The 69,183-nt window shown below is 54.0% G+C and overlaps 2 protein-coding genes across 10 annotated transcripts; one reads left to right on the plus strand and one right to left on the minus strand.

Annotated features, from left to right (window-relative positions):
- Positions 1-1,136: 1,136 nt before the first annotated feature.
- TMEM63B (transmembrane protein 63B) lies at positions 1,137-24,666 on the minus strand. 6 transcript variants are annotated; one of them, XM_080666941.1, is made up of 24 exons: positions 24,438-24,666; positions 18,099-18,278; positions 17,744-17,823; positions 17,466-17,504; positions 16,474-16,564; positions 15,038-15,075; positions 13,983-14,125; positions 13,833-13,884; positions 13,253-13,361; positions 12,597-12,667; positions 9,351-9,431; positions 8,728-8,851; positions 7,989-8,122; positions 7,711-7,848; positions 7,423-7,576; positions 6,425-6,531; positions 6,104-6,190; positions 5,852-5,917; positions 4,513-4,675; positions 3,870-3,975; positions 2,751-2,918; positions 2,411-2,526; positions 2,163-2,243; positions 1,137-1,933 (listed from the first exon to the last, which is right to left on the minus strand). In XM_080666941.1, the coding sequence occupies exons 2-24, from the start codon at positions 18,255-18,257 to the stop codon at positions 1,742-1,744; spliced, it is 2,499 nt and encodes an 832-aa protein (XP_080523067.1). In that variant the 5' UTR covers positions 18,258-18,278; positions 24,438-24,666; the 3' UTR covers positions 1,137-1,741. The 6 variants fall into 6 exon arrangements, with proteins under 6 accessions (XP_080523067.1, XP_080523066.1, XP_080523065.1 ...); XM_080666940.1 differs by having other exon boundaries at positions 18,099-18,281; XM_080666939.1 differs by lacking the exon at positions 24,438-24,666 and adding an exon at positions 23,852-23,978 and having other exon boundaries at positions 18,099-18,281.
- Positions 24,045-36,812, plus strand: MRPL14 (mitochondrial ribosomal protein L14). 4 transcript variants are annotated; one of them, XM_080666948.1, is made up of 4 exons: positions 24,090-24,183; positions 32,762-32,826; positions 34,177-34,268; positions 36,313-36,812. In XM_080666948.1, exons 3-4 carry the CDS (start codon positions 34,198-34,200, stop codon positions 36,677-36,679), a joined length of 438 nt encoding a protein of 145 aa, XP_080523074.1. In that variant the 5' UTR covers positions 24,090-24,183; positions 32,762-32,826; positions 34,177-34,197; the 3' UTR covers positions 36,680-36,812. The 4 variants fall into 4 exon arrangements, with proteins under 4 accessions (XP_080523072.1, XP_080523074.1, XP_080523073.1 ...); XM_080666946.1 differs by lacking the exon at positions 32,762-32,826 and having other exon boundaries at positions 24,045-24,183; XM_080666947.1 differs by lacking the exons at positions 24,090-24,183; positions 32,762-32,826 and adding an exon at positions 24,191-24,632.
- The last annotated feature ends 32,371 nt before the right edge of the window (positions 36,813-69,183 follow it).

Consider the following 69,183-nt stretch of genomic DNA (forward strand, 5'->3'; position numbering starts at 1 on the left):
ATCAATGAAGAGAGAGAATCATTGACCAGCTGCCTCCTGCACACCCCCTACTGGGGACTGAGCCTGCAAGCTGGGCATATGCCCTTGCCTGGAATTGAACCTGGGGCCCTTGAGTCCACAGGCCGACGCTCTACCCACTGAGCCAAACTAGCCTGGGCCATAGGAAATTCCTTAGAGAAGGTGTGTTTAAGCTGGGGCTTAGAGGATGAGTAACATTTGATGGAGGGTGGGAGGGGGCTCTTTGGGGAGGGCCTTGAACACTCATGAGGGTAAGGGACAGATGGGCTGGGCCAGTTCCCTGAGAGTCAGCAGGACCTTTCAAAACCCCGCCCAGGCCAGTTTAACCTTGGGCCGACCCCAAGCCCTCCCTGGGCCTGTGTCTTCATCCACAGCAAGAGGACATTCACACCATTTTGTGCACCACTTTGTAGGTGCTATTCATGATCATGGTATTAACTGTAATTGATGTTTATTGGGTGCTTATCAAGTGCCAGGTGCTGGGCCAAGGGAAGCCTTGACGTATATTGTCGTATGTCATCCTCGCAGCAAACCCACGCCCGACTCGAGCAAGGTCTCTGAGTAAATGCTTTACAGCATGTCATGGCCATTCAGCACAATCCCAGGCACACACTAACCACTCAGTAAGTTGTGTAACAATGACAACGACTCACGCCGACAGAATTTGGTTGACTGGAGTGCTGTTTTCTTGCCTCTTCCCCTCCAGCGCAGCCTGCTGAGCCCCTTCCTCGAAGCAACTTTCTTGGGACCTTCCTCCTCCAGGAAGCCTTCCCAGACCAGCATGGCACTTGTGGCCTTTCATGGCCTTTCTACCCTGCATCTCTATTCTACTTGTATGGTTCTCGGGGATTCAGAATGTTGGCCTGTGTCCCTGTCCCTCAGTCTGAGTGGTCCCACAAGTTCCTCAGGGCAAGGGATGGAGGCAGCGTGGGCAGATGCGAGGGGAGGGGGGGCAATGTTAGCACAGCAGGCCCCTCCCCTGAGGCCCCCAGAAGTCTCTGCACAGGAAGTCTACCCAGGGTCATGTGGGGACTCCAAACAGATCCTCCAGACTCACAGAAGGGTGGCTGGACCCCAGCCATGTGTCCAGGGCAGCAGCACAAATAGGACACCTGTCTCGGAGCTTTTCTTTCCATTTTTATTTTAAAGGAAAAAAAAAAAAAAAAAACCAGTGCAAAAACCCATTTTCCAGTGTCAGCCATGCCCATCCCCCACCCCAGGTCACCCCCCTGGTTCAGGCCTGACTCTTCCTCCCACTCGGCACCCCCTCCCCTCTCATGCAACCCTCAGGGGCTGAGGCTCCACTTCCCTGGAGTGCCAGATCCCAGGGGGGCTTGGGGGGGAGGACAGAACTGGGGGCTGCCCTGATCTGCCTGCACACCCCCCCTCGTCTCCAGCCATGGCACCAGGTACCCATCTTGGCTCTCATTAACCCTTTTCTGACCACACTACTAGCCTGGGGCGGGGGGCACTGATCTGGGAGAACTGTGTCCACACCCCTCTGCCCCGGGGCCAGCTCGGGGCTCTCCTCACTGAGGTTAGAGGCTCTCTCTCCCCTGTGTGTTGGGGGAGAGCAGCAAACCCCCCAGGTTTAAATACCTTAATGAAAGCAGGGATTGGGGAGGAAGGGGCTTTAGATCTAATAAATTATTAGCATTTTTTTAGTGTCCATGAGGGGTGGATGGGTGGGGCAGGGCGTGGCCTCCAGGGCCCCTCCCTCCCCTTACTGGTGAATCTCATTCTCTATGAGGCTGTCCTCGCAAGACTGGAAGTCTGTGTCCGTGAGGCCATCGGGTGGCATCAGTAGCTCCTCATCCTGGGACGAGGTTGACGGGGGCTCGTCCCCCGAGCTTCCAGGACCCCCATCCCCTTCCCCGTCCGCCTCTGAGTCCTGCAGCACCTGAGCGATGTATTTCTAAAGGGGGAAAGGAGGCGTGAGGGTGGACAGCTGCCCCTTGTGGGGAGGGGTGACGGACGGGGAGTCACAGGGGAAGGGGCAGTACCCTGTGCCCAGGGGAGGCGGGCAGCCCCCAGGGAGGCAGGTCTCTCCTGCCCCTATCCCCTTTCTGGAGGATAATGGGACAGCCAGCTCTGGGGCTGTCTCCGAGGCCCCTCCCCACCTTGGCATGGAGTGGAGCACTTACCGCAGATTTGGGGACAGCGGCAACAGTGGGGGGACGGCCATTGCTTCTGGAGTCCGCGGTATCTGTCTCTGTGTGCTCAATCTTGAGGGCCCAGGATGAGTCAGGGATTGGGGGGTGTCCTTCCCCTCAGCCACCATCATCACCCCACACCCTTTCGGCACCCGTTGCCCTTGCCCTCAGCTCCCAACCACCCCCCTGCACACCCTGGAGCTTCTGCCCTCAGCCGCCCCGACCCCCTCGCCCCACACCTTGTAGTTGTGGGCACTGAGGTATTTGAAGTGTCCGAAGCAGACGTGGCAGAGACAGATGACAATGGTGATGACCAGGACCACGAATGTGAACATGGACGTGGGGGCTAGGAACCCTGTTATGGGAGGACAAAGAATGGGCTGCTACCTCTCCTCTGGGCCCCCTCCCAGGGGCTCCCACTCCATTTTGCTACCTTCTGAATGCAGCCCCACACTCCCACGGGCTGCCGCCTCTCCCTGGCCTCTGTCTGTGCCCCTCCCCCGCCATGGACCTTCCTGGGGCCTGGACTCCGGAGGGAGCCCCGCTGCCCCACCCCAGCCCCGAGGGGAGGGCCCTCACCCGTGCGCATGGTGGAGAAGAAGAGCAGCCAGAAGAGGCAGAGGATGGGCGCAGCCACCACCTGGTTCACAGCCCCCGAGTGGATCTTCTTGTCCAGCTTGGCCGGCAGGTAGGCGTAGTAGAGATTGTACCTGTCTACCAGGTGCTTCAGCAGCATGTACATGAGCCCTGGGGGAAGCCACATGGGCCCTGACCTCGGAACCAGTGCTGCCAGACCTCTGTGCGTCCGTCACAGGTTGTCCTGGTCCTTCCGAGGTCCCTGAAGGGCTGGCCTCCCTTTTCCTGCCTCGGCCCCACACAGGTGCGTGCCCCCAGCCCCCAGCAGGCCCAGACTCAGCTTCCTCTGCTTCCATCCCTCGTTCTGCAGCCCCTCACTAGCCACTCTACTACGAGAAACCCATTCGTTTGGGTCAACAAGCATCCTGTTAAAATCCAGTTTTTTTCTGCTGCTGTTCCTAAACAGATGAGTATACATTAGGAGGCACGTTCTATTTTCCCGGAGACTGAGGTAATGGGAGCTTTTGGATGAGGACAAGGAGGTTAGTTTGGGAGTTTGGAGCCTTCAATAACCAGGGAGGGTGGTTAACAGGTTAGGATGTTTTCGGGGAAAGTAGAGGCCATTCGTGAGGGCAATAGTTGAAGAGAAACTTTGCTAAATTTCAGAAAGAAGAGGGACTTGCCTAAGTCATGCAGCTCAGCCAGGAGCTGTAAGGATCCAGCCCCACCCTGCACGCAGGACTTTCCTGAGTCTATAGGGCTGTGTACAAGTGTGCCCATGGCTCCTGTGTAGACGTGTGCGAATACCTCAGTGGGTATGTGACGTGTGTCCCAGTATATCCAGCTGAGTGAAAGCCTTGGTGTGGGCAGGATGGTCATTTTGGGGTGACTGTGCCCAGGGGTCCAGCACACCAGGTGGGTCCAGTCTGAGCTGAGTTGGCTTTTCCCCTCCTCCCCCCAGGCCGGGTCCCAGACTGAGCCAGGAACCGGGTGGGAGGCCGGAGGGGCCGGTCTCCCAGCCAGGGCCCTGTCCACTCGGGGTGGCCTGCCTTACTAGAGTAGAGAGCGTGAGGTCCTGGGTCCCCCCGAGCAGGGCCCAGGTCCCGGCGCGGCGGTGCCTACCGAAGGGCACGATGATGGGGCAGGTGATACTGTAGGTCATGACCACCGTGAAGACGCACATCATCCAGGCGTAGGCTGCGCCAAACTGGAACTCGTAGGCCTGATGCTGGGGGGGAGATGGGCAGGAGGTGGCTCAGGGTGGGGAGGGATAGCCTGGAGGGGCACAGGGCAGGAGGGAGGGGAGGGACCAGGAGAGGCAATGGGGAAAAGGAACCCATTTTCAGGGAAGGGCAGGGCAAAGCAGATGAAGAGAGGAGCTGTGGCTGAGAAGGAGGTCAGGGTGGAGAGTGATAGGGCATAGGCAGGGGCCTTCAAGGGAGCAGGGACTGGCAGGGGGTGCACTTGGGAATGGGGTGCTCAGAGTCCTCCTGTGAGGTTAGGACCAGGGGCCCTAGGTGTAGGGACCTGAATCTCCCCCAGCTCCCACCATAGAGCACTAGACCCTCAGAGCTGGCCAGGACCTTCAGGGTTATCTATGTCGACTCATCACTGTACATACGGGAAAACAGATGGGAAGGGGGCAGCCCAGGGCCCGGAATGGGGCTGTCCCAGCACCCAGAAGCCCCACACCCTAGCACTGCCGCTGTTTCTGGTCGGGCCCACCAGGGGGCGCTGTGCAGGCCGCTGCGCCCGGCGGCCGTACCCGCTTCACGTTGCGCCTCTCGGCGGCCGAGCGCGCCAGGCAGAGCCGGATCATGTACATGAGCAGGCCTGGGATGCGCAGCAGGTCCATGGCGTTGCCGATAAAGGCTGAGGCAATGACGTAGTTCACGAAGAAAGCGCCGTTGTCGGGCAGGAACACGCACCTACGGGCACCGGGTGCTCCAGCACTGTACCCTCGGGGGGCCTGGTGGCCTCCTGCCCACTGCCGGCGTGACAGCACCACACTTTCCCCCCAGCTGCCTTGTGAGCACCAGGTGTCCCAGCTCAGCCCTCAAGCGCCTGGGTGGCCCAGTCCCCCCAGAGTGTGAGCCCCGTAGACAGATGCCAGGGTGTCAGCAGCCACCTCGGACACCTCCATGTGCGTGGACACCACCGAGAGTGTGCGCCCAGAGGCACCCTGCGACCTTGTGCCCCATAAAGCCCCATGGAGTGCTTGAGACCCCTAAGGCCACCAGTATTCAGGGCATGACTCCCGAGATCTCCATAGACAAGCCCTGAGACCCCCCCCCCCCCCCCCCCGCGCCAAAGATCCCTGAGAGTGTGCCCCAGGAACACCCAGAAGGCTCCCCTCTGTAGGCCTTAACTTAACCCAAAGTTACCCCCCAGGGGATGAGCCTCAGTCTCCCCCAGAACACAAGCTCAGAGATCCTCCCTAAAGATGTTCAGAGGGAAGAGCCCAGGGCGCTCATGATGCCCCAAGTGTGAGCCCAAGATTCCCACAGTTGGCCCAGAGCAAGACCCCAAGAGCTGCACCCACAGTACAGGCATTGCACACACCCCTAAGACACCCTCCCAGGGACTCCCAGAGCAGGTGCCCAGAAAGAACGCCACAGTCACACCTCTGAACAGGAGCCTGAAATGTGAGAGGTGTTCCCAGAACTTGTGCCCCATAAGTACCCCAAAGCATGAGTCCGAGAGTCCCCCACAGATACTCAAGAGTGTGGGCTCCAGAGACTCTCAAGGATACTCTAGGGACCCCCAAGATCCCACCACGCATACCTCTCCAAACCTCCCAAGGGACACTATAGAGTCCCAGAGTTCACCCCAGAATATCAACCTCCCCCCCACCGCAGTGGGGGCCTTAAATACACCTTGAGGGTGACCTTGGAGGGAGCCCCAACACAACCCCAGGGACAACTCCCAGGCATACACCTGAGACACCTGAGTCCTTTGGGATGATCCTGGCAGCCTGTGATGTAAGCCCCTCTTCCTCCCAGCCGCAGGGGTAGGGAGCTTTCCTGTACCCTCCCAGGAGGAGGGGTCTCCCAGGCATTCCCATCCTCCATCCAGTCTTCTTCCCTGGGGCCCCAGTCACTCACTCAAACCGAATAGCTGCCTCAGCCAAGAATTTCTTGTCAAAGAGCCAGCGGAAGAAGAGGTCCAGGCTGGAGAGGAGGAGAGGTGTGGTGAGGGGATGGAATAGGGATGGGGAGTCCCAGCCAAGAGCCTCTGAGGATGCCCCTACACTGGGTCCCTTGCTTGGGAGGGGAGGTGGGAGCCTGAACTGCTCCCTCTCCCCATCCTGTGATCCCCCCCCCCACCCCAGCTCCCGTCCCTTCCTGCGGACCCACCTGCTCAGTCCCAGCGAGGGCAGGAGCAGCACCATGAAGATGAGGAAGGTGTAGCACTTGTGCATGGTGGTCCTGTTCTCCCCGGAGCTGAGGCAGGGGGCAGAGGGGCAGAGGTCAGGCGGGCCAGTCCCCATGCTGCTCCCCCAGCCAATACAGTGTCCCAGGAGGGTCCCCTGGGAAGAGGGGGCTTCCCAAGATGAGGATGCTGGCACCATCCCTTCCCTGCCAGCTCTGGGACCCCGGGGCAGGGAGCCTAAATGGCAAAGGCTGTCCAATGGCACAGGTGTACCTCTAGGGGTCATGTACATGGAGGTGTCTCACCGTGTCCAGTGGGCTTCAAAGAAGGCAGAGTAGTAGACGATGGTGGGGAGCAGGGCGGAGAAGCACCACAGCAGCAGGGTGGGGAAGAACTGGGTGATGATGGGGTTCTGCAGTGGTACATGGTGGGTGGGAGGATGCCTCAGGTGAGGGAAGTCTAGTGGGTCCAGCTTGCTTTGCTTACCTGCCCGCTCCCCCACTGAGCCCTGGGCCCCACATCAGAAGTCCAGAACATCTGGAGGCCAAGGGTTGAGGGTTGGGGCCAGGGCAATACGCACAATCCCAGAGTGAAATATATTAGTATTTGCTGAGTATGTACTATGTGCCAAGCACTGATCATGTACATGTATTCCTTGTAACACTATTACTCCGTTTTAGCGATGAGCAAACTGAGGCAAAACCCCCACACGATTCAGTAGCTTACCCAGCTAGTAAGCAGTGGGGTGGGGATTTGAACCCAGGTAGTCTGGGTCTTATCTACTGTGCTATTATCACTCAGAGATTTTCAAACTATCCTCCTTTGAATGATGCGGCAGGAGGAGTGAGGGGAGACCAGGTGGAGTGTCCCTCACTCTATTATCATCCGAGGAGCCTTGATTTTCCACATTGGGTTTCATGTAAGATTCCTTCTGATAAAAGCTCCAAGTCTGGAAGCCAACGACCTAGTCTGAACCTTCTATTCTACTGCTGGGGAGAACGAGGGACGAGGGGTAGGACTGATCCAAGGTCACATGGTCAGTTAGGTCTGGGCCTGGGCTCTCTTTCTCCCCTGGGTGTCTCTTTCTGTGTGCACATGCCAGGTGGGTTCTCCTGGGGGCAGGTGGTGAGGAATCCAAGGGAAGCACACAGTGGGATCTGCAGCCCACAGTCACATGGGAACTTCTTGGTGGGGTGGGGCTGGGCAGGAGGCATTCTGGTCCCCATCCCTTCCCAGGAGGGATTCAGAGCCTGATTTCTGTGTCTTGAGACACACAGTGGAGGGGTGGGGTACGTGGCCTCACGTTGAGGTACTCCACGGGCTTGGTGACGTTGAACTTGTCCATGGTGGTGATGATGATGGCCGGGGTGGTGAGGAAGAAGAGGAGGATGAAGAGGATGACATTGATGACCAGGCAGCGCAGCCACCAGATGAAGCCGCGGATGGAGAGGTGCTCCCTGGGAAGGAAGGGGAGGCAGTCACTCCAGGGACCGGATGCCTGGTTGGTCCCCAGGGACACCTAGGACCTCCCTCCCCTCCCCTCTGCCCACTGGAGCCCAACCAGGTCCCATGAAGCCTTCCCTTTGCTCACCAATAGATGTTCTGGGGGTCAGGGGCGTAGGTCACAGTCCAGTTGGAGATGTGCAAGGACTCGCTGCAGGACGAGGAGCGTGGCTCCCCGCGGCAGGTGCAGCCCTGGCATTTACACACGTTGAAATCCTTCAGGATACTGTGGGGATGGACACCAGTTACTGGGACACCAGCCGATGGGGACCCCACTGCCGACAGCTGATGAGCCCAGGGACCTGGGAGTCCCTGCTGATCACTGGGGGCCTAGGGCTGGGGAGGGCAGGCTGGGAGGAGGCTCACATGGCGGTGATGGTCTCATTGTGGAAGGTGACGAAGGCCATGCCAAGAGGCTTCTCGTTCACCTTCTCCCTCTCCCGCTGGTAGTCCTCTTTCAGCTTCTGCTCCAGCTTCGTGTAGTACTCGATGGCCTCCACCTGCCAGGGAGGGTGAGGCAGATTTGGGCAGAGAGCTGGGCTGGTGCCCACAGCACCAGCCAGCACTGACCTACAGCTTCCTACAGGCCAGGCACTGCTTTGAGCTCTGTCTCTCACAATCCTATGAGGTAGGTACAATTAGCCCCATCTTACAGATAAGGAAACTGAGGCACAGAGCAGTCAAGAAACTTGCCTAAAAGCCACTGAGCCAGTAAATACAGCACAACACTGTCCTCACCTCTTCTGATTCAGGGTTTGATAATTTGATCACTGTAGGGACAGGGGACAACCCAACCATGGGGATGGAGCTGCAAGGACTATAGGAACAGGCGGAGGGCCGCTGAGAGAGGGGCTGCGCCCTGCCGTGGCCTGGCTCTAGCCCGGCCTGGCCTCCTCTGGGAGTCTGTTTACCTTTGGGTGTTATGTGCAGGGCCTGCTTATGTGTGTGTTCCCAGGGTTGTGGGACATGCATCACAGGGAGCATCCATCTCTGCTGTGACCTGTCCCCCCAGGACCTTCCAACTCCTCCCCATGCCACCTGCAGCTTTGGGGCCCTGAGGTCTGCGCCCAGGCCAGGCAGGCCCCTTGGCCAGCCCACCTCATACCTGCTCACAGCCTCGCACCACACAGCAGCAGAGGTGGCCACAGGGCTTGGGGTTGATCATGGTGGGGACATTATCTTTGCTCTGGAGGTTTGTGAAGTACAGCTTTCCCCGCTCAGCCTTCTTCCTGTGGACCCAAGTGCCCAGTCACAGCTTGCCTGGCTGGGGCCGAGGTGGGGACTGGGGCAGGGGCTAGGGTGGGGGGTGGGAATAGGGCTGGGATCATCTAGTCCACTCCCCAAGGACGGGGCTATCTCGCTCTTGGGTTTGTTTAGGATGCATGGTTCAAACATGTCCCCATCCCAGGGTCTGCCTACCCATCCCTTGAAGGCCAGAGATTCTTCCTGTAGTCTGGCCTCAATTCCTTACACGGTAGTTAAAGGAGGGTCTGTCCTCAGAGTGGGTGGGGACGATGAGCCCTTTTTTTTTTGCAACCAGCTCTAACCTCTAGGCCTTGCTCTCTCCAGAGCTGAACTGATAAGTGCTCCAGGGGCTGAATTAACATCAAATGCCCCGGGAAACAACTGGCAGGGGAGCCAGGCTCCTCTGTGGATCCAAGACACCCTCCTCAATGGGCAGCAGGCCCACAGGTGTCACCTCCCCACCTCCAGTCTCTGGCCCATTACCTCTCTGCATCGAGGAACATGAGGCGAGCCACGTTGTAACACGGACGGGCTTCCAGAACCGTGCAGTTGGGGTAGGCCTCCCTGAAATATAGTCCACCATCATCTTCAGCGGGGACCCTGCCCACACCCCCCCAACTTTCATGCATGATCCCATCACCTTCAAGACACCCCGACTCCGCCCCAATTCAAGCAACCTCTTTCTTAGTTTACACAAATGAGAGGTCTCCGAGAATAAAACTTTGAAATTACTCCTCATGCTGATCTGAGTCGGGGGAGTGTGCACAGAGGTGTGGGGACTGTGTGAGCGAGTGTGGGTCGATGCCCCGGGACGTGAGTGCTTGGTGCTAGGGCAGCCACGACTGTTTCTACTCATGGGTTGTTCCCTTTACCCTGTTCCCAGAATGTCTGGGTACAGTTCAACATTTAGCCTTGACCATGGACTGACCCCAACCAACCCACAGCCCAGGCTACAGAATGATCTCTGCCCCAAATCCAACCAGAGATTGATCCTGAACCCTGACCTAAGATTGACCTCTAACTCTGGACAGAGACTGATCCTTTACTCTGACCTAAACTGATCCGTAACCTAGACCCAAGAATGACCCTCTAATCCTGACCCTAGATTGACCCCAACCTTGACTTGAGACTGACCAGACTATTCTTGGCTCTCAGTACCTGGTACCTGGCAGGGCTCAAGGGGTACCTGCTGACTGGTCTTAATCCCTAATCTAGACTGAGCCCCATTAAACATTTTCATGAAGGACCACTAAGTGTTACAGATGCATGAGACACGGTTCTGATGCAACAAGATGGACCACACAAACACATGAGAGTTTGGAAACTGAAATCTGGGATGGGGTTCTTGAAAAGCACTTCCCGGACCTTTCTCCTGACAATGTTATTTTCAAACCATTTTAGGGTTCCTCTTTGGAAGGGCCTCACCCCTGTGGCGGGTGAGCCCTCATTCTCACCAGACTAATAGCTAATCCCTTAATCCCCACCACACAGAGTCCCTGATTTTGCACACAGGATATTCCCTAACTCTGCTGGGCCAGTCCTCCAATCCAGACAGACCCCAGGCCTGGACCACAAGCCCTGCCCAATACTGTCAACTGGCCCAGGGGCTCCCTGAGGACAGGCAGCCTGTGTATCACCACATACCCATGCCTGAGCCAACAGCTCGCACATAGTAGGTGCCCGATGAACATGTCCTGAAGCCTGGACCAATGAAATGGCTATGCCATAATATTCACCCCATAGAGCCCCCAAACTCCAATTAGGACCAACTCTGCTTATAGGCTAACCACCAATTTTAATCAAAGGCTATTTCCTAAACAGAACCACAGCCCGACCCTTGAAACAGACGACTTGGATCATGAGCTCCTCACAGATAGCCACTATGTCTGGTTCTTTGTCTTCCTGGTATGATGCACATAGTAGGTACACAACAAATGTGTGTGGAATGAATGGATGCTTGGCTGTGGGGTTCACTCCCTCACTGCATGCAGGTCTCCGCTCAAATGTTCCCCTGTCAGAGTCCCCCGACTCATCCCATCTGCACACCCTTCCTGACTCCTTTACTCTGCCCCTCTTCCAGCTTTGGTTTTCTTCCTCTTTTTTAAATATATTTTTATTGATTTCAGAAAGGAAGGGAGAGGGCGAGCGACACAGAGAGAGAAACATCAGTGATGAGAGAGAATCATCAATCCGCTGCCTCCTGCACTGGGGATTGAGCCCACAACCTGGGCATGTGCCCTGACTGGGAAATGAACTGTGACCTCCTTATTCATAGGTTGACGCTCAACCATGGAGCCATGCCAGCCAGGCTGGTTTTCTTCTTAGCACCTACACAGTGTCTATTACTAGTTCACTTGCTTATTGTCCTCCTCAGCCCCTAGAATGCAAGCTGGTGAAGGTGGGGACTTCTTCTTTTCTGTTTATTGTTATTATTTCCCCAGTTCCTACTTCAGTGAAGCCACAGGGGCAGCTCAATAGATACTTGTTGTTAAAGGACTCATCAGTACAAGCTGATAGCTGATTCCAATTGGATGGTAATATTAAGATGTCACCTAATTCGAGCATACACTGTCCTTAATCCTCACCCAGATTGCCTCCTCATGCTGATCACGGCTTGAACGCCAGATAGGACCCCAAATCGTTCTCTCATACTGACCAAGTTTGATTTAATTTTGACTGCTATGAGGGCGAGCCTGTTTCTCATTTACTTATGCCTGGGGTATAGAAGGTGACTAATAAATGCCTATTGAATGAATGAGTGTTTATCTACCTATGCTGATCACAACACAGTCATTTTCCCATAACACAGAGGGATGGAACCTGACCCTGGCCAGACTCACTCGCAATGCTGTCCTGGCCCAGAACAACGCCTGACTTCTGATCCCGGCCAACTGACAGGGAATCCAGACCTCACCAAATCCCGATCCTGACCACAGATAGCCCTGATTCAGACCATCAACGCCCCTTATCAACTCCTAATTCTGACCACAGACTGACCTCAGGCCACTCTTTGATCAGGCCCTGGACTGGCTCCTAAAGCTGACCTCCCTACTGTGAACCCCCGAGAGTTCGATGATCCTTTATTCACACTTACAGTCCCAAAGCCCACCACACTGACTTGTGCCTGAGCACCTGAGGAAGTGTGCTGAGTGGAGAGATGAATGATGCTAGGATCCCTGATCCTGCACACAGACCATCTGGCACCTGGGGCTCCTGGAGGTGCACGTGCCCCTCCCTGCGGAGACAGACTTCCAGAGCTGGGAAGAGTCTCAGAGAACACACGGCCAGGTGCTCCTGGGCTGCATGATGAAGCTCTCCCCGCCAGGCTACACACAAACTCCAGACTGTCACATGTAATTATGAAAAAGCTACACATTATGGACCCTCGGGCAACAGCCCACGATCCAGCTCATGTCGGAAAACGGTGGGGGATGGAGGGGTTGGGGGTGGTTGTGTGGCACAGACTGGACTCCTTTCTCAAGTATTTCAGTATTTCTCTTGTGTTCCTAGAGGTGCCTATCACCCAGCCCAAGTGTTAGGCCTCCCTAGAGCCAGAGAATTCTTTAGTCTAACCTCCACCCTCCACCCAGAGAATTCTTTAGTCTAACCTCCACCACGGCCCAGACCTTGAGGGAGAGGAGTGGGAGGCGCGTGAGGAGGGTCTTGGGAGTTGAAAGGCAAAGAAGGGTCTGCAGGGCCTGGGGCTGGGGTAGGAGTGTGGCTACTCACTCAAAATGCTTCTTGATCTTTTCTGACTCTGCATATTTGGAGATTCCATTGATGAAGAGAGTCCGCTTCACCTGGCGTGAGAGGCAGGTGAGAGGGACCAAAGATGCAGGGAGGGGTGGGGAATTGGAGAGCAGAGAGGAGCAGACAGAGGTGGGAGAGGCCTTGGTGAATTTCTAGTAGAAATCAGGCAGTGAGCCTAATGAGAGAGCCATCTGGCCCCTGCTCCACGGGGGCTTGCGGGTGAGGAGATGGGGTGCCAGTCTCGGATCCTCAGGCCGTGAAGACCCAGAGCAATGGCTGGCATGGGGTGTGGGCATTTGCTACTAGTTTAGGGAATCAGTGTAGAAGGGGAGGGGATTTGACAACCATGGCATTTCCTGAGCGCCAGGCAGAGCATGCGTGCTTCCCACGCATCCCTCACCTCACCTCACCTTCCCACCGCCCTCAGGAGCGGCACCGCTATTACTTCATGCGTCAGAAGAGGAAACCAAGGAGGTGACAACTAACTTACAGGGTGGGGGCTCCTGAGCTGCTGGGCCAGGAGTCCAACTGAGCTGGCCTGACTCTGGGGCTGATGCACCTCAAGCTGAGGCCAGAGAGGCCTGGAGCGGGGAGGGAAGAGGCAGAACGAGTGGTCCCGGCTCTGCCCCACTCACCAGGTCATCCTCCTTGTAGCGCATCTTGGACGTGTGTCTGCGCATGCTATAGACAGTGAGCAGCAGGTACAGGAAGGCGAAGGAGGTGTGCAGCCAGAGCAGGTGGTTCCTGGCAGAGCAGAGGGCACAGAAGCCACAGCGGCTAGAAACCCACTCAGACAGTCCTGACCTCTCGGTGGTAATCAAACCCCGGGACAGGGCCCCTCTACTGCCATGTCTTCTGGAACTGATACCCCACAGAGCGGGCCCTCACTCCACATCCTCTAGACTCCAAGACTGTCCCATTCCAACGGAAATGTCCCAGAAGTCACCTCTTCGTGCCCTACCCCCTGGCTACACTACCCTCCCCCTGCCCCCAGGTGGCCGCGCCGGCCTGGCCTGAGGTTGCATCTTCCTCTCTATATCTGGTCCTTCCTGGCAACCCACAGCAGGTGCCACCTCTTCTGCTTCCAACCCCAGCCTCCCGGCCCCACAGCCTCAGCCTTAGCCACTGTCCCCCGACACTCCCTTTCTTTCCCTCCTTGTTAGGGCTCAACTCTGACATGGACCCTGGCCTGACTGACCTGCTGCTCACACTTACCCTGATTTCAGGTTGGCAATGGTGGTTCTCCCGAAGCTATAGGCATTGTTCTCTGGGGGGAAAGGGAGAGGATGGGGGGGAGGGGGGGCTGTCAGGGCCTGTGGCCTCCAGCACCTCCTCTCCGCCCCACCCATCCTGGCCCTCACAGACCCAGCAGGTCCCCTGAGAAGTTGACAGGCAGCACGATGCCCACGGAGAGGACACCCACAACGACCAGCAGCCCGATGATGTGCCTCTGGAAGGACAGGTAGTGCACGGCGTCGCCCCCACACTTGTCCCGGATCTCATCATCCCTGAGGTGCGGTGGACAGAGGCGTCAGGTGAGGACTAGGCCACCAGGGGACCCACTTGCCTGCCCTTGCCCACCCCACCCCCACCCCCAGCCCCTGCCAATCTGGCAGCAGTGTGGGGCTGAAATGGGGTCTGAGTCTCCTATTTTCTGGGAAGGGAGGGAGGAGGAGTGGGAAGGGAAAGGGGAAAAGAAGGATGACGGGAGAAGGGGAGAAAAAGGGGAAGAACAGAGAGAAGGAGAGGAATAACTGAGGGAACAGGAAGGAAGTTAGGAAGGAAGAGGGAGGGAGAGAGGAGAAAAGAAGAAGAAAGACTGCAGAGAGAAATGAAGGATGGAGAGAAAGGGAAAGGAAAAGAGGAAGATGGGAAAAGGGGGGGTTGAGGCCAAAGGAGGAGAACGGTGACAGGAAGCAGACGCAGGAGGCTGGAGGGGGGTTCTGGAAGCAGGTCCCTTATGGGTGCTGGTGCACGTAGTACATGGCACACTTGGGGAGGGGCTGGGGGCTGCGGGTGGTGGCGATGCTGACCTGTGCAGCTTCCTGCCTCTCTCAGCGCTCACTGCCTGCCTGCTGCACTCGCGATCTCCTGCCTTCTGCTGGAGACTGGCTCCTGCCTGCTGCTGGCTGGCTGCTCCCAGCCTGCCTGCTGCTCCCACCCACAGGGGCAGGGAGAGCTGTGGGCAGAGTGGGCCTCCCAGGCAGGGGGGCACAGGAGACCATGGGTGGTCAGTGAGGCTAGCTCAGGGCTCAGCAGAAGCCAAGGCCCCAGGGCCAGGCTCCTGGAGGAGGGAGGGTGCTGGGCTGGCTAGGAGCGCTAAGGCCCTCAACGCTGCTGGCCTCTGGATTTTGTGGGAAGATGACAAGTTCTGAAGTCTTTCTGTTTCTTTCTTTAGAGCTTGAAGACCATTCACTTACTTTATCCTGAAGATGGCTGTCAGCCAGGAACAGAAACCCTGGGGGGACAGAGGGCCATCAGCAGCAGCCCCAGCCCCCACCGCCCTAAACCTCCCCACTTCAGGTCCTGCTCACCCTGGCGCAGCTTCCACAACCCGCGGCCCCCCCACCCCCGCCCAGAAAGTGGCTCACCCCAGGGAGGGAGAGAGGGAAGGGCCAGCCTTCAAGGAAGAATGGGACCAAGGGCAAAGAAAGGGATCATGCCCAGGCTACAATCCCCGCAAACACCCGACAGGGCGGCAGACTGGAGCAGGCCTGCAGCTGTGTGGCCAGGGTAGGGGTGGGTGGGCTTCGGGGATCTAGGAAGAACAGTGGGGACCTCCAGACCTGTAGCTAATAAGGAGAGTTTGCAGCATCGCTGCCAAAAGCAGAGGGCTGGGCCACACTGCCTGGGATCCGGCCACCTGTCTTCTAGCACACCTCAGAGGTCACTGAGCACAATCTCCCATCCACAAGTCCCCAGTCCCGCCTTCCGGCAGAGCCCACACTCAGAGCCGGGGGGTGAGGGGGAGGGCTGGGCAGGGAGAACCCTTCCCCACCTTCCTGCCAGGGAAAGGTCCAGGCTTCACACAGGTCAGGGGACAGAGCTACCCTCTGGCCAAGATGCAGAACTGTGCTACCTGTTGCCAATGTCACCGCGTCTGGGGACCATCGGGGCAGCTTCCCTCTGGCTGGCAGGTGACACCTTCGCTTAGCCACTTACCAGTATGCGTCCAATTCAGGAAGCTGGCAGGCTTCTTCTGCTACAGCTACCTCAGCAGCTGCTGCCCAGGGGCCCAGCCTAAGCGGGACTGGCCAGGGCCACCCTAGGGCCTGAAGATTAGGGTCTGACCAGGACACTCACCCTGGTAGAACGGTAGGGCCAGGCAGGTAACGCCAGGGTGTTGGGTCTGATGTGAAAGGGGGTCTGGGGACTGCTGGGAATCACCAAGGACAAGCCTTATTTTCAGGGGCCCCTGCCACTCAGCTCCAATCCGCAAGCACGTCAACTGGCCCCACCCACCCAGCCAGCCAGGGGCTGCCTGCCCGCCTGCAACCTCTAAGCAACACAGTGAGTTCTGTATGTTTTGTAAGTGGCATGGAAAGCTCATTATTATTTCTAAGACCATGACTAAGGAAAAAGGGGTCCTTAGAATTAAGCAAGAGGCGGGCACAGAACTCTACAGTGGAACAAGTCTGAAATCACGAATTAGGCTGGTGCCAGCTTAGAGGCTGGCATGGAGGACAGTGCCAGGAGTTCTAGTCTGGGTGGTTATCCTGTGGCTCTCACAGCACCACTGCCCTGGTAAGAAGGCCACGCTCCTCAGGTCTGACTGTTCACCGGAAGCTAGAGGCTGCTGGGCCCCCCCTGCCCTGGAGGGCCAGGGGTGGCTAAGAAGTCCGGGGAGGGCACTCACATTGTCTCTTTGGTCAAAGTCGACGGAGCTGGAGACAGACGTGAGACGCTCATACCGGTCATGACTGTCCCCGTGCATAGCTGAGGCCACACTGGGGGTGAGGAGATGAGAAATGAGAGAGCCTGGTGAGTCTGAGCCCCTGGTGAGCAGGGGTGAAGCGGGTGGGCTCCCCCTCCAGAGCTCCAGGCGTTAGACAAGGCACAGAAAGCGCAGTGGCCGAGCAGGAAGTCATGACTACCCTCTCCCTGCCTCCTCCCTTCAGCGGGGTCTGGGGAAAGACACAGGCGGCAGGGGGAAGGGAGGAGGGTGTCTTCATCATCGCCCCCTGGAGGCTGAAGTTAGTGTGTAAACCGGCCCTGCAGTTCCAGAGCCGACAGGGCACAGGGCAATGGGAGGTGAAGGACAGGATGGACTAGGAGAGGGTGGGGATAAGGAGAGGGGGTGGGGAGATGTCTCCCAGGTGGGTCCTGATCCACCCTCTTCCCTGACCCCAGCAGCTGCCGAAATTCCACCACCAGTCCTACAGACAGAGACAGAGACGTGACACAAAGGGCCAAACTGGGGGCTCCTTGAGCAGCTCCCCTCTCAGGCCTCCAGAAGAAGTGAGCAGAGAACCCTGGAATATGAAGAACTAGCTGTTAGGGAAGCCACAGGTGACACCCAATCTTGTCTCTGCCACCAACAGGGTGAGTGTACTGTGAACTTCCGGGAGGATGGCCCCTCCACTCCAGCCAACCAGGGCCATGGAGGCTGGGTGCACGGGGAGGGGCTTCTCCCAGGCAGAGAGCCAGGGAGAGAGATGGGGGGTAAGGCAGCAACAAGTTGGGGAGCCCCCTGCTCTGCAAAGCACACCGCCTGCGTTAATCCGAAAATGAGCCTGCAGAAGAGAAAACTGCAAAGAGAAACCAGCAACTTGGCAGAAGAGAAGAGAAGCATGAGAGAAGAAAAGAGAAAGCTGGTTTAGTGGATGAGGGGGCTGGTGCCCCACATACTATTCCTGTTCCACTCGGTCCCTCTCCTGCCGCCGAAGCCTGGGGGCAGAGAACAGACAAAGTTAGTGGGGGGGGGGGGGGGGAGGAAGAAGGGTCCCTGGAAATGGCAAGGGACGAAGGCCCAACTGGGGGCCCTCATACCCCCCTTGCCTGCTCTGGGACCGGTCCCTCTTTGTCCCCCCAACCAGGGGGGATGGCAGAGAGCTGGCCCTTTTCTAGAGGAGTGTGGAACAAGCTGTGTGTGCATGTGTAGAGGTGGGGAAGCCCCAAAGCTTTACCTGTCTGCATCTGTCACCAAGGCCAGCCGCCCATAGTCCCAGGCTACCTTCCGGAGGATGGAGAACAAGAACAGCAATGCCTGAGGGAAGAGGCGGGGTTGGCAGGTGGAGAGGCCACTCACCCACTGGACTAGCCAGAAGAGCAGGGGCAGAGGGGCCAGCATCTTGTCTTAGAAGGGGGTGGCCCTCGCCTGGGAATGGTCAGAGGCTAGGCTTGGGCTGTGTGATGGGGATACCTCCTGCAGTTAAGTCTGGGGAGTCAGGGTCAGGTGGGAGAGTGGTTAGAGCTCCAGGTATTAGCAAGCAATGTACAGAGTGTAGGTGCCAAGGATGTGGGTGGCATGCGAACACTCACAAGGAAGCACATGAAGTCGAGAGCCAGCACGGTGGGGACGCCCCCGAAGGGCAGGCCCTGCAGGACGGTGCTGCGGATGCGAGCGCTGTAGCAGTAGTCCTTGGGGTTGCTGTTGTTGAGGGCCGTGGTGCCCAGTGTGGCCAGCAGGAAGGGCAGCATGGCTGCTACTGCCGCATGGTCCTCCTGGGCAGAGGGCAGAGTGGTCAGCGGGGCCTGGCCCTTATCCCTCTCAGAGCTCTGGCAAGGTGGGTGTGGGGAGGGGAGCGAGGATAGGTCACCAGCTCGCTGGGTGGGTGGAAGCTCTGGCCTCCAGAGATAAGGGCTTGGGAAGGGGAGGGTTGAGTCATATAAATTTACCTTCACTGGCTCTCAGGCTGTGACCCCACCCGGGTCTGGGGAACTTGGCCCAGATCTGGACTGGGAAGACTGGTTTTTCTAAGCTAGAAGTCGTCTGTGGGCCTCTAACACCTACCACCCACCACCTCTACACACACTTGCAAATACTCTCCAAACAGTCTCTGTCTCCTTCTTTCCCTGTCTCAGGCAGGGGGTGGAGCTGAGCCTGCGAGAAGATGGGGAGGGGTCCTAGGCCTGAGGATCCAAGGCTAAAAGGTGGGGTCTCTAGGCCAAGGGAGGGTGGGTCAGGAACCAGCTACCGAACCCTGATCTTCTCTTTCTACCCCTATTAGAAAAATGGCATGTTTTCATTTGCTTAGAATTTTCAAGTGTTAATCACCTTCCCAACATAACTGACTTCAAAATAAGATATTCATCTTCAGAGCTGTCCCCTCTGTCCCCAGAGTAGGGGGTCTGAGAATAGGGTCAGAGTGGGAAGTTGATTAAAAAGCAGGACTTCTTCTGCTAACCCAGTCACTGTTGCTTACTCTCATTCCTTTTCCCCTGCCCAGACAGCAGCTACACCCTTCTCCACAGGAGTCACCTGAATGGTGTGGAGACTACAACTCCCAGACTGCCCTGCTCCAGGAGCAGGGCAGGCTGGGAATGCCGTGCCTCCAGCGAGCTTGTCCATTGGCAAAGGAAGGGAGAGTGGGCGGGGGCCTCTTAGCCTGCCCAAACCCCTGGCTGCCGGGTACTGCCATCCAGTCTGGTTCCCTGCTACTGCAGGGCTGTCCAGCCCTGGATGGTCCGATGGTCCAGGTGGAGGGTGGGAGAAGAGAAGGGACAGGCAGTCCAGATGCCTGGGTTCTGGAAGTGCCTGGGTTCTGGAAGTGCCTGGGGACGGGCCAAGCAGGGCTCTGGGGAGGCTCCCAGGGAGAAGTGTGGCTGTGGCATCACTGCCCCACCCCCGTTTTACTGGAGGGCCCCTGGGGCCCCCTTCTGCTGACAACACTGAAGCTCTGCTTTGTGGGGGTGGGGAGGGGTGGTGTCTCCAGGGAAGAAAGGAAAGCAGACAAAGAGAACAACAAACCCAGAATTGGTGACTGCAACGCTGGGGTCAAGTGTCCCCACAGCCCCATGGGGTGACTCAGTTTTTCCTGCCCCCCCCCCCCCCGCCCCCAAACACTTAAACCACAGGGCAAGAGGCATGAACTCTTAGATGGAGGAAGAAGCTGGGTTATTTATGTGTTCCACTTGGTCCCCGGGAGTCTCTGAAAGCCTGTTAGGAAGACTAAGGGAATAACTGCCCTGTGTGATATGCCTCCCTCTTCCTTTCCAGCCTAAGTTGCCTTAAGAACCCCCGCCGCTCCCCCAAACTAATTTAGTAATTGTAGCAGGTGTCATTTAGAGTACCCACTGTTTCAAGAACACATGTATGATTTCATTTAATCCTTGACAATCCTGAGTTAGATGACATTGACAATTTAAGATGAAGACATGGGAGCTCAAAAAGGTTAAGTAACTCCTGAAGTCACGCTACTAACAAAATGATGGGCCTGGGATTCAAACGTAGTTCAACTTCTTTCTAAAGCTAGAACACTTTTCAGGGCACCACGATGCTTTTCTGATGTGCCTGGCATAGGACTCTGCAGACCACGGAAACTCTGTATATGCTCATTAAATGTCCCCTGGCGAGAGAACACGGGAGCACTGTGGGTGTGCATCTAGGTTTGTAAATGCATGTTGATGTATTTATGTGTGGGGGTGGGGTAGGGGGAAGCTAGGTGACTGCATGGCAGCCCACAGAGATGAAGTGAGTGTTGGTCTCTAAGTGGGGGTATGTATGTGGGTTTGTCAGGGAGCCTGGGTGTGTAAACACAAGGTGCCCACCCAGAACTCTGGGGTACCAGGGGAGGTTAAAGGTAGGTATAGGTACCTTGGGTCTGTGGTAGTTGAGGGGCATGTACATTAGTCCCCCTTTAATCCCCAACTCCAATGCACTCCAGAAATTAAGATAGCCCATTCCCACTCCTTGTCTGTTTCTCTCCCCAACACCAAGGTTCCACCAGGTCAGAAGGTAATGGGTACAAACCCCTGAAGCACCCCCCCCCCATCTTTTCCACCTGGAAAGATGTGGAATATTCTGGGAGCTTCTATATTAAGGGAACCAGGTAGGGTGTGTGAGGAGAGTCCAGGTAGATGCTTAGTAACTGAAATCACCATGTCCATCTGGGGACTTCCTTTTTACAGTCACAAACACTCTGCACTCCCCCCCCCCCCCCCATTGCACTGATCTTCCCACCTAATCCATGAGGAAAGCAGGGCAGGCTCGATCAGATCACTATCCCCATTTTCAGGGACCCAGGGAGGAGAAGCCCCTCAAACGAGGTCACAGGGCAGGTCGGGTGGAGCCAGGGCTGGTGGCTCTACTTGCTCACAGGGTTACTCCATGCTGTTAATTGTGGGGGTGGGTTTGCTGGACTGTTTCACCCACGGCAGCTGTTCCCTCCCTGAGAGCAGCAGAGAGGGAAGAGAATGAGGCAGAATTTTTTTTCGGGGGGGGGGGGTAGGTAGTAGGGGAGCGGGGCAGTTCCTCCATTCCATGGGGTTGCCAGAGCCAGCTGTATCCCGGAATTTCTCTAGTCTGATGCAGGCTTTTAGCTGGAAGTGTGTAGAGAGTGATGGAAGATTTTATTTATGGCTAACTGAAGGCTGTTATTTCACCATTAAGAAGAGTGTGCATGGCAGGGGTGGGTGAGTTAGAAGTTACAAGTGTTTTCTTACAGAGTTACTTGGGAAGGTGTAATTTAGGGCTTGGGATCATAGGAAGGTAGTGTGATCTACTGGGAGGAGATGAAAACGGAGGCTACTCTGCTACTGTGTAACCTGGGCCTCAGTCTTCTAATCTGTAACAGAATTAATATCCTCTCTCTGTTCCTACCAACTTCAGAGGGATAGGCAAAAATGTATCCACAAATGAGTAGGAAAAGAATGCATTTATCAAATACTTCTTTAACTCTTATTCTGTTCCAGGCACTGTTCTAAGCACTTTACAAATGTTAACTCATTTACTCCACAGCACAACTCTAGGACAGTGAAGTACTGAGAGGGTACATATGCCCAATGTCACACAGCCAGTCTGTGGTAGGTCCAGATATGGACCGAGGCAGCCCAGTTGAAGTCTATGCTCTTAACCACTACACTTTGTTGCCTGGACCAACAGAGGAGCCACTTCCACCAGGGAGCTGGGGGCTGCCAGCTATCACTCTGGAAAACGCCACACCCTATTTTCTACCTGTTTGCCTTCCCTCTTGCTTGTAGCTCCCAACCCACCCTCCCCACCGTCCCCCCGCCACTCAGACCTTGGGTTTGTGATTTTAGGTTCTGAGGCAGGTGTAGGAAACAAGGCACAGAGCCTGGTGGGTAAAAGCACAGGCTCTAGGATGAGACAGATCTGGCTTGACCTGGGCAAATTACCATCCTGGGCCTCAGTTCCTTCATGTGTAAAATGGGATAACAATTCAGTTGGGTGGTTGTTTTGAGGATTAAACAAGAGGACTTATGTAAAGCTCTTAATACAGTTCAAGGTACATAATTGGTTCTAAAAAATTACCTACTGTTATTAATAAATTGTGGGGGAAAAACTGTTCAAATAAAAAGGAAAGAAAACTTATAATTTAATATGACAGAGCCCCTCAGTCAGGATGGGCTTCTTGTTTCCACCTAAGGGCTTATACCACATTCGGGACTCTGCCACTGAGAGGCAGGGAATGTTCCCAAACTCTTCAATTGTACCCACTCCATGGGTAGCAGGCTGGGAGGTGGGAGTACAGGAGGGTGATGCTATGCTAGACTGGGTCAGAAGTTCAGAGAAGAGAACCCGTTATTGATCAACTACCAGGCAGGGTGCCAGACTCTGCCTGTGTTGTCTACTTTGATCCCCATGATAAATCTTGAAAAGAAGTGGCAGCAAACACACTTTTTAATTGAAACTGAAGTTCAGACAGGTTAGGTAACTTGTCAAGGTCACACAGCTAAAGAATGGCAGAGCTGGAATTTGAACTGAAGTCTCCAAGACTGTTATAATTGGAGGGAACTTGTAGGATGTCTAAAAGGGGGTTCTTAGCTACCCCCCACCTGCCTTTTGCCTTGCAACATCCCACCCACCCACCCATGGGCCTGGACTGAGTAGGATGAGCCAACAGCAGGCCTCAGCATGTGCCACCTGGGGCATGCCAGGGCTTGGACCCTCTGGTGCCCTGGAGGACAGCCATGCTGCTAGCACACCCCCACTGGAAGCCTGGCAGACACTCCCACTCCCCTACTCACAAGTGCCTGGGAGGCAGGGCTAGGGGCCCTCCTCGGAGAGGTTAGGCTCAGCCTCATTCTTCCTAGGCTGCTGCAGACCCAGAGTGAGGCTAGAGAGTGGTATTGAGCCGAGAACCCCAGGCCCCCTTCCTTCTCCCCTGGGCAAGTGTAGTGCTCAGCGGCCAGACCTCTGCCCAGGGGACCCAGGCAGGTGGCAGCACAGAGCCCCAAGGGCAGTGGGCCCCTCTGACCTCTCCTCTCCACTTCCCAAGCGTCCTTCTCTTCTGGGACACAAGGCGCCAAAGCTTTGAGACTGTCCTCCCTAGGTGGTCAAGAAGGCCAGGAGGGACAAAGCGCGCCTCCTCCCAGCTGGGCCTTTGCCCCACTCCCGGTTCCGCGCTGACTCCTTTCTCCACCGCACCCTCCAACGCAGGCCCGGGCGGCTCATGAATGAACTGCACTGTGTGGGGCGCAGGGAGAGGACGCACGCTCCTGGGGCTAGCCGCCTCCCCAGCCTGCCGACCAGTCCCCAGACCGGCTGGGGGCAGCGGCCGGCCTCGTGCCAGCACCCGCGAAACCTGCCCTTCCCCGAGCTCGAACCCCTGCCCCGGGATCGGCCTCGGGGGTACTTGGCCCCGGGAGCACGAGAAAATATAAAAGAAACCGAGGCCATCGGACTTGGAGACCCTGGAATACAAAACTCGGGGGCGGGGGCGGCAGGTTCCCCACAGCGGGCGGCGGGTTGACTGGGCGCAGCTGGAACCCCGGAGGGCCGCGGAGGGGAGGCGCACCTGGACCGGGCAGCAGGGAGAAGAGTGGCTCTAGGGTGGTGGGGGTCCTACCCCTCAGGATCTCCGGAGGGGTGGGGACAGAAGGCGGTGCACATCTGGAGCCCTGGCAGGGGTCGGAGGGCTCGCATCTGGCTCAAGATGGTGTGGGGTTAGGGGCAGCGCGCGGCACCAATAGGTCCCGCGGGCCCGGGCACCTCTGGGTCCAGCAGGAGGTAGAAGGGAGGGGACGCGCAGCTGAGTCTGGGGTTTTTCCTTGGGTGGTGGCGGGATCGTCAAAGAGGAGAGAGGGGGGCTGGGGAAGGGTCGCGTACTCACCCCCAGGCGCAGACTCGGCTCCGGCTCGGAGCCCCTGGTTGGGGCGGGGCGGGGCTGGGGGAGGGGGAGGGGGAGTCGCTGGGCGGCTCGGGCTCCCGGCTCCTGCGGCGGCCGCGGCAGTGTCCCGGGAGGGGGGCGGAGGAGGGGGGACGGGGCGGGGCCACGCAGGGCCCACCCCCACGCCAGCACACGCAGGGCGCGCGCGCACTCTCGGAGCAGGGCCCGCCCAGCCGAGTCCGGCGCAGGCGCAGGGAGAGGCCGCGTGGGGTGAGGGGGGAGGCGGCGCTTGGCCGGAGGGGCCCGCGGCGGGATATTCCGGGGCGGCGAGAGCGGTACGGAGGGGAAGCGGGGGTGGGGGCGTCCTGCTCCTAACTCTACTTCCTCCACTTTCCTTGCCTGCAGTGGGGGAGGCGCACTTCCCGGGGTGGATGAGCAGAGGCCGGAGGGGGCTGAGGATAGGCGCTTTGGGGCACAGGGGCTGTGGGAGGGGAGGGGAGGTCTCGTACCCGGACCCTCCTCCCTCCCACCCCCAAGGGCGGCGCGGGGCTCCCGTGGCTTCTGCGCCCCGCGCCCGGGCGGCGCTCACCTGCTTCCCAGGAGTTTGGGGCCGGCGGCCCGGGCAGGGGCGAGCTGCGGTCAGGCCTTGGCGAGGTGTCCTCGGTCGGTCCCTCTGGCGCGGCACGTCCCTCCGAGTTTGTCTGCTTCTCTCGTCCTCGCTCCCCTTCCCAGTCTGGATCTGGAGATAACTTTGTGACTTGTCAGGCGTCTTGTGGTGTGGAGAGTGAGTCCACTGCTTTCGCTGTCCTGCGATGAGTGCTTCCGCGGCTCCCGGGGCTTCCCTGGTTTCTCATTTCATCAGAGGCTGCGTCTGCCAGGGATTAAGGCTGGATAAATAGAGAGCTAAGCTAAGCGAGAGATAGATGTGTGTGCGCGCGCGCGTTGTGCGGACACATGTGCAGGAGCACCTCACCCACACAATTAGGCACAGAGTACCAACTGGTTCATTTAACTTTGGGTTCCTGGAAGGTTTTCTTCCCTTCAGTCTTGAAGGGGCTTGGTTTGGAGACTAAAAGGGAAGTACTGCTTTTCACAGAGGGCAGTAAATGAACTTTGCCACTCGAAGAGATCAAATGGGCTGCATTTATAAAGAGGTTAACAACAGAGCCTATGACAGAGTCATTTTGGGTTGTTGGGTTATTGGGAAAAGCTGGGAGGTTGGGAGATGCTTAACCCTGGGCTGCCGGACCTGGGAAGGGCACTGCCTACCTGCCGGGTGTGTCAGGTTCCTGTGGCGTGTCAGTGTCTCTGGGGGCTTTCTGAAGCGTTCATTAGTAGCTTGTGGAATGAGGTTATCAGTTTTGATCTAGTGCAGTTCAAACTGAACTCCCAGTCAAACCGAGTCCCATTGATTAGTGGGAAATCAGTTTAGTGGATCACAACCATCATTAAAGGAAAATAAAAAGAAATAGAAGATATCGGAGTTCATTGTCCTTGTAAGGGTAAATATCGTTTCTTGACACTTGTTTCAGGAATACACACACATGTGTTAGTGTATTAAGAGATGTTAGAAAATGTTTCTGTGTATAAGAGAAAAGCTTGAAACATATTGGTTACCTGTTTGCCCTCTTGTCTTCTTTAACCTGAATTTTCATTAATTTAAACCTGTCCTCAAAGATGCAGTTAGCACACCAGGAATCTATAATAATAAAAGTGTAATATGTGCATTAGACCAGATGTCCTTCCAGACGACCTTCTGGACAAAGCCATGGCAGCAGGGGGCCGAGCCCTTTGCATGAATTTCGTGCATTGGGCCTCTAGTATACAGTAAAGAACAGAGTGGGTCTCCTTCAGGAGTTTACTGCCCAAGAAGCAAGATGGTCAGTCACTCTTCACTCATTAGAAATGTGTGCGATTGGAGAACAGGATTTTGTTGGAGTAGGAGCAAGACTTTTAGATGAAAAGGCATCTACTCTAGTTTTTGTTTGTTTTGGGGGTGGAATTGTCCATTTTACCATTAGAGCTTCTCGGATGTGTATTTCCTATGAAACACTTTACATATTGTTGATTCTATGGTTGTAAAGCTGCCGTGATCCATTGCCAGATAGCACTTGTGACGGATATCTGGAAAGTGGAGATGGAGGCCATACTTGCCTGGTTTTTGGACCTCTGAGGATCACTTCCTGGTTCATGGGTCATTTGTTATATATTATTATTTTTAAGAATGCAGTTATCAATCTGAACATGTGGTGGATTCCTGATCTGTTTTAACAGACAGAGATGAGAATAGTATGAAGTGCATTGTGGAACCCTTGAAGGAACGTGGCCAAAATGTTTAATTATTGCTCCTGAATATGAAGGGTAAAGATCTCTTCTGGAGTCCATTTTTTCAGGAGGTGCTCTCATGGGCAGGTTCTCCTCAGCAACTAGAATCTTAGATGATGCAAGAGTTCTTACAGCCTGTCTTGCCCCACTCCTGTCTTGGGGATTATGACACCTGGACCCACATTAGGTGGATTTTCCTATTGCTTTTATGGTTGTGCGAGAGCTTAGGAGCGTCTCAAAAACCCGGTAATGATTTAGCTGTCCTTTCTATTTTTAAATATATTTTATTGATTTTTTACAGAGAGGAAGGGAGAGGGATAGAGAGTTAGAAACATCGATGAGAGAGAAACATTAATCAGTTGCCTCCTGCTCACCCCCTACTGTGGATATGCCCACAACCAAGGTACATGCCCTTGACCGGAATCGAACTTGGGACCCTTCAGTCCGTAGGCCCACACCCTATCCACTGAGCCAAACCGGTTAGGGCTAGCCGTCCTTTTTAAAGGCTGATGGTTTGTTCTGGGTTGTAGCTCACTCTGGTGCGATTTTACAGTCACAACCAGCATGTAAGAGAGAACTATGATTCAGATCCCAGAAATGTTGCTCTGGTTCAGGTAATATGCTCTCTTATTAATAAAGGTACTAGGTTGCTTATTATTCACTAGTGAAACAACTCAGAGTTGGAAAGTGTCCCTGTCCAAAACTTCAAAAAAAAAAAAAATCACTTAAAAAAGTGTCCCTAAAAAAGAGAGGGAGTACTTTTCCATGTTTACTTTAACTTGAAAAACACTTTTAGGCTGGGCCAGTGTGCCTCAGTGGTTGAGTGTTGACCCATGAACCAGGAAGTTACGGTTCGATTCCCGGTCAGGGCACATGCTTAGGTTTCGGGCTCGATCCCTAGTAGTGGGCATGCAGGAGGCAGCAGATCAATGATTCTCTCTCATCATTGATGTTTCTCTCTCTCCCTCTCCCTTCCTCTCTCTGAAATAAATAAAAACATTAAAAAAAAAAAAAGAAAGAAAACCACACACACCTACTTTTAGGACTGAGTGATCTTAAAGAGACACTAATAGTGCTGCCCTGAGAATAGGGAGTGAGGCTGTTCTCCCTGTGAGGATTTGGGAAACAAACTGCTTATCCTGCAGACTTGGTCCCTGGTCCCTACTGCTTAATGTAGAAAGGGAATCCCCACTTTAAAATGACCACTTACATGAATGAAACTGAAGCACAGTCCCTTCCATGCCTCTTTGTTCTTCCCTTGCTTGGCAGAGAGTCATTAAGGCCGGGAGAAGCTGATTCCAAGGTCACAGACTTAGCAGAAGAGGGGAGGACAGGGTGGAGGAGATAGGTTTCTATCAGCAGCATGTCCTGTTTGAGTCCAGGGACTCCTCTAGGCGCTTCCTTCCCTCCTTTGCCCATCTCCCCACCTGACAGCTCCATATACCTGGCTTCTTGCCGCTGGCCCACTAGAGGTGGTAATAGGAAGGAAACACGTACACGATTGAGTAGAACCGAACTTTGCGCACTTTCTCTGAGTTTGACCATACTGATTATTACAAACTTATTTTTGGACTATAGATGTTTGGATACCTGTGAAGTCGGGATTGAGGGGGAGTTTGAATGATTGAGAATTGTCAGCTATATTTTAGAACCACAGCTTTAAACACTTTTGTGACAAAGAGGGGAAAGGTGAATAAATAAATACAGGACAAGAGTTCTGGAAACATTTTTCTTTTGTGAATCAAATTGAGAAATGGGGTCTTCAATGGCAGCCCTGGCACAAACAGCTCATCATGCTGAAGAATACACTGTGAAGACTCAATTTGGCAGGGGAATCAGGTCAGCTTCAGCTCTTTTCCCAGGCTGTGCTGGTGTAGTACAGATAGTTATTGAAAAGACAGCTTTTTAATTCCTGAGTTTTTAAAGATTATATGGCAGCCTTGATAGAGAGGCATGAGTCCTTGTCCTGTGTGGGGTGTGTTTTCTTCTGTGAATTTTATTAGTGGTTAAAGCAGCATCTTAGCTGTGCAGGTATTGTGCAGGGTGTAATAGAAACAGCCTTCTAATCTTGAATGAGTCAACAAGTCACTTAGCATTTCAGACTTCATTTCTAGTCTGCAAAATGGTACTGACATTATTGAGCCCCCAGAGCCATTCAAAGTCCTTAGCTGATTCAGTCCCTTGCAGATTGTTGCTCTTTGTTATTTGTCTTTGTGTTTCCATTGGGTGCTCAGGAATGAAATCATCCAAGAAAGTAATGTGTGAAAGTGCTTTGAGAATTGTAACATGCTATCCTTGGGTAAGGTTAAAAAAGATTCCCGAAAGAGGGTCAGTGGACAACAAAACAGGAATGAGTTTTTAAGCAACAGATAAGAGTACTTGTTGGTCCAGAATGATTGGGGTGAAACCTGCAGGAGATGGCAGGGTCCTGGGATTTCTTTTCCTTGATTCCTCGAAGCTGCCAAGCCTCTGCGTTTTCCTGCTTTAGCTAAGAGGACATTTGCAACCTCAGGCTTGTGGAGTTTCTCCTTTTTGTGGGTGCTTGCTGCATTTGATTTCTTAGTGTTTCTTTTCCATCCTGTTACTTAATAACAGAATCTCCTCTAAGCACTCCTTTATGATTGTGGAGCTTTTATTTGTTTAGTCTCTTTTCTATAGAGCCCCTTCCTGTTGAAAAGCCTTTGACATGTATGTAACATGCCTCACCTAAGGATGGAAATCGTTCATGTGGAAACAATGTGTAATTATATGTAGGGCTGTGATACTAAGTACATTTCCGTGATCCTCAAGTAATGGTACTTTCCAGTTTTCCACGAAGCATCCCTTATTTTTTCAGTCAGTCTCTGTGTATTAAAATTAGTTAAAAATGAGCTCTCAGTGGGTAGGAGGTTCCCCCCCCCCCCCCAAGTCAGGGGAGAAAGGCACAAGAAAGACCACCAATCCCCCTACATGGAGCCTTCTGGAGCTGGAGGATGAATTGCAATTGCAGATTAATTTTATTCATTTGACAGATACTCACTGAGCTGCATTTGTGTGCCAGGCACTGTTCTGGGTCCTGAGTGTGCAGCACTGTACAGGGCAGGCAGGCAGGCACGGCCCTGCCCTCACTGAGCGCCCTTCCAAGCGGATCTATAAGGTGATGCCAAGTGAAAAGCTCACCTATGTGTACCTGAAATGTACAGTCCTCCCTGGTTTTCACAACTGAAGGCAGATCTTCAAGTTAAATCAGGTGGAAAATGGGTATGGTTCTTGGGTTGTAAGTAATTTATCCTTTCCTTCCTTCCTTCTCTCTTTTTTAAAAAATATACTTTTATTGATTTCAGAGAGGAAGGAAGAGGGAGAGAGAGTTAGAAACATCAATGATGAGAGAGAATCATTGATCGGCTGCCTCCTGCATGCCCCCTACTGGGGATCGAGCCTGCAGCCCGGACATGTGCCCCTGACCGGAACCAAACCTGGGACCTTTCAGTCCGCAGGCCAATGCTCTGTTCACTGAGCCAAACCAGCTAGGGCATCTTTTCTTACTTTCCCTTTCCCTTTCCCCTTCCCCTTCCCCTTCCCCTTCCCCTTCCCCTTCCCCTTCCCCTTCCCCTTCCCCTTCCCCTTCCCCTTCCCCTTTCCCTTCCCCTTCCCCTTCCCCTTCCCCTTCCCCTTCCCCTTCCCCTTCCCCTTCCCCTTCCCCTTCCCCTCCCCCTCCCCCTCCCCCTCCCCCTCCCCTCCCCCTCCCTCTCCCCTCCCCTCCCCCTGTCCTTCTTTCTCTCCCTTTCTCCTTTCCTTCTTTCTCTCCCTTTCTCCCTCCCTCCCTTTCTTCCTTTGCTCTCCCCTCCCTTTACTTTCCCCTCCCTTCCTCCTCCTCTCCCCTTCCCCCTTTTGGAGAGGTTATGATTCATAGCTCAAACCTGAAGGGCAATACTCAGTGCTGACCAGAAAATGGCATGAAAAGCCACCTCTGTCACTGGAGTCGTCTGAACACCTGGCCTCCTGAGTGAGAGTGTTATAGAGGAGGAAATATCATTGGGGTTATTTTCCATGCAAACATAAGACTCGGTGTTGAAATAAAGCATTATATATAGACTACATTTGAAGTGAATCAGGGCCTGTGTCTACAGGATGGATTTATGTTAGGAAATAACATCAAGGCCAATCACAGTTACTTTGAAGTAAATTGCTGCCTCCATTATTCTTCCTTGATTCAAACCAGTCATTTAGTGGTGGATGAGGTGGATGTTTTTTACAGTGGGCAGTGTGGACACCAGGCCTGGGGGATGATTCTGGGGACCTGTAAACAGCATGGGCTAATCCTGCCGCCACCAGCACTGTGGTCTCCTAAAGCATGTTTGCGTGTGATGTCCCGGTTCCCGACAGACAGAGAAGAGCTCTACAGCAGCGGTCGCCAACCTTTCGGACCTCGGACCATCAGTGGTCCGCGGACCACCGGCTGCCGCCCGCTGCTCTACAGTGTGTCTGGATCCATGAGTAGGGCTGTCTTTTCTCTGGCTACTTCATTTATTTTATTCAGCCAGTGTTGATTGCACCACTCCAGGGGGCCTGCGAGGTCTCGCTGGGGTGGGAGTAGAGGAGGCCACAGACTTTTTTTTAAGGAATAAAGGATACCTATCTATCTATCTATCTATCTATCTATCTATCTATACAATAAGTGAATACTTTCGGTTCTTTTGTGCTTTCAACTTTGTAGGAAGGCTTACTGTTGTCCATTGGATGTCTTAGGCCCTTTGGGCCTGAAGATCATCATTAGGTCACCAAGAGCTAGTGAAAAGTCCTTGAATCAGGCCCTTCCGTGTGCAACTGTAAGAGCTCCCTGGAGACGGGAATGTGTACTCTTGGGTTTGAGGACAGTACAAGTATTCCTCATGATCTGAGTCTGCGATTCCTGAATTCCTGCAATGAGTTCAGACGCCACGTTATCAAGATTTCTGTGGTTTCTGAGTTTGAGTAGCAAGAACTAGAATGTTAAGGGTTATCATATCAGCTTTAAAAAAAGAACAACAACAAAAAACGCCACAAGGAATATCAGCTTTATTTTTTTTAAAAAAAGTACCTAAATTTGCCCGGCCGATGTGGCTCATTGGTTGAACATCAACCCATGAATCAGGAGGTCGCAGTTCAATTCCCGGTAGGGGCACATACCAGGGTTGTGGGTTCGATCCCCATGTGGGGTGTGCAGGAGGCAGCTGATTGATGATTCTGTCTCATCATTGATGTTCTCTCTCTCTCTCTCTCTCTCTCTCTCTCTCTCTCTCTCTCTCTCTCCCTCCGTCCCTCCCTCCCTCCCTCTTCCTCTCTCTCTCCCCTTCCCTCCTTCCTTCCTTCTCCCTTCCTCTCTCTGAAATCAATAAAAACATATTTTTAAAAAGTACCTAAATTTAAAAAAAAGTACCTAAATTTATTCACTCTTTGAGTTTGGATCCTGGAAGTTGGAGCAGTGAGAGTTTTGGCACGGGCTGCCCAGCTGTCCTCAGTGCTCAGAAGGGGTAGCATCGGATGCTGCAGTTTTGCACGAGGCTTCATGGAGGAATTGCACCTGGAGTTGGGTCAGACTTAGCCGGGCAGAGATGGGCATAGGCTGGGGGGCTTGTGAGCAAGGCCCTGCAAGGCCTGGGTGTGTTTGTGCACACACTGCCCTGAAGAGTTTAGGCACCTTGAAGGATGGGGTTTGTTGTACTCAAGCCAGGAAAGTTCTGGGAAGTCCCCAGGCACTTCTGCAGTTCTTGGACTAACATAAGTGTTATTGAGGAAGCAGAGTGGTGTGAAGGGGCAGGTGTCTCCTTCTCAGGAGCAGACGTGTGGGTGGTGCTGGGCTACCCTTGAGGGCTCTGGAGGAGCTGAGGAGCCTCCTCTCTCAGGAGCTTGGCCAAGATGGGTGGTAACTGCAGCCTGAACCAGGACTACTGTTCAGAGCAGGTTTTTAAAAAGCCAATAGTCAGTTATTGCTCCATTATGGAGCTCTTGCCACCGACACCACAGATTGTCTTGAAAACTTAAATTGGGTTACAATGAAAAATTTTAACCTGATCATCTATATTTCAGTTGATTCAACAAACATTGAGTTGGGTATGAGTAAAATGTGCATGGAACAAGGATGATTTAACAGTTGGAAAAATATTAATTTTTAAATTAAAGTTACCATGCTAACGCTGTTGACGAAGAGCAAGGGCTCAGGAAGCCGACTATTTGGGTTTAAGTTACAACGTTGTCACTCCTGTCTGTGTGACCTTGGCCACATAATCTCACGTCTCCGGGCCTCGTTTCCTCATCAATTAGAGTGCCCATTTCATAGATTTGTGTGAGGCTTAAATGGGATGATAATGTAAATCATTTAGTCCAGTGCCTGGACCATAAAAACTGCTCAATACATTTTCATAAAGGAAACAGGAAAAGACCAGATTACCCTTACAGCTGCTTCTGACCCTGAGCTTCCTTGTGTGAAGTGAGTTTTGTATGGTAGAGTGAGGCTGTAGGGTGTGGTAAAAAGAACCTTGGTGGAAACTGGGTCCACTTCTGGTTCTGGTTCGGCCCTTGGCTAGTCGTGGGGCTTTACATAAGTCACTTCATCTCTCTGTGTCTCAGTTTCCTAATCTGTGAAATGAGGTGCGACTAGATGATGACGACGACGATGATGATGAAGACAGCTAGTAGGTATTGAGTGCCAGACACTGTGCCCTGTGATCTGAACTGCTCACACCATGACCACCTGTGAGTACGTGTTACAGATGGGGACCCGGGAGCTCCGGTTCCTTCTGCAGGGTTACCTCGCTACCCAGGTAAAGCTTGCCTCGTCCAGTTGTCCTCAGTGCTGTGCATTAGATGTTGATAGTTCTGCAAGTTAGCTGACTCCTTTTGCATTTAATTTTTCAACCATACTTCCATTTTGGCCAGTGCTTACTGGGCTGTCATAAGGAAAACACTGGAGAGTAGGCCTGTGATTTGAGGCTAAATTGCAGTTAAAAAGCATTTCTAAAGTGTGTAGGTATTCCTGTGGAGGTGACTGTGGGTTCGCTGCCCCCACACCCTTATGAAGTAAAGTCTTACCTGAGGTGTTTTGAACTTGGGCAGAGCTGTATGGAAACACTCAGTGGGGGAGCCTCTCTTAGCAGGGCTCGTGCAGAGGCCCTCTGCAGCCAAACATGTGGAGGGAAGAACAGGCGTGTTTTGCACTTGGAAATACTAGCTGGCTGTAGGTTTTTCTTAAACACGCCCCTACCTGATGCCCAGGTGTTGCAGGAAACGGGGTTGCCATGTTCTAGGGAGCCACTGGGCTGCGGCTGTGCAAGCTGGAGCATTAGTGTTGGGTCGGGGTTTGCTCTCCTGTACCCCACATTAGCTGCAGGGTGGGGTAAGTCGTTGTTCTGTGTTATGATGTTGTTTGGGAGACTGACCCAAATAGAGACTTTGGTCAGTGACTTGTCAAAGGCTTCGTTGGCTCCACTTTGCTAGCCTTGAGCTGTCCAGATGTCCTGGCGTTTACATTTGGGGGAAAGGTGATGTGACAGACAACCTGGGCAGTGGCTCAGATAATCTGCTTTCTTTCTGGGAGTAGAAGTTCTGGTCTCAGGAGGCCATGAGTGTCAACAAGGCAGTAATGTGCAGGTTTCCTTTGTGGAGGACTTGGAACGTGGTCGCTGGCTGGGTGTGTAGCAGGGATCGATGCTTCCCTCCGGCCCGTGGGAGTGATGTGGTGATGAAGGCACTGTCTGTGCTGTTGTGTTCCTTATGGCGAGAAATGCTGTGGGTCATGCCGGCTCTCTGACCCCAGCTAGAATATGAATCAGCAAAATTGTAGCTGGAGTTCCAGCTAATCATCTGCGTACCTTTTAACCACTAAGATTTATATTTAGTATTGTACTTGAATGATCTTGTGCTGGAAGTGCCATCTCCCACACAAGTCTCCAACAGTCTTTTATTAAAAAACAACAACAAAGAAAACTGGCTCTGAATAAGGCCACTGACTTAACAATAAAATTTACCCCTTTCTTTTTCTTCAGGATTTGCCCTCTTGGGATCCCATGGCTTTCCTTACTGGGCTAAGGGGCCCTTTCACCCACATCAGCAGAGCCCTCAGCCAGCGCTGTTTCAGGTAACTTTCCCCAGGAAGTTCTTAAAGCTGCATCTTTGATCAGCCTCCCATCAGGGCTGGGTATTATGGTGACTAGAACGGGAGTGGAAACTCAGGGAGGTGGGCCTTGGGTCAGGAAGCTGAAGGAATCAGACTGAGCTGGGGCCTGGTGAGGTCAGGTGAGGGGCATAGGAACGGAGGTGACGGTGCTGTGAGAGGCGGGATAGGGAAAGGCATGTGGTGGAAGATGGAACTTTTCAGTCCTTGCTAGACTTGAGTGAATCTGACATCTCTTAACCCTATGGTTTCCCCAAATGCATTTAAACCTTCTATTTAAAAACTGGAATCATTTTTAAAAAGTTACTTACTACCAAAAACTCAAGCATGACGGAAGTGTGACAGCCTCCCCTCCTTTGGACGCTAACCCAGGGGGAGAGCACAGTTGCATTCCTGTTGGCAAACATGCCTTTTGGCCCCGTCCGTGCACTCCTTTCACAAGCGCTTACCGAGCACCGTGTCTGGGTTGGTAATAGAGAGATGAATAAGAGTTGCTTCCTGCCCTGGAAGAGTTCTCACAGTTGGCCATGGGAGCAAACTTGGAAACAAATAACTGGAAGGAAATGTGACAAGTATAATAATAGAGGTTTGTATGGTGCTGTGGAAGGCCTGAGACCAGAGCTGCTAATGGAGGAGGAGGAGGAGGAGGAAAGGAGAGTGGAGGCGGCCTTCCCAGAAGAGAAGAGGGAGCAGGCCCTGGGCACGCCTCGGGGAAGGCTGCGAGGGCCGTGTGCTTGGCGAGCTCCAGAGCTTCCCGGCCACTGGGGCACAGGGCGGGTGTGTAGGTGGTAGGAGATGGTACCTTAGAAGGCAGGTACAATGGGGCCAGGTTGTTGACAATTAGTGGGAAACCATTGAACACTTCTAAGCAGGGGAGTGGCCTCAGTTTATATTCTAAAAAAGAACTCTTGGTTGGTGTAGTGAGATGCACTGGGAGCTGGTTAGGACACAATGTCATAATCTTGGTGTAAGAGAGTGAGCTGCTGAATCTAGGAAGTGTTGATGGGGTGGAGGGAGAGGACAGAGCTGCTTAGGAGGCAGTATCAGTAGGACTGGCAGCAGCGGATGGTGATGGAGAGGTGTATGGCTTGGGTGCTGGAGTTTCTGGAGAAGCCATGATCTCGATGAGAAATGCAGCCGCAGGGGGAAGATCACAAGGGAAGGTGACGAGATCAGTGTGGGCCTCCTGTGCAGTAGCTGTAGGATGTGTAGTGAGTTTAGAGTGGAAACACAGGACTAGAACACAGGAGACAAGTGGGGCTGGAGATGGAGTTTACTAGTTGGAAGCAATGGGCATAGATAAAATTGCCCAGAATAGGCATGTGGGGGGAGAGGAGAGGACCTAGGGCTACCTGGGGAACACCAGCACGTAAGGTGCCAGCATCAGGAAAATGGAAATCCACTGTCCTCAGATTACTTAGTAATAGCTTGTCTGCCTTTAATAGGGACCTGTTTAAAAACAAATTTCTAAAAATAAAATAACCATAAACCACAAATTTATTTCGAGTGGGGGGAAATGCATTATAACAGAAGACTGTTACCTTGACCTATTTCCTGTCTCTGCTATGTGGTGTCAGCAGACTCCCTTAGCAGACCTACCCACTCATATCTCTGGTTCCCAGCAACATATAGATGAGAAAATTTGGGAATCAGTATAGTCTGGGGGAGCAGGTTTTGCAGGCTAGGTAGTGGGTGAGGCCTGGCCCATAAGGTATTCCCTTAATACTCAAGAGTCCTTTCAATTCAGGCTGCCATGAAGTTTGTTGTAACAGAAAAGCGGGTTCTCTTTAAAACCCATCCGAGTCAAGATCTTGACCCGGCAGCGGAAGCTTTTGTCTGTGCCGAAACTGTCGGGTACAGAGAAGCCCTCAGAAGCACCTGCCTTCCCATCAGAGCTTGAGTGGGTCTCTGTTCAGCGTGTTGTTGCTAACGTGTGCTCTGTCCCATCCCGGCCTCCACACTGGACCAGGAGAGGTGCAGATCTCAGACTTTTTTCCTTTCCTACCAGCACCACCGGGACCCTCAGTGCAATTCAGAAGATGACACGGGTGCGTGTGGTGGACAACAGTGCCCTGGGGAACACCCCGTACCATCGCCCTCCTCGCTGCATCCACGTCTATAACAAGAATGGGGTGGGCAAGGTGGGTGATCGCATACTGCTGGCCATCAAAGGACAGAAGAAAAAGGCGCTCATTGTGGGGCATTGCATGCCTGGTCCTCGGATGACCCCCAGGTTCGACTCCAACAACGTGGTCCTCATTGAGGACAATGGGAACCCTGTGGGCACCCGCATTAAGACACCCATCCCCACCAGCCTGCGCCGGAGGGAAGGCGAGTTTTCCAAGGTGCTGGCCATTGCTCAGAACTTTGTGTGAGCAGAGCACAGCCGCTGCTGCAGTGGGGCTCATGAAGGAGCAGTTCCGAAAACCGCGCCCTTGCTGGTGGGGAGCTTGGGGTCCCTGGCTGGGGAACAGTGTCCTGTGAGAAATAAACATTTTCACATGTGTCTCCTTCTTGAGCTTTCTGGAGTGTGGTTGGGAGGTAAATGGCACGGAAGCAGTTTACAAGGTGGCCAACCCATGTCAGGCCACAGACGGCAGTGTCTGCATGGAGCAGCCTCGGAGCTCCCCCAGGAGCATCAGGCTCTGGGAGATGAGGGGGCAACCAAATGCCCATTAGTAAATGTACAGTGGAATCCATCACTTCTAACCAGGCAAACCCTGCCCCATTCAGAGTGTCCTCTCCGTGTGTCAGAGGGCTGGGCTATAAAGTGGGTACAAAGAGGGCTGGGTTGTCATGAACAAGAGCAGAGAGACTTGTTTAATGTAGTGGGATGTTGCCTTTAGGCTCTGACGGGACCCAGGCAGTCATCCTTCCTCTGCTGTGGAGCGCCCTGTCAGGCACCAAAGCCGCCTCTACGCCCACGGAGGAGGCTTCCCCCCTGAGTGTTGGGGAGAGGGACTAGCCCTGTGTTTTGTGGATGACTGATCTTAGGCCTGTGCAGGTGATTCAGTGGCAGTTTATCTTCCATTTATTTATTGGTCTCCTTGGGGCGGTTTGGGGCCTCTCTTGGTTCCTTTGATGGAGCCTCATTAACTCATTTATGAATTCATTCATTCAAAATATCTTGGGCGCTAACTCATTAAATAATCTGAGAGGCAGAGTCGCATAATGATTAAGAACTCTGTTCTGTAGCCAGACTGTCTTCTGTGGTGACTTTGAGCAAGTTCTCAAACTCCTCTGTCCCTCAGTTTCCTTACCAGTAAAATGGGGATATAATAATGCTACCTACGCGATAGGGCTGATATGAGAGTTTCATGAGTTAGTACCTGTGAATGCCTGGCATTAATAAGCATTCGACAGGTATGAGCTATTGTCTATCATCATTACTGAGCATGTGCAAGCACAGGGAAACGGGTGAGTCTACGCAGATGTGGTCCTTGTTCCTGTGGGGCTTACTGCGTCCTAGGGGTCATCGACACAGATCACACAGTTGCTTAAATGCAAACCCCTCGGTGTAAACAAGTGCCCACGAAGGAGGGATTCGACTTTCCCAGTGGGATTGGAGGCAACTTCCTGAGAAAGGGTTGCATCAGCTGCTTTCTGAAGAACGAGCAGGCATTGTGATAGGAGTCACAACAGCGGTTACCTGGGAGTGGGGAGGAGTGTAGACTGAAAAGGGCAGGAGGGCACCGTATGGGTGCTGGGTTGTTTGAGGTCTGGGCGGAAGTTGCATGAATGTGTACATCTGTAACTAATTAGGAAGCTGTGTACTTGAATGCACTTTATACCTTAGTAAACAAATGGAGAGGCATTAGCTAGGTGTGGGGTGTGTGTGTGTGTGTGTGTGTGTGTGTGTGTGTGTGTGATATTTCAGGCAGAGGAAGAGCATGTGCGAAACCCTGTGGTGGGAGGGAATGGGGTAACTACCAGGGACCGAAGGAACAGCCGGTGTGACTGGAGCAGGAGCGCAGAGTGAGCGTGGTGTAGGGCGAGGCTGCAGGAGGAGCCGTGGGAATGAGGTTTCCTTGTTGGAGGGCCTGGGGTACTGCTGTGGAGTATTTAGCGAGCAGGGCAGCGTGGCGGGAGGGAAGGCATGGTTCTGTTTGCTCTGTGGAGAGGGCTGGGAGAGGCCAGCACGGATGGGTTTAGGCTTTGTTGGAGACTGCGAGAGGACAGCATGTTGGACTAGGACGGGCGATGGAAGGGAGTAGAAGCCTTTTGGTGGTAGAGTTGACTGGGCTTGGTAATGCGTTAATATGGTGGCGGGGGCGGGGGGGGGGCGGCGGGAGAGGGCTGAGAATGGGCCTAGGTTTCTGGCTTCCATCAATGCCTGTACGGTTGGTCCTGACCAGCCCTGCACTGGGTGCCCTAGGAGAGGCCTGAGCGTGGGGGAGGAGGAGCAGTGGGGGCATCTGAGTGGGGTGCCTTTGAGACAGCCAGCAGATGTCCAGTAGGTAGCTGGATATAAATAAACTCTTAAATTGGAATAGCACTTAGCATCTATTTTGAAAGCATCTATGCGTATATGCATATTCTTGGTGTTCTTCAGACCTTAGGTTTGGCAGACGCTGGTCCTGCTTTGTAGATGGAGACACTGAGTTTCAGAGGTCACATGATTTCTTAGGTGCTAAGGCGGGTCTCCAAGCCCGATCCCGGGACTTCCACTCAGGTCGTCCCACACCGTGAGGGGGTTTGCTGCCGAGGAGTCCTTCCATCTTGAGTCGATTCTCACTGGCTGTGATCCTAGAGAATAGTCCAGTTCTGTGTTCAGTGGGCGCATTGGGAGCCTCTTGCCTGCTAAGCCTTGACTGCAAGGAAGCGAACACGGCTTTTAGTTTCTGTCTTCCCGGTTGACGGTGCACTGCTCCCGGGCTTCTCTGACGGAGCTCGATTCCGGGCACCTCTGGGCATGTTAGGAGCTGAAATCCCTCTCCATCTGGCCTCTGGAAGGGCCAGTAGACTCTGTGGCATGGTCGCTGCGGTGGCGCCTGGCCAAGGAAGAGGAATCACACCCAGGCCAGGCCTGCTTTGCCCGTGGTGAGTGTCTCTTCGGCAGCAGCAGCTGGCCCTCAGCAAGCTCTTCATTTCTGTTTCTGGGCTGCTTCCCAAAGGCTGCAGGAGGAGGAGACCCTGCCCGGAGGTAAAGGAGAGGTGGAATTGGCATTCTCATCCTGGCACCGTCTGCCCAGGGGCTGGGCCTTTGCTCCGACCGGGCAGCTTGACCTGAATTGCTGTCTCGCTTTGCAGGTCACTTGCTTTCTGGGGTCGGGCTCACTCCTTTCTCTCTCCTTAGTCAGCAGAAAATGTGCTCATCCTTTCACGCGCTCCCAGGCCACTGGCTGCTCAGCTGCATTCCCTCACCCCCTTCACGTGTTAAGGTTTACCCAAGTCACTCCAGTGACTGTCCTCGCTGCCCCCTCTCCTGGTCTTCCGTGGGCCCACCACTCCTCCCAAGGTGTTCTTGCTGCTCGCTGGAAGGCTGCGGTTTCCACAAAGCCGCTGGCCAGAGCCCACACTCGGACGCAGGCCCGCACCGCACACAGCCCAGAATAGCCTCAGCGTTACTGCTTTTCCAGCTGCCCTATCACTTTGCAAACCGGGATCTAATTTGCTGTCCACCCTCCACACCCCAGTCTCTCAGCCGGTACTGCTTTCTTTGCTCATAAAATATTTATAATCACAGATTATGTTTCCCTATGCGTATAAACTTGCTTTTGTTTTTTCCCCTTCCGTGCCCTTAGGAAGCTGCCCCTGACGGGTCAAAGAGCCTCATTTCTCTGGGTTCATAGCCTTCACTGCAGTGTCTGCTGAGGTGTCCGCCGACGTGCCCATCCCCACTCCTGGTTGGGCTCCCTCTGCGGCACCACTGTGGGAGAATGTGGTGGAAAGGGCTGCAGACTGGAGGCTGTGGTTGGGAGACCAGGGCTCCAGTCGGGCCTGTGCTGCTAACTCCAGGGTCACTTTGGGCAAGCCACAGCTTCAGGGGGTGGCATGGAGGCCTGGTGCTCGGGACCCAGCAATGGGGCACCTCTGGAGCAGACCAGGCCTGGCTCTGACTGCAGCCCTTGCCCCAGCCACCTTGAAGGGCGTGCCCTTGGCTGCAGATGGGGACCCGGCCAAGAATGTGCAGAGATCATCCTGTCACCGTAAACACTCCTGGAGAAGCGGCCGGCCACTTCCTGGATGACAGGCAGTTCCCTCCTGGAACTCTGGAGCTCAGCCTTGTTCCAGTGACGGCAGCGGAGGGCAGTGAGAGCCTCACTGTTATAGGCAGAATGCACCCGGGCATGAAGCATGCCGCCTCCCCAGCAGGGGGGCGAGTCCCAGGCCTGGGGGGCCAGTGGGGCCAGTGGGGTCCTCTGGCCTCGCCTGGGCACAGCCTCCTTAGGTTCCCTCCTCCACCCTCTCACCGCCTTTCTTGGCTTCTCATGTTCTCTCATGTTCTTTGAGAATTCTTGTTTTTGAAGAAAATTGAATGATACTGGAATACTTAACTGAAATTCAAATCTGTCCAGCAGCTGCATTTCTTTCCTTCCTCTGATTTGGTAATCCAATCCTTAACAAGCAGTTTCGGGGCATTGTTTTATTCTCTCCCACCTGGAGGATGGCTGTAGATCAAAGTTCAGTCCCCCTCAGCATTTTAGACAATTGCTGAATCGTTTTGCTAAATATTAGTAATTTTCCAAATTATTTGGGCTTCTTAAGCTCAAAATGGTCGTAAGTTTGCTTCTCAATTTTCAACATAAGCCAGTTTCTTTGTGCTTAGGCCAGTGGTTTCCATCCTGATTCAGGAATAGGGATAATCAGTTGTCATTTGCTCGATATTATGACAGTCTACCTCCTAAGACATACCAGGTGTCAAGTATTTCATTTAAAAAAGGAAAGGCAATTTAAATGCATTTTATTTTGAGAATTTCACAAGAGCTCTTGAATAATTGGGATGCCCTTGGATATTATGAAACCTTGATTGGCAGTTGATTTTAGACCAGATGTTTACTTGGCAAATAGAGTCACCTCTTGGTCAATTGGGATTGATCAAAGCCACCCGTCCTGCTCCCCACCGCTTGGTACCACCTCCTGAGGGCAGGGAGGGCAGAGAAGCAGAGGCCTGGACGAGCTCTCCCACGTGCTGGCCTTGGCAGGGATGCCGTGCCTGGCCCCCAGTGGACTTCCTGGGCTGGGAGTGGGCTGTGCCGCCCCATCCCACAGGCTAACCCAGTGCCCTTGTTGGCTGGCTCCCACAGGCCAGGGAGCAGAGCTCTCATTTGTCCACTTACCTCACCGGCACTGTCCTTAGCCAGCTGAGTTAACATCATTTTGCTGCCAGCTCTGGTTAAAGGTTTGCTGGTGAAAAAGAACGAAAACCTTGCTTGAAACGAGGTTTTAGGGTTGTCTGTGGATTTTCTATCATCATTACTCCAGGCTGGTCCCCACAATATGCAAACGCTTGATAATTAGTTAATAGAGTTTTCCATTTATTTTCAGCCTTTGCTGCAGGTCTTCTGCCCCATAGGCTTCCCTTTGTACTTAATGAAGTTGCTCTCTGGCAGGTAACTGCTTGCAGAGAGACAGTACATGTATCTATTTTTTCTTCCTTTTGTTACACATAAAAATTAATTTTAGTCTTACCCATTCCCTATATAAAATCATGTATTTATGTTTTTTTAAATTAAAAAAATATTTTATTGATTTTTTTTTTTGATAGAGAGAAAGAGAGAAACATCAATGTGAAGGTGCCTCCTGCATGTTCCCTACTGGAGATTGATCCCACAGCCAGGGCATGTGCCCTGACCAGGAATCAAACCGGCAACTTTTATTTATTTTTTGTTAATCGTCACCTGAGAATATTTTTTTTCAATTGATTTTTTTTTTTTTTTAGACTCTAAAGGGGAGTGTGGGGGGAGGGAGGAAGGAAGGAGAGAGAGAGAGAGAGAGAGAGAGAGAGAGAGAGAGAGAGAGAGAGAGAGAGAGAGAATCGATGTGAGTGAGACACATTCATTGGTTGCCTCCCGCATATGCCCCGACTGGGGCTGGGGATCAAACCTGCAACCCAGGTACACACCTTTGGTGAGCGGGCCAATGCTCTAATCCTGAGCAACACTGTCCAGGGCTGAACCGACAACTTCTGGTGCACAGGACGATGCCCAACCAACTGAGCCTCGTTGGCCAGGGCTATGTTTTTTAAAAGCCCGATGCTGAGTGAATTAGGAGAGATTTGTCATGATGTCTGCAAAAAATCATCAACTGATGAATCTAAATGAGTATATGGTGATTGTACCGTTCTTTCCACCTTCTTTAAGTTTGACATTTTCAAAAAATAATGTTAAGGATAAAAGAAATAGAAAGGAATTAAAAAATTCTGATGAAACCAAACCTATGTTTGAAATGTGTTCCCCCTGGCCAGGGCCCAGGCTGGGTCCGCTGAGCTTGTAGCTCTGCACTGGCCACAGGATTGGACAGTTCAGAAGCAGGAGTCGGGGCTGCGGAGTCCACCCACCTGCTGCCCACACTCCAGCTCCTGGCTCCACCTTTCACACCACCCCTCCGCTCTCCCTGTGGCCTGGGCTGGGGCTGTATTCTTTCCTTCTTTCAGTTTAGGAACATGACTATTGCATTTCTTTTAACTCCATGTTCTGAACATCTGGCACATAGTAGGTATGCAGTAAATGTCATTAATAAATTCTGTTCAAGTTTGTGGTGAATTGTTTTTTAAAAGTATATATTTTTATTGATTTCAAAGAGGAAGGGAGAGGGAGAGAGAGATAGAAACATTATTCATTGATGAGAGAACCTTTGATCAGTTGCCTCCTGCACGCCCCCTACTGGGGATCGAGTCCATAACCTGGACATGTGCCCTGACTGGGAATTGAACAGTGACCTCCTGGTTCAACCACTGAGCCACGCTGGGCAGGGCTGTGGTGAGTTTTTAAGGGAAAGGAGAGCTTTGTGCTTCCTAAGCAACCTCTGTGAGGAGGTGTACTTTGTTTCCCTTTGGTGACACGTGGTTGGGAATGCATAAGAGCCTTTCTCACTGGGCAAGCGCTTGCCAGAGCTCACCCACCCGTGAGTTTATTTCAATACAAAACAGGTGTGGCTTGGACCTTTCACTCTGATCATGTAGAGTTGGGGCTGAGGAGGCCCCCGAATTTCCCAGGTGGAAGTAGAAGATTCAGGGTGAGAACTCGGCTTTTCTGGTTCCCAGTCCAGTGCTTTTCAGTACCTCACCACATCAATGAGCACTATTTTTTACCACTGAGTTTAAAGCACTATGTACTGAAGCTGGATTTTTAAAATCTTCACCATGTCTACCGAGCCCGTGGGGTGGAAAGCAACTGCGTGGGAGGAGTTGGGAGGATCTCGGCTGCCCTGCCGAGCCTGTGTTCCCCGAGGTGAGGTGGCGGTTTGGTGTGCCGTGGAGATGGGACGCGGAGCAGCAGGACGCTGTGCTGCTGTGGTCTGAAGCCTCCCCTCTGGCCCCTTCATTCCCACTGGCCCCCCAGCTTCAGAGCCCGTCTCCCTGCTTTCTCTTCCTCCTGAGTAGCAGGGCGCCTCCTAGGGGTCCTTGTGGTTTCTGAACACCACGCGGCAACCTCGACCTCTGCCAGCGCTCTTCCTGCACCACAGTCTCACCTCCGCCAGCGCACCTCCCGCTGGCCGCTGGGTTTCCTCCAGCCTGGGTGACCACTGCTTGTGGCAGGTCGGCTGCTGTCCCTATATTATAGGTAGAACGCTTAGCACGCAGTGGGCTTTTTATTACTCTGCGGCCCTGCTGTGCCCACCCGCCAGCCTAGCACGTTCACCCCTTTGTCACGGTCAGGCCCACTGGCTCTGAGCAGTGTCCGGCTGTTCACTGCCGTTCCCCTCTGCGTAGTAGGTGCATAAAATATTGAGAACTCCAAAGTTAAAATTTGGATTCTCAATTTAGGAGATGTCTCCTATAGGAGTTGGCAAAAATTAAGACATTTACGGAGTATTTCCAAGGAACGCTGCTGGACAGGGTTGCTTATCTCCACGTAGATCCTTACCCAGTGGATTTTACCCCCACTGGCTGGACGCCCAGTGTTTCCTGCTCACAGGAGACCTCCCCATGCCAGGGCTAGACTGATAAGCCTGTTAAACTGGAGTGCGCATTCATCCGCAAAGAATCAATGTGTGATTTTCTGGGAGAGGACCCATGGTGAGGTGTGGCTTTTGGCCATACCTTTGATGTCTGACCAGGACGAGCCAGGAGGAAAAGGAGCCCTTACCTGGAACTTGGTGTCTTTCTTTTCCAAATATAAAATACTGTACCTTGCCCTGGCTGGTGTGGCTCCGGTGGCCGAGCGTCGTCCGGTGCACATGTTCAGGTTTCGGGTTTGATCCCTGGTTGGGGTGCATGCGGGAGGCAGTTGATCAATGTCTCTCACATCAATGTTTCTCTTCCTCTCTCTCTCAAAATAAATAAAAACACATTAAAAAAATACCCTTTCCTGGACTTGCTTTTGATCACAGACATATTCATACCTTCAACTATTCAGGCAACAATAAAAAAGATAGCTACAGGTGGCTGTGAGGCAGGTTTCCTACAGCGGCTCAGAGGGCAGCTCTCCCTGCAGGCTGGGGGCTATGGGAGGGTTGAAGGGACAAGGTGAATTGAAACAGCTCAGTCCTGGGCTCACAGTCATCGGTGTCCTGAGAGGCAGGCAGCAGTCCTCGGGCTTAGGCAGGGGACAGAAAGAACGGGAGCGAAAGTAGAAAACAAACAGGAAGATGCGGGTGATGGCAGGTGACGATGCAGCGCCCTAAGTTGGCCTCAGTGCTCTCCAGGCCCAGGTGTTGGTTGCTTCTTGCTGACCAAGCTCTGCCACCTTCCTCCATCTTATGTCCTCCCCCTCCCCACCGAGGGCTATTGAATAAATGTGCTTACTAATGGACTAAAGTTGGATTTTTAGGAGAAAAGAAAACTGTGTAAGGGATAGGGCCGTGGTCCCCAACTGGGGACATTTGTTTGGAGACATTGTTGGTTGTTAGAACCGGGGGGGCATCTAGTGGATAGGAGCCAGGGAAGCTGCCTACAGGGTAGGGCTTCCCCCCGCCGCCCCGAACAAAGCCATCCAGCCCAGGGTCAGGTGAGGAACCCTGGGGTGAGACTAGGTGGGACCTAGTGTAGGGGACAGAGGATATCTAGGAATCAGAGTGAACTGTTGGTTCCTAAATAATGGTGTAGAATTATAGGAAATCCATGAAACTAAAATCCATGAAACTGTCCTTGGCCACTATGTATCTGCCCATGACCCTGACTTGAGCCTTAAAGGTGGAGCAGGTAAGTCCTCTGGCTCAGTGGTTGAGTGTGGACTTATGAACCAGGAGATGACAGTTCGATTTCAGTCAGGGCACATGCCGGGGTTGCAGGCTGGATCCCCAGTGTGGGGTGTGCAAGAGGCAGCCAATCACTGATTCTCTCTCATCATCGATGCTTCTATACCTCTCTCCCTCTCTCTTCCTCTCTGAAATCAATAAAAAAAAAATTTTTTAAAAAAGGTAGAGCAGGTAATGGGGAATTCGGAAGGGCTGCAGCTTACTGAAGAGTTGAGAAATAGACCAACAGAGTCAAGGCCAGCAGAGTCCTGGGCATTTGGCTCACAGAGTGCAGATGGAAGAACTTGGTCCATGTGAGGGCTCCAGGCGGAGCCTGAGGTCAAGGCTGCAGTTGGATTCAGCCACTTGCTTGTGGTTGGGTCAACTTGGCTGGTCACTATCTCAGAGCTTCTGCCCGTGTCCTCATTCTCCTTGACTGTCGCAGCCGTGGCACCAACACCCTTCCTACCTCATACATCTTACAACTGTGGGGTCATTTGTGGCTTTGTCCCGCTTTTCCTCGTCCACTTTTAGTTTTTAGGAAGTGCTGCCCGTTCTGCAATGGTGGAAGCGGTCCTCCTCCTCATCTTCCATCTCGGGGGCCCTCGCTCCCTTGCCACCCTGCGGCCGGGTTCCTGTGACAGTCCAGCTGCCCACCCCTCCCGCCCGGGGTCCAGCACGTGGCGGTAGGAACAGAGAAGAGGAACCAGTGCCCTGAGGGCGTCCTGGTGCCGTGCTGTACGAGGGCTTCACACGCTGTGTTCCAGGTGGTCCTCGTGATGACATGGTGATCGCTGTGCCTGACGTGAGTGGGAAACCCAGGCTGAGAAGAGGGAGGGGACAGGCAGTGCGTGGTGGCCGGGATCTGCAGGCAGGCCTGCCTGACCTCACAGTCCTGCTCTTTCCCGCTGCACGGCCCTGCGGTGGAAATATTTCCTGGTACCGTGCCCTCCCTCAGCTATTAAAATCGTCCTCCGGAAGCATTAGCTGGATGCCCACTGCAGATACTCGCAGTTGCTCTGGTTGCCACTCGTCAGCTCCTTCCAGCCGCCCTGGCAGTGCTTCTCGCGGGAAGCCCGCTCTTCGCCTGTTTGTCAGCACCATCTCCTGTCCCTGTCAACTCGAGCATCTGCCCTGGCCCAACTCTGTGCGCCCAGCCAGCGGGGGGCTCCCTGGGCTCACGTGCAGCAGCAGGATGGAGTGGGCTCTCCCTGTGTGCTGGGTGTGTGTGTCCGCCCTCACCTCCATGCCAGGCGGCCTCTGCTTCTCCAAACCCATCTCTCGGCTGGAACACCCAGGCAAGGAAGGCCAGCGGCACAGCTCTACTCAGCGGCCCTCCAGGGGACGGTGGGCTTGTCAGCTCACTCTTGATTCCCCCAACCCTGTCCACTCGGCTGGGCTGCTGCCTCCACAAACATTTACTGTGTGGGCCCCGCAGGAGGCAGGCGGAGCCCAGCGTGAGGCAGGCTGCACCTGTTCGGCTGGGAATGTCCTTCCCCCCTGGAGAGGCGGCCCCTCATCCCGCGCAGCCCTGCTCAGTCATCCCCTCAGTTAAGTTCTGGTCCACTGACAGTCATGGAGCCCTGGATTGACATCTGATTTTGCCCTTTAGGGCCCCTCTTGCCCCTTCCCACCCACTTCGTGCCCGTGGCCGGAGACTGGCCTGTGTGGGCTGCGTTAGGCTTCAGGCCTCTGGCTTCCAGCTGGGCGTAGCCAGTGGGAGGAGCCAGCAGGAGGTAGGAGGACAGGAGGAAAGAAAGGGCCTGCACCCTCTCTCCTCGCGTCCCCCGCCCCCACCACTTGGCCCTCTCTCCTGGCAGGGCTGGCAGGCTGATCGTATGTCACCACACTCCTTCCAGGCCCACAGCTTTGCAAAAAGTCCCTTGGTTAAACCCTCCTCAGATGATCCTAACGGGAGTGGCCCAGCTGTCACTGTGTGGACCCAGAGGGCACATCTGGTTCCTGCCCCGAGAAGCTGCAGGGCGGTGCCGGGACTGGTTCACTCCACGGCGAGTGTCCGGATGCCTGTGTGCCGTGACCCCGTTAGCCTGGGCGAGTCAGAAAGGCTTCCCGAGGAGATGCCCGGAAGCTGGAGGGTTAGGCAGTCAGTCAAGTGACAGTCTGAGGTGCCAGTGCCTTTCAGCCCGGCCCAAGCCAGGGTGGCACCCAGTGGGATGCACCTGGACCTGCCAGCCTTTCGGGGTTCCTAGGAGGCAGCAGAGGTGGCGGAGGGGGAGTCACACTTAGCCCTTGTCACTGCCCAGCCTTACATGCCCAGTGGCTCCTCTTCCCAGGTGTGTGTTTGTCAAGCTTGCCCAGCTGCTGTGCAGAGGAGGCCTCTGAGGGGACGGCGTGGGGCCAGGCCGGCAGCAGGGGATCAGTAAGTTCAAGAGATGGTGAGAGCAAGTCAGGGATGGAGGGTGGAGTCAAGAAAAATTGGGGGCGAAATCGGTGTTTAGCAAGTTGAGATAATTTGGCATAGAGGAGTCAGGCTGGAGGCAGGGCAGCGGTCCAGAAATTCAGGTTAGCAACACCAAGCGATTGGGAGACAAGTTATTGAGGGGTGAGCTTTGTATCCAGAGGGACTGTGTGGTGGGAAACCAACTCGGCAGCTCAGGGGGTGGCTGGTGGTGGCCTGGGCTGAGGAGGGCAGGGGCGGTGCCCCCACATCCCTGTGGTGGGGAGACCTGCTCAGACAGCCCTGTGACTGGAGCCACAGGGCCTGTGTGCTTCCCGGCCCCGCCCTCGCCCTCAGGAGCTGCCCCTCCTCTGAGCCACGTCCTTGGAATAAGGTGCAGCCATGCACCCTGCACCTTGAGTGTCAAAGCTGCTGGGCCACCCGCTGGCCAAACTGGCCCAGAGATGGACGAGGCCGGCTCTGGTGAGTGAGTGGAGGTGGAAGGAGACCAGGGTGCCTTCTTTCTAGGTCTCCGGTGTGGGGTGCGGGTGGGGCTCCTCAGGGATTCTGGGGGAGAGGCTCTGAGAGGAGGGAGTTCTTTTCTGGTTGTTGAATTGGAGGGTTTGGGGGACAGTGGGCTACACTAAACACAAGATCAGGGGAGAGAGCACGGCGGGACATTTCAGAGCCATCAGGACATACATGGTTCTTGACCACGAGGTCACCCCAGGAGAGGGGAGGGGAGGGAGAAAGGAACAGTGAGCCGAGGGCAGAGCACCGAACACTGATGGTAAGAGGTGGGAGTGGAGCCTAGTCAGTGTGGCTCAGTGGTCGAGCATCTGCCCGTAAACCAGGAGGTCACAGCTCGATTCCTGGTCAGGGCACATGCCCACATGGAGGCCTCGATCCCCAGTAGGAGGCATGCAGCAGGCAGCCGATCAATGATTCTCATATTTCTATCCCTCTCCCTTCCTTTCTCTGAAATCAATAAAAATATATATTAAAAAAAAAAAGAGGCGGATGAAGGAGGAGGAAGCTGGGCAGGAGGTCGAGAAGCAGTGGTCAGGGAGGGAGGGAGTGGCTGCGGAGTGGAGTCCTGGAGGCAGGCGGGGAGGGGCCGGAGGAAGAGTCCCTTGGCCAGATGTGGCGGGGGCCATTTACGTGAGGTCTGCGGGGGCCGGTGACATGACCACATGGCCGTCATGGGCGGAGAGCTGGTCAGAGGCACCCGCAGTGGGTTAAAAAGAAGACTAAAAGAGGGTGTCCCCAGGAGTGTGGGCTGTGGCTAGAGGGCCACAAAGGGGAGTGTTTTAGGCTGGGAGAGACCTGAGCACCTTTGCAGACACGCGGGATCTTCCCCTGGCTGTGAGGGGATCTTGAGTAAGATGTTAGCAGGTGTTAAAATAAACCACAAACAGAGACCAGCCTTGAAGAGTCCCTGAGGAGACAAAGCCAGTTTAATCATGCAAGCAAGGCTTAATTTAAGCTTACTGTGGGAGTCTACCTTTTCCTGTGGCATTTCTTGTTTATGCTCTGGAATTCAAAAGCAAAATGTGAACTGTTTCCTAAGGTGGGTATGAAGTGCCCAATGCCTGTCACTTCAGAAAATACTAATATTGTTACCCAATCTGTGAAGAATAGACAGTCACTGCCTTCTCACCGCATAAGCTGCGTTACAGCACAAGACCCCGAGCCGCCATCCGTGTGTCGGTTTGCATGCTCCGGGTGTGCGAGCTGTCTTTCTGGTGTGTGCACAGTAAACTTTGACTACTGGCTGCTTGGCGACTCCCTGGTTTACCTTCTGCCATTTCTGAGCTATTGGCGCCTGGTGAGGGCTAAGGGGTCAGCGTTGGCGTGAGAAGACCCACTAGCGTGGTCTGTGCTTCACTCCTCATAGTCACCCAGGCCCGAGGAAGCTGACCCCGGGAGGACCATGGAACAAACTGCCCGCTGGGGAGACAGGCCCCGGGTGGAGGTGGCAGACCCCCCAGGAGGGATGGGTATGGGGGTGCATCTGACTTAGACTGAAGGAGGATTGGCTGGGGACAGTAAACAGCCATGCGGTGCCACCCTCAGGTTCTGCATCCTGACCACCTAATGACCATTCACGGTGCCCTGTGCCCTTTCGGATGTTGTGGCTGTGCCTCGGGCTAAAGCGGTAGCAAGCACAGCTGGTGCACACCCGCCGGCAGCTCCCTTCCAGGCGGGTCACCTGCTGATACAACTTGTCTTCCCAGCGCCGCCGTAGGTCTGTCAGTCCCACTGGGTTTGCTGGGACTGCCGATGTGGGAACCGATGCTCAGGCTGGTGGAGTAACTGTCTAAGGTCCCGGGGCTGGGGGCTGGCAGGCTGGGGTGTTAGCCTCTGCAATGCTGGGCGGTGCTGGGGTGCTTAGCCTCTGCAATGCTGGGCGGTGCTGGGGTGCTTAGCCTCTGCAATGCTGCTGGAGGTGGGAGGAGGCCCTGGCACAGGGAGACCAGGGGTGCCCAAGCAAGCACAGGGCACCCTGAGCCTGGAGGCAAGCACAGGGGCGGGGGACAGGAGGTTGAAGTCGTGCACCCTAAAGGCCTTGGAGAGGGAGGCTGCCCACTGAGTGTGGGGGTTCAGGATGAGGCAGAGCCGAGGATGGAGAAAGGTCTCCCACCTGTGCAATGGAGGGGACTGTCCAGCAGGGCTCAGTGGCCACCTGGGGGTGGGGGAGGAGAGGGGATGGCTGGGTCATCCTGGGCCAGGGTCTAAGGGCCTCACAGGGAAGCGCCCCTCACTCCCAACAGGTTTGTGGCCCGAGGAAAGTTAATGCCATCCCCCTCTCCTCCCTGTGTCTGAACTGGTCTGTTCCTGGGCACCACGCACAGAGCTGTGCGTGTTGAAGTAGGAGTCTGACTCCAGGGGCGCGTCCTGTTAGACTCTAGAAGGAAACATAAAAAGGATGAGTCTGTCTCTGTTGCCAGCACTTGATACGATGCTAGCACCCGGGAATCTCACTTACCCCAACTGTCCGGTTCTTGTCCCCCATGAGTTTCTCAGGGACAGGAGCAGTGCGTGGCGCCTAGTAGGCGACCTCAAATCTGTCCCATATCCTGGAGACGCCTCAAGGGTATGGACACAAAAGGGCCGCATGCTAACCTGACTAGCTCATGGAAGGCCTTGCAAACTCAGGGACCTAAAGTAGCCACAAAGGATGGTCTGAAATGAAAACTTTTGAACTAAGAGCAGTTTATGTCTTAGGCCGGTATCTTTCCTGAAAAAGGTCAATCTTTACCTTAACTGAGCCTGTCTATTGTCTTTTTGCATCTGTGATAACATACCTTTGGAATGTTAAAGTAATTTTCCCTTTTCCGGACCCCTCAAAGCACAGGCACCGCTTTGCAGAGACCACACGTCCCCTCCATGTCACTGAGTTAACTGTTGACTGTTAACTATCCCGCACCCACCTACGTAAAAGAAGTGTGTGTCTATCGGTTTACTCTTTATCCCTGTCCAGAGGTTTTCCCGCTTTGCTTTCTCCCGCCTCCCTAATCTATCACCAGTGGATTTCATGTAACCCACATAAGTCTCCTCTTTTGATTGTAATGTATAAAACAAGGTGCAAAACTGCCATTCTCTGGAGCATTATCTCAATCCCTTGAGATTCTGCTTCCCGGAAATTGTCGACAGTTTGTTTCCAATAAACTCATGAAAATTCTTCACAGGTTGAGTGTTTCTTATGTTGACAAGGGAAAGGGCTGGGGCTCCTGTCTCTCTGGAAACCCTGAGAGACAGGGTTTGGTCTCCTTTGGTCTCAGCTTCTCCCAACACATCTGTGTACACACACTCACACACACACACTCACAGACATACACATACACATGCACACATGAACACATACATACTCACACATGAGCTCACACTCACATGAATGTGTGCGCGCGCACACACACTCACAGACATACACAGGCACACATGAACACACATACACTCACACAAGAGCTCACACTCACATGAATGCGCGCGCACACACACTCACAGACATACACATGCACACACATACACTCACACATGAGCTCACACTCACATGAATACGTGTGTGCATGCGCGCGCGCACACACGCACACACACACACACACATACACACACACACACACATGCTTCAGTCAGAGCTGCCCAGAGCAGGACGTCTCTGGGCCCAGGGCTTGTCCCAGGGCCTCCCTGGGGCCTCTCTGTGGTGTGACCCAAAGTGGGAGGGCAGGGACTTTGCTCCCAGCATAATCGCTCCTAAATTTGTCCATGGCAGGTTTACACTCTGAGCATAAGGGGCTGTGGGCTCTGGGTGAGCCTTGGTGCCTGCTCTTGAGAAGGTTCTGGTTGCCTAAAGGGCATGGCCAGAAATGAAGGAGGCTGAGGACAGGGACACGCAGCAGCACCTACTGTGTGCTCTAGACGATTTCGTTCACTCTTCGTACCTATGAAGAAGGTATTACTCCCCTCACTTTGTAAAGTGGAAACTGAGGCTCAGGTGTTAATTAGTTGCCCACAGCGAGGAATGGAGCCAGGATTTTGGCCTTGGTCTGGCTTCAAAGGTCCTGTCAGCCCTAGATGGAATTCTTGTTAGCAAAACCGCTGGGAGGAAGAGGCTATGCGGCCCACCTGGTTGCTCTGAGCACATAACATGCCATTACTACGGAAAGGCACAGAATTCAACACGGGTCAGTGCTTCTTAGCTTTTAGGGACCCTTTGATAACCTGAAAGCTGGTAGGGGTTACGGACCCTCTCCCACAATAGGCCATTCGTGCAGAGGCACGCACAGATGGTTTTGGGTATGATTCCAGGGGCTGGAGGCCCCTGAGGCCTCCAGTGGCTCCCAGGTTGAGTGTTCCCATGAGAGGTGTTCCTTAACAGCATGATAGGCGCCAAGAAGTGACTGTCCATGCCCCGCACAGGACACACATCACAGTGCACGAGGAGGTCTGTTCGTGCACGCTCATTTCAGCCCCGTCTTTAGCAAGACCTGGAACCAACGTGGTGACCACGAGTAGTGGCTGGCTCAATAAGCAAGCTCCGCACACAGTTCCAGGAAGGGATGGCGCAGGCGCAAATAGAGCTCCTCTCCCATGCATGTTGTTGAGTGGGGGAAAAGCATGTTGAGGCGTGATATGCACACACATCATTTATGCAAAATAAAACACAATAAAAGCACGCAACAATAGTACTTATTTCCTACACATGCAGAAAAAATATGTGAAGGCATGTATAATGGACTGGAGATATCCAGGATGCCGCGAATAGCGAGGGTACTTTGGGGAGGGTAGAAGGTCCTGGACAAAAGGGACACCGCCCTGTCTATAGTGTTATAAATTTTTTATAAGGAGAATATATCCCTTTATTTGTATACTCCATACTAACTGTATTTATTTTTTATTTCAGAGAAGAAGGGAGAGAGAGAGAGAGAGAGAGAGATAGTAACTTCAATGATGAGAGAGAATCATTGATCAGCTGCCTCCTGCACACCCCACACTGGGGATCGAGCCAACAACCTGGGCATGTGCCCTGACCGGGAATGGAACCTTGACCTCCTGGTTCATAGGTTGATGCTCAACCACTGAGCCACACTGGCCAGGCCTTAATATGAACTTTAAGATGTGGCACACACAATGGGTATATGGGAAAGGAGGAAGGGATGCTGAAAGGTACTGTGGGGTAGGGAAAAGCCTTCATGTTGGACAATGTTGGTTCCAGTCCTGACCTTGACAATTACCTGCCAGTGACCCTGGGCAAGTCATTGGGCTTGAACTTTGAGTTCTTGAGGCTTGAGGTTGAACTCTCTGAGCCTCAACTTCCTCATCTGTGTAATAGGATGATAATGTTTGCCTTTCAGGGAAAAATAACTCATAGCACATAGTAGGTACTTGATGAATTATAGCCACTATTGTTATTTCAATTTTCAGCCGAAAAGTTATGAGCTTTTACTAGGTACAATTGGGTTAGGACTTTGGGACCATCCAATTCCATCTGAGATGACTTCCTGGAGGAAGAGGAGGAGTTTGAGCTGCCTAAGGGGGAAATAGAGCAGTAGTGAGTCAGAGAGAAGGCTGTGTGCAAAGGCCAAGAGGAATCTCACAGACGAGGACACTTGGAGTTTCTAAATTAGTTGCCCACAGATGCAGAGTGAGGAAGTGCAGAACTGATCATACAAAAGGAATGAGCTTAGCAAGAGAACTTGGGAAAATGCAGAAAACTGGGTTGGTTCTGCGGGAGGGAGAAGAGGGAAGAATGGGCTTTGGTACCAGAAAGACTCCTGAAGACAGGGATGTGGGGCATTTAATGGGCCAGTGTGGCCTTAGTGAGCACTCAGTAAAGGTGGGGAGTGCAGGCCTAGGGGAGACAGCAGGACCTAAGGTCTTACATTTGCAAGATGCATTTGACAGAGGCCACCGACCAGCAGCCCTCCCACTCCCCTAAGGCCCGAGTGGAAGGATTTGGGAGGCATGCCAGGCTGCCTGTCCCAGGAGGCTGCTGTCCTCTCCCCAGGAACCTCCACGGAATGGGTGAGTTGAGCGCTGGCTGGCGGTGCTGCACCACATCCAGCCGACGTGTATCCTGTGACCTGGCAATTCTGCTCCTAGGTTCTCAGGCCCACAGGAGCCACGTGCAATGGTGCTCATGCCCGATTATTCAGAGCTGTTGGAGGGAACCTCAGTGCCCAGCACCCTCAGCGTGGGGAAGTAAATGTGGAGGGTGCCCACTGGGGACTAAATATGCCCATCGCCACATGGATGGGTTTTTTAAATACTAAAACTGCCGAAACTGGTTTGGCTCAGTGGATAGAGCATCGGCCTGCGGACTGAAGGGTCCCGGGTTCGATTCCGATCAAGGGCATGTACCTTGGTTGCGGGCACATCCCCAGTAGGGGGTGTGCAGGAGGCAGCTGATCGATGTCTCTCTCTCATCGATGTTTCTAACTCTCTCTCCCTCTCCCTTCCTCTCTGTAAAATATCAATAAAATATATTTAAAAAAAAATAAAAAAAAATAAATACTAAAACTGAAAAGTACGTGCTCATGTTTAGCAGAAACACATACAAATGGTTGGCTATGGGGTGGGGTGAGGAATGAGGATAAAAGTGAGATAAACACAAAAGGTATGTGGTGAGAATCAGCCTTTAGGTGAGAGGGGAGGCAAGCCCTCATTTCTGTGTGAATCTTGCCATCTAGTGGGCATGATGGCTCCCTGCTCCCTGGGTCCCCGAGTTGGTGTGCAACCTTGGTGCCAGGGCACCCTGGGACAGCCCCTGGAGCAGAAGGGGGGAATGAGAGGGAGGCTGCACTAGTGCAGGGTGGGAGAGGGTGGACGGGTTTGCCCTGCTTCCCCAGAGGGCCCTCTGACACCAGGGGGCCACCCCGGCTGTTGCAGGCAGGCAGGTGTTCCTGAGGGGCTAGAGTATGAGGCCCAGATGCAAAAGTGTCACCCACAGCCGTCACTCTGGCAGGGTCGTCATGAAAGCAAACAGCGGTGAGGAGAGAGGGCAGAGCCACTCAGAGCCCAGTAAGAACGAGGGCTAACCGAAGACCCCGCGCCGAGGAGCGAGGAGCCTTTACACCCAGACCTGGCACCAGATGGCCAGGGCGCCAACCCCTTGGGCAAGTCCCTCATGACAGTTTCCCCTCCTCGGAACATGATAGTGTTTGCCTCGCAGAATTGTGATGAAGGTGAAATGAGTGAGAGCAAAACACTGAGAATAGGCCCCCCTCGGTGAGGGCTGTTACGTGTTGGCTGCTATCAGTATCTGAGGGTCACCCAACCCTGTGAAGCCAACACCCCACCCTTTATGCTCCCAGATAATGGGGACTGGGCCTGAATGGACAGCTTTGGGCTGCTGAGGGGTCACTGGCAGCAGGGCCTGGGGCTATTGGCTAAGAATGGACTGAGGACCCAGGCCAGGCCTGAGGTGGGGGTGGAGCAAACCAGGGTGGAATCCTGGGCTGTGGCACCCCATATTTGGGGTCTGCAAAAACCCCTCCTTCCCCACTGCTGAGCTCCTCTGCTGTCCCAGGCCCTGCCAGGCCGTGGCGGTTAAGTGTGATCAGGATAAATACACCACTGTGGGTGGGGACTAACAGTGCTGGTTATTTTGGGCTGTGAGGGGCCCACCCTGCCTCCCCACCTCCCTCTGCTGTTCATGACTCGCCACTTCCCTCTTTCCTTCTCTCCTTTCCTCGCTTACTTTAGCCGTCCCTCCCCGCAGCCCCAGCCTTTCCTGGCTCCTGCAGCAAAGGTATTTTCCTAAAGCACAGGATAGCTTAGGCTGTTGGAGAGCCTTCCTTTGCTCCTCGTTGTCCGCGAGTCAGTTCAGATGTCCTGACAGGCATCCAGGTCCTGTTGTCTGGCCAAGGGCCCTCTCACACCTGTCACCTGTGACTCCCATTCTCCCCACCAATCACCTCCACCCTCCAGCAGGGCCTGTGCCCCCATCTCTGCCTTTGCTCGGCTTTCTGCCTCCTCCCCACTTCTCACCTAGTCAAGTCCTCCTCCTTAGAGGCCTGGTTCCATCGTTAGCTCCTCCACAGAGACTTCCCTGGCACACTGGCCACCCCGTGCCCCCGTCATTAAGTCAATCGCCATGAATCACTCACAGTCGCCACATTTGGAACAGCCAGCCCAGTGTCTGTTCAGAGGGTAGAAGAAAAATAACGTGTGTGCCTGGGCGTCAGATGGCAAGGTGGGGTCTCGGCCTGGCCACTCACCAGCTGTGTGACCTTGGGCAAGGTCGTTAACCTCTCTGAGTCTCGGGTTTCTTATCTGCTAAATGGGGATAAAGCTCTTATTATATGACCTAAATTCCTGACCACGGCCTGCAAGGGCTTGCCTGCCCCAGCTCCTTCCTCTCTCCCAGGTTCCACGCTGCAGCCACGCCAGCCTCCCAGCTCGTCCTGGAACCGCTCAGACCTTCCTGCTCCTGGCCTTTGTGCGTGCCACTCTGCACCCAGAACACTCTTCCTCCTCAGCCTCCTCCACCTCGTCTTTAATGTCACCTCCTCAGAGAGGTTCTCTGCAAACACCCTCTAAATCCCCACCTGTGTCTCACCTTCTCTCTGTTTCCTTCTGGGCTTTCCCAGTCTGCACTTTTCCTTCTTTTTGAATTGGTTGTCAACTCTGTGAGGATGAGGCCATTGTCCCTGGGATTATGGGGGATGAACAGACTCGATGAGTGTCAGTCCTGGCCTCGCCTCTTCCACCTGCTCATCTTGGGTGTGTCTCTTGTGTCTGCATTTGGGCACCGGGCACTGGGCCTGGCCCAGAGCGGGCCCTCTCTCTGCCCTCTCCTCCTTTTTCTCCCTTCTTTTCCCTTCACGCTCCTCAAGGCCAACTAATGGCTTCCAATGCACGTCAGGCAGAGCCTGGCATCTCCCAGAGGGGGCTGTGCTGGACAGGCCCAGGTCTCTGCTTCAAAGCCAAAGACAGGATTTTAAGCAGGAGTTTGGGGTCCATTCCTGGCTGTCGTACAGAGGCCTTGGCCACGCCCTCAGGACAGTGACCTAGAATGGTCTGGTGTAACCTGAGAGACTCGGAGAAAGCCAGGAGGTCCCAGCGATGCCCACCGACCCCTTGCAGGTGGGGGAGCGTGGGCTGGGAGCTGCCCAGGAGGAGTGAAGAAGCCTCATTTGGTTCACAGAAAAATTGGTCCCTGAACACGGGTTGTCCCTTCATAAGCCAAACTGGAGGTCTTCCCGGAGGTCACCCTCTCTGCGGCTGGAGGACAGGGCCCTGGAGCCCGCACCCAGGCGCAGTCTGTTGGTGTATAGGGGCTGTCTGGAGGCTGTGGCACTCCGCCCCAAAGGCAGTCCATGGCTATGGACACGAAGGGGTGGGGACCTGAAAAAGCTACCCCTGGAGGGAGGTCCCAGGGCCGCCCTCCTCCCAACCACTGGGCAGGTAAGGCCGATGCAGCCCCTGCCTGAAGAGAGAGGCTTGTGATGGGGGCCAGGCTCCTTGCATTTGAAGAGTTACTGATAAAATTTCAGGAATTGATGGAAGGGTTGCTGGCCCCTTATTTTGTTAAGTAAAGACATAAGGGCAATTAAAAAATAATTTCCTATTATTACATCCTAAAAACTGAACACTTTAATACCCGCCCCCCCCCCAAAAAAAAATTGAAATAAAGATGATGAGTTCTTCCCAAGAATGCTGGATAGGCATCCTTACACTGGCATTCTGAGCTGTGGACAGGTGAGGACGGAGGGAGCAGCTCTCGGGAATTCTTGGCTCAGTCAGGTGTGTGTGTGTGTGTGTGTGTGTGTGAGTGTGTGTGTGTGTGTGAGTGTATGTGTGAGTGTGTGTGTGTGAGTGTGTGTGTGTGTGAGTGTGTGTGTGTGAGTGTGTGTGTGAGAGTGTGTGTGTGTGAGTGTGTGTGTGTGTGAGTGTGTGTGTGAGTGTGTGTGAGTGTGAGTGTGTGAGTGTGTGTGTGTGAGTGTGAGTGTGTGAGAGTGTGTGTGTGAGTGTGTGTGGTGAAATCCTATGGAAGCAGGTAGCTGCCTAAGTGTTGTGACTGGAGGAAAAAGGGAGTGCCCCTCCACCCTAAACATTCCTTGGGTGAGACCAGGAATTCTTTACTTCCCTATATCACTTAGCTTTCTGTGGATTAACAGGTTTCTCTTTGAAAGTGCAAACATCCATGGGTAGGGCCCATCAGGGACCTGGACAAACACCTCCGGGAAGGTGTTTGTCCAGGTGAAATCTGGTTGGGATAAATGTCAAGGGCGTGTGTGGGTAAAGGGAGGGAGGGGAGGGTCCAGCCACGGCTGAGCCTCCCTGCGTGTCAGGTACTCTGCCTGGCCTGTTCCACGTGTGTTAAATCAGTGAATTCTCCCAAAGACATGGAGAGCTGCTGATCCATTTTCCAGATGAGAAAACTGAGGCCCAGAAAGGTACAGTGCCTGTCCAAGGTCACACAACAGTGGGGGAGCCAACAGGCTATCAAATCCAGGCTTCTCTGAATTCAGAGCCAGAGCTTTGGTTTCCTGAGTGGGACAAGGCACAGAAATGCTTAAGAACAACTTGAGTCCGGCATCTGTGGCAGCAGAGTGTCTGGTAGACTTGTGTCAGATTTATGCTGTCCATCCCTGTGCCAGCTGCTCCCAGGCCTGTGGGGGAATGTCAAGAACTGGTCTGTCCAGGCTCTGCCTTTAAGTCACTTAAAATTTTTTTTAAATAACACAAAATTTACCATCTTAACCATTTAAAAGTGTATACTTCAAGTGTATGGAATTCAGAAGCTTTCAGTGCATGTACCATGCTGAGCGACCACCAGCTCTGTCTAGTTCCAGTACCATTAAGTGGTCACTCCCTAGTCCTCCTCCCCCAGCCCCTGGCAGCCACCAATCTGCTGTCGCTAAGGACTTGCCTATTCTGAACATTTCACATAAATGGAATCTTACAATATGTGGCCTTTTGTGACTGGATTCTTTTATTCTATGTCTCAGCATAGATGAATATTATGTAGCCTTTTTATGGCTACACTAGGAGCCCAGTGCTCAAATTCATGCACCTTGAAAGGAACTGTGGGCCACAAGGCTGCAGTGGGCACAGGGGTGGGTCTCAGCCCATCCTCGCACCCCTACCAGTCCCTCCTGCCGCAGCCCCCCTGTCTGACAGCAGCCCCCCTCCCACCGCTGCTCCCATGTGCAGATGGTGCGGAGTGATTGGGGCCAGCACCAGCAGCGGGTGCTAGCTGTGCTGGCGCTGTCAGTGGGTGGGAGCAGCGGCTGCTGCTCTGATTGCCCCTCAGGAGCAGAGGGGCGATCGGGGCGGTAGCCGCTGCTCACACTTGCACCCGCTGATGGCGCTGAGCGATCAGGGTCGGTGCCAGGCGCCAGCAGCGGGTGCGAGCGCCTGGTGGGACCATGGTATGTGGGAACAAAGAATTTTCGGTAACCACCAGCTCGCCCCGATGACAGCAACTGGCGCCCCGTCTTGGTTTGGCGCTCCCGCTCACCTGCTCCACCATCCCACTGCGGCGAATGCCCGCCATGTTCCGCATGCACCCCCTGGTGGTCAGCGCATGTCATAGCGACCAGTTGTTTGGTTGTTCTGCTGTTTGGTATATTTCCATATTAGCCTTTTATTGTATAGGATTATTATATAGTCCAGTGCACAAAATCATGCGTGGGTAGGGTCCCTAGGCCTAGCCTGCAATCAGGGCCATCTTCCACCCGCTCGCCAGTCCCCAGTCCCGCCCCGCCACCACCCACCCTGGATCCCTGTGGTTCCCCATTGGCCATCCAGTGATTGGAACCTGTGGGTTGAGGGGAGCGACTGAGAGGTGGTCAATGCACCTTATAGCGACTGGTCGATTGGTCGTTCTGGTCATTATGCCATTATGGTTGCTGGCCTTTTATTATATAGGACAATATTCCATTCTATGATGTGCCACATTTTGCTTATCCATTTATTAATTGATGGGTATTTAAGTTGTTTCTACCTTTTAGCTCTTGTGAATGTTCTTGTCCAAATTTGGGTCTGAACACCTATCTCAATTTTTGGGTACGTACTAGGAGTGGAATTGTTGGGTCATATGATAACTCTATGTTAAACTTATTGAGGAACAGCTGTACTGTTTGCTACAGTAGCTGCATCATTCGACATTCCCACCAGCAGTGTGTGAGGGGTCAATTTCTCCAGTTCTTTGCCAATATTGTTCTTTTCCTTTTTTTTTTTTAAATCCTTACCTGAGGATATTTTTCCAATGATTTTTAGAGAAAGTAGAAGAGAGAGGGAAAGACAGAGAGAAACATCGATGTGAGGGAAACACAACTGGTTGCCTCCTGCATGTGCCCTGACCAAGTCCCGGGCTGGGGAGGAGCTTGCAACTGAGGTACATGCCCTTGACCAGAATTAAACCCAGGACCCTTCAGTCTACTGGCCAACACTCTATCCACTGAGCCAAATCAGCTAGAGCTGGTCTTTTCCTTTTTATAGCCATCCTAGTGGGTGCGAAATAGTGTCTCATTGTGGGTTTTCTCTGCATTTTTTAAATGAGTAATGACATTGATCATCTTTGCCCTAACTTTTTTTGGGGGGTGTCTCAAGCAGGTCCCTCGCTCTGTCTATTGCCGTAGTTTCCTCATGTTGAAATCAGGGTACTACCTAGGGCTGTTGTGAGGATGAAATGAGTGAATCATGCAAAGAATAGTATCCATGCTGGGTGGGCACATAGTAGGGACTCTCAAGACCATCTTGGGTCGGCCCGGCCCACTCTTGTTCAGCTAAGGGAGAGGCTGGCCTCTCAGGGGACCTTCCTGGCTCTGACCAGCTGGGACTCTGTGGGGTAAATTAGAGCTGCTCCCCTCTGCCTGACAGTCTTCATCCCCTCTACCACCCTGAATGACATAGGGAACCATGACTCTTCTGAGGCTGGGCCAGGACTGATATCCATTCATCCCAGGAGACATTTATGGAGTGTAGCAGAGCCCCCAAACCCCTTTTCCATTTCTGTGCACGCTCCCTGCCCTCAGTGCACTTTCCCTTCTGTGTGCACACTCTCTGCAGACTGCCCACCGCTACAGGAGCACCATGGATGTGCCTGGGCGTTTATCCCCCAAGGTAGTCCTTAGCCAATGACTGGGGTGCAGGAGAGGGAGGTCCCAGCTCCCTTACCTCCAAGGGAGCAACCCTGAGGTGGAACTTACACGTCTGGGTCCCCTGGGGGACAGGCATCCTCTGCACCTTGTGGCCTCCTCCTCTCCCGTCCTGCTTCCCCCAGTCCCTCTCCTGTCCCCCGGAGATGTGGGGGGGGGGGGGGCACTCCCTCAGGGACTCACTCAGCCCGGAATCCCCGTCTCAGGCTCTGCTTCTGGGGAACTCCACCTAAGACACAGAGTACCTCCTATTGCGAAGTCCAGTGGAAAATGCTGACAAAGACAAAGATAGACAAGATGTAGTTTCTTCCCCAAAGGAGCTTACAGCTTGGTTGGGGCTGGTTCTGGTATCAGTAGTAATGCCAATAGCCAACGTTGCACACTTTCTATGTGGCAGGCACCAGGCTGATTGCTTTAAAGACATCACTTTAGTTGAACTTTGTAACAAGTCTGGGAGGGGATGGTATTATCCCCACTTCACAGATGGGGAAACTGAGGCCCAGAGAGGTTAACTAACATGTGGTCTCTGGTTGCACAGCTTGGAAGTGGCAGCACTCACCTGAGCCCCAGCTTTGTCTGCCTCCAAGACCGTGCTCCTGCCCACTGTACCCCTTTCTGTGGAGCCCAGTGCACGGGATCTTCCAACCTTCAAAGGACCTGAGGGGGACGAGCTTCAGGGAGAGGGGAAGCCGAGGCCCCAACTCCCATTTAACAGGGACAGAGATTCTCCAGGGCTGCTCTGTGACCGGTTGTGAGGGGGTTTCACAAGTAACTTGTTACTGATCTTGGTTAGCTTTCTGTGAATGATTTTAATTAAGAAAAAATGAGTGAATTTAGGCCCATCTCTCTGATGCTGTCCCTTCCCTTTCACTCTGTTTGCTGAGCAAGAACAAGAGACGAGTGCAGGTCCTGCCCACATGCTGGTGCTGCCGCCCCCGGTAAAGACCCTACGTATGTGCTGTGGTGTAAACAGGGTACCAGCTGCTGCCTGGTCTCCCCACCATCTGAGCTCCCACGAGGCAGATGGGGAGTGGGTGTCTCAGGCTCCCACGGGGGGAGGAGGTGTGGCCATTGGCCCGTGCCCCTTTGTGATAAAGCACCGCCCCAATGTCAACAACTCCAGACCCCTGGGCAATCAGAAGTACGGTCTTGGGAGAAGCCAGGTTCGCAGTCTGAGTGTCCGGGGTGGTTAAGAGCACAGACGCAGGGCAGACTGCCTGGGATCCAATCCTGGCTCTGCTGTGTGCGAGCTGAGTGACTCTGAGAAAGTTACTCACTCACCCAGTGCCTCAGCTCCCCCATCTGTAAAGCGGAAACAGTGATAACTTTGGCCTCTTAGATCCTTTGAGAATTAATTGAGATAATATCCACAGGCAGACAGAACATGGCCTTGTACATGTACTAGTCCTCTTATCTGCTGGGGTACGACCCAAGACCCCCAGTGGACGCTGACACTGCGGACAGCACGGGCCCTGTGTATGCTAGGCTTTTTCTTATCTTGATTAAATTTAATTTGTAAATTAGGCACAGTAAGAGATTAACAACAATAACTAATAATAAAGTAGGACAATTATAATATACTGCAGTAAGTTTGTGAATGAGCCATAATTAAGTAAAATAAGGGTTACTTGAACGCGAGCACGATGACACTGGGACAGTCGATCCGATAACTAGTAACTGACCTAATGGGCAGGTGGTGTATATGGCGTGAAGGCACCAGACAAAGGGGTGGCTCACATCCCGGGTGGGACGGAGCCAGATTCCATCACGCTACTCAGAACAGCATGCCATTAAAAACGTACGAATTGTTTCTTTCTGAAAATTGCCATTTAATATTTTCAGACTGCGGTTGACTGTGGGTAACGGAAACCACAGAGAGCAAAGCAACAGATAAGGGGGGGCTACCCTAGTAGGAACCCTGAGAGTGTGGGCTCTTGTTATTACTACTGCCATGAAGGGAGAGGCTAGGCCCGCTGAAGACTCTGACCTAGAGTCGCCCCCAGCCCTGAGAGCCCGGGAGTCTGGGCACACCCACCAGGCAGACATCTTCGGGTCCCTCTGTGTTCCCAGGGGCAGGATAAGGGCCTCTGCCTCCCTCCTTCCCCAGCCCTCCTCTCCCTAGCTTGCATCTCACCCAGGCAGGGCTTCTGGTGGCTCCGGTATTGGGACTGGAGGCTGGTTCCAGGCATCCCAGCCTGGACTCTGACCCAGGGCACTTGGTCTACCAGCCTACAGGCCTCATGGTGTTGTTGTTGTTGGTGGTAGTGGGCGGGGGGGGGGGGGGGGGGGGGGGGGCGGGAATTGGCAGCTGGTACCTGTGAATAAGTCAGCTTGACCACTACCTGGCAATGTGGCCTTGGCTCCCTCCTTGGTCCTGGTGACAGTATGAGCATTTATGAAATATTACCTCATTATTCCTCAAAGTCACCAGGATTCTCATTCTCATTATACCATGTGGAAGCTGTAGCAGCACAAGGTGAGTAACCACAATAAGAACAGAGACTTGGGCCCTAGCCGGCTTGGCTCAGTGGATAGAGTGTCGGCCTGCAGACTGAAGGATCCCGGGTTTGATTTTGGTCAAGGGCATGTGCCTGGGTTGTGGGCTCGATCCCCAGTGGGGGGCGTGCAGGAGGCAGCTGATCAGTGATTCTCTTTCATCATTGATGTTTCTATCTCTCCCTTCCTCTTTGAAATCAATGAAAATATATTAAAAAAAAGAAAAGAACAGAGACTCGGTTGGGGGAGGCTGGGCTTCTCCCCATGGACAGGAGTGGGTTCACTGTGTCCCCTCTGTTCCAGGCACGCGCTGCGAAGGTGAAGAGCCTGGGGCCTCCGGCAGGTGGAGCTGGAACCAGACCCAGGTCTGCGTGGAGAGGGGTCCAGGGCTTCAGTGCGGGGACCAGGCCTCTGTCCACATGTGGCCCCTGGGAGCAGGGAGGCCTGGCCACACAGAAGACAGGGGGCTGCCTCTCCCCGATCACAGTGGGGCTCCCTGAGGTCAGGGGCTAATCTCCTCACATGACAGACTTTCTCCCTGGGAACTTTTTTTTTTAAAGTTTCTACCATGGAAACTTCCGAGCATATATATAAGTATGTATGAGATAAAGCATAATAAACTCCATGCACCCACTGGCAGGCGTGGCAGCCATCCTTCATGGCCAACCTGGCTTCACCAATCCCTTTCCTCTCCTCCCCCCCGCCCCTTAGGTGATTTTGAAGCACATCTCAGACTCCATATCATTTCACTGATGTTTCTGAATGTGTGTCTAGAGATAAAGAGCAGCTTGCGCTGCTCTCTCGCCCTGGAAACGGACGCTGAAGAGCCTCAGACCTGGAGCAGTGGGTTCACCTGGGCCGGGTGCAGGGGGGACAGGAGCAGCAAGTCCTTGGCTTCGCAAGTCTCTATAATTAAGGGGTTTTCCCTTGTTTAAAAAATCTAGCCGCGTTGCTTCAGTTTCCTCGCACTCCGTGATGTGCAAACCCACACGCTTCTTTGTGCAAACGCCCCCCCCGCCCCCCCCCCCCCCCCCCCGCCGCCTAATGAGCTGCCTGGCTCCCCCAGCCTGGCTGGTAGGGCCTGGGCTGAGATCTGGGACATCGTCAGGAGTGGCGCTGCTGGTCACAGGACACACTGGTGTTTCATTTCATTCAGCACAGCTAACCCCGGTGGCTGACGCGTCCACACCTGCCGAGCAAAGGGCTTCTGTGTCCCCACAGCCTGCCAGCACTGGGCTCCATCCAGCTCTCCCGTTTTGCCCATCGGCTGGAGGCAAAGGGATGTCTGATTCCAGCGCCCTTTCTCAGGCTTGTGAGCTTGGGGTCTTGTCTCCTTGGACTGCCTATTCGTTTTGCCTATTCATTTCTCTCGTCCATTTTCGGGTGGGGCCGCTTCCTCGTACTGCTCGCAGGTGCTCCTTGTGCCATCTCGTCTAGATATGAACCTCTGTCAGGTTCCACCCGGCTGGCCAGCACTCACCGTCATTCTGTCATCTTCAGGCCCTTTGAAACCTAACTCCGCTCCCTCCTGCCTGCCGCCCAGCCTGTTCTGAGTGGATGGCACAGGTGAGGCCCTTCTCACTGTCTCTGCCCTTTCGGTAAATGCCAGGCGTCCGGAACAGGGTACAGCCTGCACCAGGAACTTGCTCTTAGCACGGGGCCCAGGCGGGGGGTGGGGGGTGGGGGCGGAGGGAGACTGGCCAGGGCAGGGCAGCAGCTGCCCCAAAGCCCTGTGCCTACCCCGTGGGTGCCCTTGCCCCTGGCAGGTCTAGGCCCAACTCATCAAGGTTCCTTCATCCCACACACACCAGCACTAGGCTGGATCCTGGCATCGGACCTGGGGCCTCCATTGGACGAAGACGGGGTCTGGCTCAACACCTCCAGCTCAGTGGGGAAAACAACTTTTTCACTGACCAGGGGGGCAGCTGGGCCTCAGAGAGAGGGCACTGCAAGACACGGCTTGGACCACTGTTGGCACTGGTCAGGGGGGGCTTCCCAGAGGAGGTGCCTTTGGGCTTTGGAGGAAGCACAAGTGTCCTGCAGGCCTCAGCAAAGTCTTAGTTAAAACCCCAAGTGGGAAGAGAAGGGGAGCTTTTCACTTCCATTCCAGAGGACATGATTTCTGGTCTTTCTTTTTCATGGCCTTTGAGGTAAACTGACCTCCCTTAGACACCCCCACTGGTGGAATGGTGTCAGCATGGAGGTAGTGATGGTCTTGCCTTTCTCTGCCCCATCACACCCTTCAAGGGCTGGGGCACTGAGGGCACAGGTGGCCTGCGCCCACGGCCTGGCCCTCCTGCCTCTCTGCTCTGCAGATCCCCCTCCAGCCCCAGGGCAGGCTCCACTTCCTTTTCAGGGTTTGCTCTCAGAGCCTTTCTGGATTTTCCTCTTAACAGCCCCTGGGACGGGCACTGTGCTTCATGTTTTACAACCATGACCTCACTCACTTCCCACAAGTCTGTGAGGTGGGGGCTATTATCACCATTTTGCAGAGGGGCTCAGAGAGGGTAAGCCACCTGCCCAAGGCCCCCCAGCTTATCTGTAGCAGGACAAGGATTTCACCCCAGCTTTGCCTGCTCCAGAGTCTCTTTCCTAATCGACTCTTCCATTCCAGGCCTGACGGTCTTCCCTAAACTCCAGCTGCCCTGTTAGAATCCCTTGGCTAAGCTCTTTCCACACTTCTTGATTCCAAACCACGCCTCACATAGACACCCCCACTGTTTCCAGATCAACCCCTACTTACTGACCCCTCTGCAGTCCTCCATAGGACCCCTTTCCTGCTGGGGCCCCATGGGCCCCTTCGGGCCTCCTTGTTTCTCTGCATCTCCCTGGAGTGTGCCCAGAGGCTGGGCGCCCATGAAGCCAGGGGGTCCCTGAGGCTCCTCGTTAAGCCCCGCCCTGCTGCATATGCTGGCTCTGAAGAGGGGCTTGGGTGGGGGCTCTGGGCCTCACATCCTGGGAAGTCACCCCTTCCTGAGGTTGAGAAGGGTCAGCCATGGAGGACGTCACCCTCTGGGGCCCAGAGGGACTGGAAAGCTGGGCTCGGCACTGGGCTGGCACGAGCCAGACGTGGCAGCCTGAGGGCACATGCCTGTCCTGCTGGAAGCTGCTGGACTATTGGAGGGGAGTGAGGGGGCTGGGACCCTTGGGACGTGCAGGGACTCATGCCACCTGGGGGTGTGTGTGCATGCATGCATGTGCCGGCTGTGCTAGCCCAGGGCACTGCAGGCCGGCCCCACAGGAGGTGGTGGGCGTTCTGGGTTTAACACCTGACTCTCCTGCAGTGAAACTCAGCAGTGTCTGGGAGCCAGCAGGCCTCTGACCTGTCTGCACTGCTATTATTTTTATAGTTAGGAGCCTAAATCTCATTTGCCTCCCCCCTGGGCAAAGCCTGTTTTCCACATGGAACCCCAGCTGGTGGAGGGCTGGGAGTGGGTCCGTAGAGTGAGCGCTGGGCTGAGAAGGCAGCGACTCAGCTGAGCCCTAACTCCACTTTCTCCCAGCTGCAAAGCTGTTCACCTCTCTGAGCCTCAGCTTCCACCCTGCAGGAGGGCCAGCACCCACCCCCGCCCCAACCCCAGAGGGAGCTGGGAGTCTGAAACGAAACCGGTGGGAAAACTGCGCGCATGCCACAGTCAGTACGCATGATTGTGGGGGTGCTGCTGGTCAGCGTCTTTTACTTCCACTCGTGCTGTGCCAGGCCCAGAAAGGGTGACGGATGGACCCGACTCCATTTGTTAAGGATGTAGCCCATGCCCTTGAAAATGGGTGGTGTTGTCTGGGCCCCTAAGATGTAGAAGGTGGTTGGGTGAGGTTCACTGGATACATGAATGAAGGCATGAAGAGGCGTCCATCAGTGCAGGAGCTGCGGCAGAAGGCTGCCCCCCTCTGAGAGATCATGGGGTACTGAATCAGATGACACTGGAGGTGACTTCCCACTGCTACTCCTGTCCAGGTTCTGTGACTTGAACTGAGTTCTGCGCACTTTCAAAGAACTGCTCGCTCCCAAGCCTTTCTGTGGCTGGTGCTGAGCCGGGCACAGTACCTTCTGTGCCCACATGGTCCTTCCCTCAGGGGTTCCTGGGTCAAGGTATAGGGCAAACCCACAGCCAGCAGAGTTGAAACCCATGCAAGAATGACGTGATGGGCCAGGGGTGAGGCAGGGAGGGAAGAGTATCATTTAAGGTCAAGGCTGGGTGTGTGTGAGCACTGCCAACCCTTTGTGGATCAGCCTGGAAGGCTTCCTGGAGGAATCAGTACTGAATCTCATTTTGGGAGGCAGAGCGGGCCCCTGGTCCCAGCTGCACAGGCTTGTGGAGACTAGGATACACCTGCTCTCTGCTTGTCCCCTGGTGCCCAGTCCATGGCCCTGGAGGGCAGGAGGGAGGGGTGTTCTGCTGTGGTAGCAGGGGGGCTCGGGCCCAGGTGAGCATGGGAACTCTGAGCCTCCAGTTCAGTTCTTATTGGCTCTCTTGGGGCTGTTAGGTGTGGTTCTGACACTGCCTGACCTTGACGGGTTCTAAACTCTCAGAACCCATTTCCTCCCTTGCAGAAAAGCGGTTTGCAAAGGTGACCATCCAGGGCCCCCAGTGTTAGGATTCTGGGTGGGGGTCTGCTGGGAACTACCTGGTCAACTCAGCCCTGGGGTGAGCTGGGGTGAGGGCGACTTCTCTCTTTGTAGCTGCATCTACGGAGGGCCCTTTGGGGGCTGGAAAGAATCCCCAGCAAAGTTCACGCCCTGGCATCTGCCCCCTTCAGGTCCCTCTGCCCCATTTTGTCCTTTGGGTGTTACATTCCACAGAGGAAAGTGATCCCTCACTCAAGGCCGAGGATTACAGGTCGGAGAGAAGCCTGCGTTGCCCTGGGAACCCTCACGTGGTCCTTTCTCATTGGTGCCCTGCTCCTTCTGCTAAAGGCCAGGGTGGGGCAATGATCCTGACACCCCGGCTGAGTGAGCAGCAGGGCCTCTGGGGGTTGGGGGTTGGATCAGTGACCCCAGGGAGGGGGTACACTGTGCTGAGTTTCTAGTAGGAGC

The sequence above is a fragment of the Plecotus auritus genome (genome assembly GCF_963455305.1).
Source record: "Plecotus auritus genome assembly, chromosome: 4".
Lineage (NCBI taxonomy): Eukaryota > Metazoa > Chordata > Mammalia > Chiroptera > Vespertilionidae > Plecotus > Plecotus auritus.

Coding starts and splice junctions, on each gene's coding strand:
- TMEM63B (XM_080666941.1), bottom strand. CDS start 18,257: ATGCTGCCCTTCCTGCTGGCCACACTGGGCACCACGGCCCTCAACAAC. Junction 12,668..13,252: donor GCTACAAGGAGGATGACCTG/GTGAGTGGGGCA, acceptor CTCTCACGCCAG/GTGAAGCGGACTCTCTTCAT. Junction 8,852..9,350: donor ATGTTCCTCGATGCAGAGAG/GTAATGGGCCAG, acceptor TTGGGTCCACAG/GAAGAAGGCTGAGCGGGGAA.
- MRPL14 (XM_080666946.1), top strand. CDS start 34,198: ATGGCTTTCCTTACTGGGCTAAGGGGCCCTTTCACCCACATCAGCAGA. Junction 34,269..36,312: donor CTCAGCCAGCGCTGTTTCAG/GTAACTTTCCCC, acceptor CTTTCCTACCAG/CACCACCGGGACCCTCAGTG.